This window comes from Mytilus californianus, unplaced genomic scaffold (assembly GCF_021869535.1).
Source record: "Mytilus californianus isolate M0D057914Y unplaced genomic scaffold, xbMytCali1.0.p SCAF_17, whole genome shotgun sequence".
In the NCBI taxonomy this organism is placed as follows: domain Eukaryota; kingdom Metazoa; phylum Mollusca; class Bivalvia; order Mytilida; family Mytilidae; genus Mytilus; species Mytilus californianus.
In genome coordinates, this window is record NW_026262659.1 from 8868224 (window position 1) to 8932794 (window position 64571).

Below are 64571 nucleotides of genomic sequence, written 5' to 3' on the forward strand. Positions count from 1 at the left end.
TTTACTGTTTGTTTGATTTTCGACAAAAGCTAAATTAAAAGGCCACAAAGGAGGAGAAGGAGGAAATTTACAAGAACAGTCGTCTAATTTAAAATACAGACTTTTATGTTTTGTCCGGAGTGTTGATGTTCCGGACTATATGAGTATTTGGACCATACGCGTATGGTCCGGGTAATTAACACGATGAACGTTGAAAAAGTTAGCCTTTAATACTGTTAATTTCATTATCGTTATCCTTCGAGTGTCATCAAATAGAGTTTATAAAAACTAAATTTTGAGTTATCAAATCATATGCTAATCGGGGATACATAATAAATGATAATACGAAAGTTACGATGAATAACCACGCGGTAGGTGTAGGGTCCGGCTGGGATCGTGGTTTTTCGAGTGATTTGATCGGGTTTTTTCGAGTGTGACTACTTTTTTTCGAGTGAATATAATCAAAAATGTAAACAAACAGACTTTCTTTCTAGTAAAACGTGAAAAAATATGCTAGATACTTAGAACATAGAAGGTAAATTAGTATTTTTGATAAAAAGATATTACCAACCCTACATTATTTTGTTTTAAAAACGTTTAATTTAGCCTTACAATGCTTTATTCCAAAATGTAGATTAAAGACTTTTTATACACATACCAATGCAAATGTCAACGGAAATGTGCACATGGAATCTATATATACTTAGACACTTTACAAAAAATCTTGATTTTGCATTGAAAAGGACATTTTGGAGAGTAAATGCATATGTATATGTCAGTGTTTTTTCGAGAGCAGTCCGTGTTTTTTCGAGTGAAAAGGTTCAAATAAAGTACTTTTCAAAGCACGAAACAATGCAAACCCAGTTTGATAATGCTGTATTAACACGTACATTTCATAAAAAGTCACCGTTCATTTGAAATTTCTGCATTCAGAAATCTTCATGTTAGTGTACCGATATGGATTTCATACAGTAAATATTTCGTGATATAAACAATCTTTATTTGATGTCAGACATGTTGGACTGACGTACATACACATAGTGTGTAAAGCGGGTAAATGTGTTTTTTTACAGAAAATATCTCCTTAATGTTTCATTTACTATTTGTCTTAATGGTAATATTAGCTATCTTGGTGTAATCAGGAGTGTATAGAATTTTACACCGGTGTTGAAAATATATATACCCTGAGGCGCAGCCGAAGGTTGTATGCATTTTCAACGCCGGTGTAAAATTCTGCACACCCCTGATTACAACACCAACGTTGCTGTGCATTGTCAAATATTACCTATCTAATTTTTTTTTATTTGTGGAAATTTTGAAAATTTTATTATTTGAGGAATATTGGAGAATATTTTTTCTTGGCAAAAATTTTTTTAAGATAATTCTTTTACTATTATTATAAAAAAATTTCCAAAATTTTAATTTTCATAATTTTGGCAAACATGTTATTTTTTGGAAATTTTGGAATATTGTTTTTATCCCCTGGTGAAATAGGGTGGGGTGTTATTTACACCCGGGTAATTAACTAATCAGATTGCAAGATTCTTGCTTCCTAAGAAATAATGTTTTATCGTTCTAGAAATGGAAATCAAGAACAATGTTCAATTGCTCCTACTGTGAAGAGGAGTTTGATCAAGCGTATACTATGCTTGGTCACACAGTAATAAAGCACCAGCATAGCTTTATTTCCATCAGAAATTAAAAGAATGAAAATGGACAATGCATATTTGTGAGGTGAACGCATATTATATGCACATTTATTCTTTTTTTATTATTATTTCAAAAGGATCGTATTGAAGCTTACAGATAATTTATTTTGTTGTTTATTAAATACATTGGACAAGTCTCCGAGTTTATCATCAGCTCAGTAGTCAGTACTTCGGTATTAACATGATTTATAACAAACCTTTCTAAAACTATTTACCTCCAAGGAGGACAGGGGTATAGAAATATGGTCACTTAAGTACTCTTCCGACCGACCCTTGCCAAAGTGGGACGTCCGTTTGGCTGTGTGGGATGTTCAAGTTCTTTTGATCATATAGCATAAAAAAGTTAAAGTGTTGTTTTAATTTCTATTAGATATTCCATTCAATTCCAATGTTATTGTATTTTTTTTTATTGGGGGGGGATTGTTTAGTAGAATATTTCGGTTTATATTGAATTCTTCTGATTGTTTACTCCTTTTCCTTAGTTTGTTTTGCTCCTATATTTTTTCGCCAGTCACTGTAATATTTATCAATTATAAAATGTTATTGACTGTAAAAACAAAAGCAGCATGCAATGAAATTAAAAAGATTATGAGTCCCTGTTCTCTGTTCTTAAGACTGTTTTAAAAAAGGACCCATTGATTTCTTATAATATCGTAATACTGCAGGGTTATGGTAAAATGTTTTCAGAACAGAAAGTTATCATTAAATTGAAAATGGTTAAATTTGATCAACATAGTAATCTGTTTTTATGACTTATTGAGAATATATAATATTTTCCTTCGCTAAATTACAGTTACAAACTAGAAAAAGTCAGTTTTTAAGCCAAAGAATGTCTTCTTTCTTATTCATATTTTCTTCAAAAAGCCCGGACTATTTGTTGAAAACCCGGGTGTTTTAAATGTTGCTCCGAAAAAACACGGACAATATAAAACACTTTATTGTAAGTGAACTAAAAGGAAATTCTGCGTCGTTTGTGTTCAAAACATATATAGCATTCAGATTAAGATGAACAGTCACGAATAAAACTATTATACTCTCGAACTTGCAGTAAATCGATTGATCGCATGTAAATTCACTCGAAAAAACCTGATCTACACTCGAAAAAAGTGGACCGATTCACTCGAAAAAACACGATCTCCGCCGGACACTATACCTACCGTGAACCAGTGAATTTTACTTACCGGTTAGAATTTTAGAAAAAACTTTTATACATGGTCATTATCGATTTGTCCTGAAAAAAGACAATTCGTCGACTTGGGAAGATAACTTGAAAAACATAAATGAACTTTCAAATAAGAAGTCAACTGATTAATAACGGACGAAAAACTCAACAAGGGAATTGGCAGTAACGAAAGTAAGAAAATAGTTACACCAGATTCAGACAAAACACCCACGATAAAAAAAAAGTAAGTTTTGGGTTAGGAAAACCAGGTGTGTGTTCCAGCGAAAGGAGTTATAATTCTTATACAGTTTATCTTATTTTTCTATTTCAAAATTCATTTATTAGTTTCTTACTTGTTGTCATAGAATCTTAATGTAACCTTTTAAGTTATGTTTTGTTTCCCGAACATACTTGATTGGTTTTTGACTGGCTGAACAAAAAGCACACACGTAGGATAAATGATAGAATTGAGAATGGAAACAAGGAATGTGTCAAAGATACAACAACCCGACTAAAGAGCAGAAAACGACCATTTTGACATTTGCGATAAAAAAAAACACGGAACATGATCATATAAGACGATCTGATGTCGACTTCGACCAAAGACTCCAGAGAATATTAATGATCTGCTTACGTATGAAAGTCAGCACAGAAATTTATTGATAGATGTTTTAATTCAGAGCTTGATGTTTGACAGACACTATCCAGAGACGAAACGGTTATTATCTCGTTCTTTTAAACAATCCCATAGACCAACATCCAAGTATGACGCTTGGACAACAGATGTATCCTTCTTGAGAGTACTTGTTTATCTGGAAATTCGGGAAGGCGAAGAAGGGACTATTCGGTGTCCTCTTGGTTGACCTATAAGATTGAATACCGGAATCGTCGAGATCGTTGGCAAAGAAGAGGCTGTCCATATGACGATCGTCCTCTCAAAGCCATGAAATGATCTGTAAGTTACTTCGAACGGATTGCTCTTCATCTTTTGCTTTGCATACAACTTACCTACCTTTGTGAGTGACAGGCCTGAAACGTTCGTAGTAAATAAAGACGACAGTTATTCACCGATGTTTAAGAGGTAAGCGGAAGATACCAAAGGGATATTCAAACTCATACGTCTATGCGCATCTTACAAATCGATTTAGAAGAAACAAATTATTTTAACAAACAAAAATGAGGAAATCGCATGGACTCCAAAAGGAGCGAGACCGGATGCGTTGACAGGGTATGCGTCTTCTGTTTAAATGCAGACAACAGTGACAAAAAAGGAAGTAATTGGGTCGCCTTTCATTTCTCCGCATCTGGTCCGCCCGCATTTGTTGACTCCCTAGGACAACCATCGGAAATATATCATCGTGACTGGCAGTAGTACAATCCTCCTCGATGTCAAATTCAACCCTATGATTCAAATACCTGCGGAAAGTATTTCGTGCATGCTGTCAAAATGAGGTGTTGGGGATTCAGAATGGAAGACATTTTAAGCGATTTTTATATAGATGACTTGAATAGGAAGAATAGAAAACTTGTTGCGATACTTTTGTTAAACAGATTCAAGTGTGAGAGAGATTTTCAATTTTTACCAATAAAAGCTTCACATTTCTGGTGTAAATAAACATGATTTATGGTATCCTGTTATTTTCATGCAAAGAAACAAAACCGGTTTGTATCGGTTTGAGTTAGACTGTGTGGAGTTGACTAGGTGAGACATAAGGCCTTGAACGGTGGATGATATATTGTTGAAGTCCCCAGAATAAGTACATGCTAACACAGCTCAATTATTTTGTCTCTTATAGTAAAAAACATGGTAAATCACATCCAGGGTTTAGGGCGTGTCTCAGATTTAGGGTACTTCGTCTCAGATGTAAGGTCGCGTCACAGATTTAGGGTATCGCGTCTTATGATAAATCTTATGTAGACGAAACGCGCGTTTTGCGTATTGCGTATCAAATTTGTAGACATGTATCTTTGGTAAGTTTTTCCATCACTAGATTGATGCCAATGCTGGTGAACCTTTTGTTCGCGAGGGTATTAACAGCCTAGTTGTCGGCATTTTTGTGTTCACGTGAAATATCATTGATATGTACATTTTCTGAAATTTTACTGTTTTTAAAATGATGAATTGTTCGAAAAAACAATTTTCTAACCCAAGGCATAGACCGCATAAGTCGTATTTGGCACATTTTTGTGACATTTTCGGTTTTTAATGGTTTTTAATTTATATTTGATTAGCCATCCAAACTATTTTGAATGGAGTAATACGATTACCTCTGGCAGACAAAACGGACGAACGTCTGGTATCTTTGCTGAGTTTTCAACAACTGGGTTGACACTGCTTTTGCATGTTTCTACCCCGCAGTACCACCAGCCCAGTTGTCAGCATTTTTGTGTTGACAAATAAAGGCAACAGTAGTATACTGCTGTTCAATAGTCATAAATCGATTAAGCGAAAACAAATCCGGGTCACAAACCAAAAACACATCAACTATAAGAGGAAAACAACAAATATCACTGATATGTTCATTTTCTTTAAATATACTGTTAATAACATTTTAAATTGTTCGACACACTAATATGTTTCTACATCAAGACACTGACCGCTTTCACACGCAGACCAAATACCCGTATGGCAAATTATGGGTCTGGTATGATGGATGAGGCTTTTCAGATTAGGGTATGAAGTCATCGTTTATGTCTCAGGTTAAATTTCGAAGTTTTTTGTTATTATCTGCAATCTATAACAGAAAGAGATGAATTTTAAGCAGTAAACATGACAATAACAATAAGATGTACAATTAGTCAACTTCGCAAAATCGTCAATTGAGCCCTTATAGGAGTTATTGCCCTTGAAAGATGATTTTAACCTATTCTTATATCACCTACCTCTTAGGGCCAGTTTGCATTTGTTAGTCCGTTAACTTTTACAAAAATACTCTTTTCTGAAAAAACTGGGCCAAATAAAATCAAACTTTGCCAGAATCATTCTTGGTATATCTTGTTTAAAAAATGTGTCCAATAATCCAGCCTGCCAACCAACATGGCCGCCGAGGCTAAAAAAGAACATGGGGTAAAATGCAAGTATTTTTTTTACCTTGTAAACCGTTATAGATAGAGAAAATCTAATAGCATCAGAAATGTTCAGAATGATGAGATCAACCTACAATCTACTATTCAATTTTGTTTTTTACCTTGAAAACTAATGATAGATGTAGAGAACATTTAAATAGCAAAATTGATAAGCAAGACTAAATCTATTAATTTGATTAAAAGTCAGCATGATTAAAATCGTCAGTCAACTCTTTATAGGAGTTATTGCCCTTAAAAGTGGATTTTATCCATTCTTTTTTTAAATTAATATCGACTAAAACTAAGCTAAAAAAAGTACCTAAATAGAAACTGCAAACATCAAAAATGATCATCAACACAGGATCTACAAATAAGTTACATAGCTGAAATTGTCAGTACACTCCTCATAGGAAATAAGAAATCGAAATCGGGAAAATAAAGGACATCAAAGTCTCATTCTAGTCCCTCACGAGTAAGATTGATGAGATGGAATTCGCTATACAAGAAACAAATTTACGAAATACAAATAAAGAAAGGAGTTGCAAAGAAATGGGTTTGTTTATTGATTCCATTATTGGAAGATGCTCTCAAAAGAAGAGATAGCATCTCTTCAGGAAACCATACAAATGCTGGAAAAAAGACGGAAACCATATCGAAATACATTTACCAAATTAATCAGTTAAAATATTGTGTATTGGGTCTTCGTTGTAGATCGATGAAGAACAATCTAATTTTTTTTGGACTTCCGTTTCAAGAAATTTGTGAAGAAAACCTCCGGTCTTTAATATGTAGCGAAATTGGCTTAAAAAGATATAAAAGATGTTAATATAATCCTTAAGAATGCGTACCGTTTGAAAGGAAAACAATTCAGCATCAATGAACAATTTTCCGTATAGATAGAAAAGAAAAGACATGCGTTATATCTAATCAGAAAAAGAGCGAAAGATGAAGGAAAAGAGTCCTACTTGTTCGCGATAAACTGTAAATTGACTGTCAACTATACAAGCAGCCGGAGGAAGGCATGGAAGAACGAGTACATGAATTTATACGCGTATCATGGACGGATATGAATAAACTTCTATTCCGCCTAAGACCTTCATGAAAGCGAGAAGCGATCCGCCTTCAGTACAAAATACACGTCTTTAGGGGGAACATGGTCAAAAAAGTTAGTGTCGAAACCTATTAAGTTAAACAAGAATATCGGTATTCAAAACTTTCTTTTTTTTTCAATATATGGTTACTTAAATCAAAGTACATTACAATGAAATTTTGTAAACTTATTCAAATTTATGTTTCATTTGTATGTATAGAGGCAGCTTAAATCAAAGATAACAGATTGATTGATAACTTTTGCCACCTTCTTTCATCCATGTTGTCTGAACAAAATCAATGAATAATTCAATATCATTATCTCTTTAATTCTTAGATAGCCGAATAATAGTATAGCATTCAAAGTGGGTTTATATAAGCATCAAGTTTGTCTTTTGCATGTTTTATAAGACAATTTGTGTATGACAGTCCGTTTTTTTCACATCCATACCGGCCATAGGTCCGGAAATTATTGTAGTGTTTCCCAACAATTTTTTCATGCTCGAACTCTTCAATTGAGCTTTATGGAAAAATGAGGTGAAATGCATCTGATTTTTATTTTATATCTTGATAGATAAATGTCAATATATGTTTCATAAAAGGTATCACTCTAATGGGTTGAAATTCCACTTTGGACCAAATTTTGAGGACATTTGTGACATTTTAACCCCCCTTTTTCAATAATTTGTATCAAATAAATTCCGATTGTTGCCATGGTCACATCAAAATAAGATTATATTTGACCAGTTTAACTGTTGGAAATCAAATCTATAGAAGATGCTGTTTCAATACATATGCACATACATGGAACAAAAAGTAAGCTTTATTTGTTAGAAAGAAAGGGAAAGAGGGCGATGAAATATAATGAGTGTCAATTTTAAGTTTGTTTTCTGACTAAATATTGCTACCGAAAATAAAACATTTAAAATTGTTTTTAGAACTATAATTCTTCACATAAATAGCTTTAAAACAAAATAGAAATATTTATATAAAGTGAGGGGTTTGGGGCAAGTGAGTTATAAGAACAACCTACTAATCCTAAGCATAAGTGAAAACATTTCTCTAGCATTAAACGGGGAAAATGTTTCAACATATTCCCTGATTACATGTTTACCTCTGTTCTGTCATACTTTAATAGAATCAATTGTTTGAAGGCATACTTAAAACCTTTACTTAATTCTTCGTTTGGAAGTTTGGCTGTAAATTAAAACCATACCAAATATTATTGTTATACACATATGCACATTCACGGTATTACAATCTGTTTTAATTTTGGCATTGCACAAGGTCATGTTTTTCTCTGATTGTTGACGTCTTTACTATGAATCCAGTGGATGTTGGGTGTGTTCTGATTGATATTTTAGTCTTAGATACATGATAGCTCGATAAGTTGTTATTGACTTTGAACTAGCTGTCAGTAATTGCAAGTCCTCTCATATCTGTACTTTGTGTCTTTTTTGTTGTGAGGAATGTATACATTCCCTGCCACGTCCGGTCTGTGTTTTCTGCTTTGTATCGATCTGATGAGTAAAGCCCTTTTCAACTGATTTTTATTGTCGAGCCTGCAACTCCTGTCGCAGAAAGCTCGACATAGGAATAGTGATCCGGCGGCGGCGGCGGCGGCGTTAACTAACTCCTTAAAAGCTTTATATTTTAGAAGGTAGAAGACCTGGATGCTTCATACTTTGTATATAGGTGCCTTATGGTACGAAGTTTCCGTCTGTCATATGTCCATGGTCCTGGACCTCAGTTTCATGGTTCAGTGACTACTTGAAAAAAAATTCAGATTTTTTGTAATGTTAATTTCTCTCTTATTATGAATAATATGATAACTATATTTAGTATATGCGTACCTTGCAAGGTCCTCATGCCTGTCAGACAGTTTTCATTTGACCTCGACCTCATTTCATGGATCAGTGAACAAGGTTAAGTTTTCATGGTCAAGTCCATATATTAGATACTATAAGCAATAGGTCTACTATATTTGATGTATGGAATTATTGTTAGGTGAATATGTCTGTCTGGCAGGTATCATCTGACCTTGACCTCATTTTCATGGTTCATTGGTCAATGTTAAGTTTTCATGGTTAAGTTTGTTTCTTAGATACTATAAGCAATATGTCAACTATATTTGGTGTATGGAATGATTGCAAGGTGTATATGTCTGTTTGGCAGGTATCATCTGACCTTGACTTCATTTTCATGGTTCATTGGTTAATGTTAAGTTTTCATGGTTAAGTTTGTTTCTTAGATACTATCAGCAATAGGTCAACTATATTTGGTGTATGGAATGATTGCAAGGTGTATATGTCTGTTTGGCAGGTATCATCTGACCTTGACCTCATTTTCATGGTTCATTGGTCAATGTTAAGTTTTCCTGATTAAGTTTGTTTCTTAGAAACTATAAGCAATAGGTCAACTATATTTGGTGTGTGGAATGATTATAAGGTGTACATGTATTTCCGGTTATGTTTATCTGACCTTGACCTCATTTTCTTGGATAATGTAAAGTTTATGTGATACTTGTGGTAAAGCTTTATATTTAGGACTATCAACATAAAATTAATGGCCAGTAAAGCAGGCGAGACATTTCAGCGTGTGCACTCGTATTTTGTTCTTATGTTCTACTGTTACATCACTGTCCCATTTTAGGGGTACGGTTGGCGCCTTCAAACATAAGGGTTCGGTTGGCGCCTTCAAACATGTTTAACCCCGCATTTTGTATGGTGCCTGTCCCAGGTCAAGAGCTTGTAGTTCAGTGGTTATCGTTGATTCATGTCTGTCATATACATTGTTTTGTTATAAATTAGGCTGTTAGTTTTCGCAATTGAATTATTTCATATTTTTTCATGTCGGGGTCTTTTATAACCGACTATACGGTATGGGTGTTTCTCGTTGTTGAAGGTCGACCGGTTACCTATAATTGCTTACATCCACTTCATTTGAACTTTGGTGCAAAATAGTTGTCTCATTTGGCAATCATACCACATCTTCTTATTTTTATATACAGCTTCTAAGACATGTTAGAGGAATCAAGAATTATCCTTTAAAACACATACATACTTCATATTTAATCAGCATTCAATGATTCATAAACATATTTTTTTGTTTGTAGATCTACATGAAAGAATATGTTATAAAGATTATGGGTTTGAAAATAACATGTTTTTTATGTATCATTCTAGTCTATAGATATATTTATACATTTGTGTAAAACTCAGGAATTTGTCCATCCCCCAAACGTGTCTATATGACATATTTGAACTACCAAACATATATATTCAAATTATTTTTTCATAGAATTCCGCTCAAGCCGTTGCTAGGGGCTATCTTAAACTTGCAGTCAGGTGAGAGTTTTTTTGTTTTTTTTTTGCTTCGTGTTGAAGGCCTCACTGTGACTTTGAGATGAAGAACAGCAATACAAGCGCTGTTCCTTTGCTTTTTGTGTGTTTTTTTACTGTGCATGTACTGATTTTGTGTCATGAATGGATACCCCATATCCTTTGTTTTTTTATTATAGTTGCTAAAGGACGCCAAAACGTGTCTTTTGTAAGGACGCCCAATCATTAGATATAAGAAGATGTGGTATGAGTGCCAATGAGACAACTCTCCATCCAAGTCAAAATTTATAAAAGTAAACCATTATAGGTCAAAGAACGGTCTTCAACACGCAGCCTTGGCTCACACCGAACAGCAAGCTATAAAGGGCCCCAAAAATTACAAGTGTAAAACCATTCAAACGGGAAAACCAACGGTCTAATCTATATAAAAAACGAAAAACGAGAAACACTTATGAACCACATCAACAAACGACAACTACTGAACATCAGATTCCTGACTTAGGAAAAGTGCAAACAATTGCAGCGGGTTTAAACGTTTTAATGGTACCAAACTTTTACCCTTTTTCTGAAACAATAGTGTAACATCACACACTATAAAATATCAATTGAAATGGCTTAACTCAATTTAAAGACATATTAACACCAGTGAACATACACTGAACAAATAAATTTGATCTGTGATACAATGTTAATACAAAATAATTAAACTAAGGGAAGAATAATTAAAGTAACATGTTATACCGCTATGAAATGTAAAACAATTTAAGAAAAAACAATATGCTTGAACAAAAATATCAGCCATTTGCAATTACTTTAAACACAGGCAAATGAAAATAATTTTGTTGTTAGGTATATGTGTACAGTTCAAATGGAGAAAGGAAATACTTTTACAAAATAAATATGATGTTCATAGTACGAAGAAGTGCAAATTTATAGTAATACCAAACACTTAGCAAAGCTGGTATATAGACCAGATATAACCCTGAATAAGTCAAAAAAGCATTACAATTAGTATCAACAGGTCAAATAAACAAGAAAGTACGATTTGAGAGTACTCGCAGTTACTGACAGCTAGTTAAAAGCCAAAAACAATTAATAATAAAAAATCATGCATCAGAGACTAAAATCAACTAAAACACATCCCAGGGATTTAGTATTTTAACGTCATGGACAGTCAAAGAAGACATGCCAAAAATAAATGTATCGACAGGCAGTAGGATGGTTAACCTCTTTATAGATCAAAATGAACGTGGTGTGTCTTTATACATCCCGTTTGAAAAGAATACAAATTTAGTTATGTTTTAATTTGCTGATGACAAAATCGATATTAGTGCCAATGTAAACTATATTCAAAGATCTAATTACAACCTTGGTAAGATAACCTTTACTAATAAGTTTGTTTAAATGTTCGATGAGTTTACACGGATCTCATAGTGATTTCCGCGCTTTAAGTACAATATTACCGTAAAATTTAGGATTTGAAATACCGTTTTTAATCAGTTTTCTACAGGTACAGCCAAATTTACTAATCAAATCTTTGTATCTATGAAAGAATTTAGTAAAAGTTTACATAATTTATGGTAACGAAATCCCTGACTTAATAATTTACCAGTGATGCATTGATTACGTTCGTTAAAATCTATGACATCACTACACACACGGGCATAACGAACGAGTTGGGATATATAAACACCGTATGATGGAGCCAAAGGAACATCGCCGTCTAAAAAAGGAAAATTAACAATAGGGAATGAAAAGTCGTCTCTTTTGTCGTAAATTTTAGTATGGAGTTTTCCTTTAGAGATTGAAATGTCCAAATCTAGAAAAGGACAACTACTGCTGTTTCTGTTAGATTGAGTTAAAGTAAGTTCTTTTGGGTACATTTCGGTAGTATATTTAAAGAACTCTGGATTATTTAACGAAAAAATATCATCCAGATAACGGAAGGTATTGTTGAATGTATCAACCAAATGTACAATGACGTGTCTTTACTGAGTTTGGTCATAAACTGAGATTCATAGCAATACAGGAATAAATCTGCTATTAAAGGGGTGCAGTTAGTGCCCATAGGAATACCTACTACTTGTCGATACACTTTATCGCCGAAACGTACATATATGTTGTCCAGGAGAAAATTTAAAGCTTCAATCATATCTTCACATTTCCAGTAAGTGTATCTAGCATACTTTCCTTTTTCGTTACAGAAAAAAGCTTTAAACGAGTTACAGTAAATAAATCTGTAACGAGATTTTTCAAAAGACCATTTAATTAAATATGAAAACTTTTTCTTGATAAGATTGTGTGGAATTGTAGTATAGAGAGTAGAAAAATCATAACTGTCAACAGAATTAAAAGGACCATCAAAAGCATGTTTATTTATCTAAAACCTCTAAAGAATTTTTAACACTCCAAAAATAATTAATACCATTATTTTCATAAGCTTTATTAAAAAAGTTAATAACAAGTTCTTTGATAGTAGTAAGGGAGGTAATTAGAAGCACTGATAGATTGGTAGTAGAACACTTACTAGATGCGGAGATGAATTTAAATGGTTTTTTGTGCAATTTAGGTAACCAGTACATAGTAGGGACTTTCAAATGTTCGGAAGAGGCTTTAAGCTGGGTAGTGGCAGTGATATGCTTGTTTACAATTTGACTCTCTGTGGAGCGTACGGACCTGAATGTAGAAGAATTTGTAATTTTGTTTTGGAGAACTTCCGTGTAGTATATGCGTCACACCACCACTACATTATTTGCTGCTTTGTCTGCCGGTACGAACACAGACCGCTTTGCGAGTACTTGGAGTTTATTTTTTATTCTAGAATTGGGAATATCATGGACCCTATAACTAATTTCAGAATTGAGATATACGAATATTAACAGTATTCATAATTTTATTCAAATAACTGTCTAGAGATTTTTTATCAGATTTTTCACGTTTACATCAATTTTTACAGTAGACAGACAGAACGTCTTTAATGACCTGACGACACTGTTTCCAATCTATTTTAGATGGAGGACGATATTTCGGTCCTTTCTCAAGAAAAGTTATGACCTCACTGTCTTCGACGATGTTGAGGTCTCCTGTAAGGACATGACCATAGGGAACGTATCTAAAACTAGATGTTTTACAGTCTCAAGTGGAAGGAACATTATTTTCTATATTGACGTCTGATGTAACTAACGTATAATTAAAAATCAAACTTCTGCTCGTTTTTTTATAAGAATACGAAATAATAGGTGGTTCTATATTATCAAAATATGGAGGTATTTGTCTTTGGATGGTAGAGTCATTGAATATACTAGATAAGTTAATAAAATCAATACCTCTATTTATATACGTCTATATAAAAAATACGCCCAAAATGTGTCCCTCTTTATAAAAAGTGATTTGTTATCACAAAAGTTTTCGGTATAAAAAAAATCAACTCGCACAAGTGTATTTTATTTATAGATATTGAATTCAATTCAGAACTAATAAAAAACAGGTTAATCCAGGAATTCTTATTATTTTAAGACAAACTCAAATTTTATATTGTAAAGTGAAAATATTCATAAATTATCTTAAACACTTACACTGACTTAAAATAATAATTGTACCAATTTTACTTTACTTGGAGCCAAACCGTTCGACTTCAGAGTAGAACGTTTTACACCATCTGCACTTACTACGGCTGCACCAGATACGCATTTAGACAATAAATGTATCTTCAGTGATGCTCGAAGCCAACTATTAGCGTATTAGCTTATACGAATTGCGTCAATAAACATTGATTTTAACTGTACATATTATGATTGTTATAATCTGCGGGGAAAATATGAAAATGCAAAGGCTTACATCAAATGCAGACGCGGAACAGAGAAATACATTCAAAACTCTCAAGATTTGCATATTCTGGTTCATTACACCAAGAAAGGTTGAGATAGATAGGTGTTATTGTTGAAAAGACAACTGAAAACCTTAAACACGCAAGCACATGCACACTATATAGTATGTATGTATGTATGTATGTATGTATGTATGTATGTATGTATGTATGTATGTATGTATGTATGTATGTATGTATGTATGTATGTATGTATGTATGTATGTATGTATGTATGTATGTATGTATGTATGTATGTATGTATGTATGTATGTATGTATGTATGTATGTATGTATGTATGTATGTATGTATGTATGTATGTATGTATGTATGTATGTATGTATGTATGTATGTATGTATGTATGTATGTATGTATGTATGTATGTATGTATGTATGTATGTATGTATGTATGTATGTATGTATGTATGTATGTATGTATGTATGTATGTATGTATGTATGTATGTATGTATGTATGTATGTATGTATGTATGTATGTATGTATGTATGTATGTATGTATGTATGTATGTATGTATGTATGTATGTATGTATGTATGTATGTATGTATGTATGTATGTATGTATGTATGTATGTATGTATGTGTGTATGTGTGTATGTATGTGTGTGTGTGTGTGTGTGTGTGTGTGTGTGTGTGTATGTTATGTATGTATGTATGTATGTATGTATGTATGTATGTATGTTATGTATGTATGTTATGTATGTATGTATGTATGTATGTATGTATGTATGTATGTATGTATGTACGTACGTTGTATGTATGTATGTATTTAAGTTTGTGCGTAAGCGTCTGTATAATATTTAAGCCCCCCGTGACAAAATAGGGGGGGGTATAAATTTACCGTCTGTTCGTCCGTAAGATGCATTGTTTGTCCGGCTATCTCCTACAGTTTTGGAGGTACAATTTTAATATTTTGTAGGATGTTCGTACACATAATAAAGGTGTGCATGGCTACAGGATTTTGATTTCTTCCAAATATTGTGACAATTATAGCTGATCACAGCTGTAGTTGCCTAAGTTGGACTTGGTCATTTTCTTGGTACTACAGCTGCAAATAGAGATCTTGGTTCAGAAGCGGATTTGGAGTTTTTTTCAGGGGGCCCGGACCCCCCCCCCCCCCCCCCCCCCCCCCCCCCTTTGTGGTAAAAATTTGGTTGATTATATAGGGAATCACTGAAGCATGACTGAAACGGGCCTCCTCTTAGGCAGTCAGTGCCCCCCCCCCCCCCTTATGAAAATTTCTGGATCCGCCACTGTGGTTTGTTCAGCTATCTCCTCCTACAGTTAAATCATCATATATATTGTAAAATTTATAATTTCCTATGGTCAGGCGGGGGTATCGTTTGTGTCTTAAAGACAGCATAACAATTTCAAAATTTTGTTTGGCCTTTTTAAGGAGCTTCATTCATGATAAAGGCAGAGTTTTTACAAGTATCACTTAAAGGGTGCCCCTTTGATTGGTATGTAGTTATATCATGACAAGTTACAGATCAAGTTATAATAAGAATTTTGGTCTGGTCTAATGATTTTGTGGCATAGTTTATATGGTCCTTGACTTTGATGTTAAATGGTATAATACATTTGTAATATACAACTGAAGGTAACAAAATATCAAATAAGGTAAATTAATTCGAACATGCACAATAACAATCATGTGTAAATTCACTAATCCCACCATATTTTATAAATGCCTACTCTAAGTCAGGAGCCTATAATTCATTGCTGTCTGCCATATTTGATTTTCATTTATTGTTTTGTCTTTAATTAGGGCATTTCTGTTTTTTGTTTGCATGGACACACATTTGGTCATCTTTTTAGCCAATTAAAACTGACTACAGTATGGGTTTTGCTCATTTTTGAAGGTTGTAAGGTGACCTAAAGTTGCTTACACCCCTAGTCATTTGGATTCTGTCAGCTGCTGCACATCTCCTTATTTTATACAAAAGTCTGGATAGGGTTTTGGGGGTCTTTTATTCAATGTTATTTCTGTATTGTTCAAAATTTTATATTTTAGGTCATTTTTGTCGAGCCTTCGACTTTTGTCGAAAAAGCGAGACATAGCGATCCTACATTCCGTCGGCGTCGTCGTCGTCGTCGTCGGCGGCGTCCACAAATATTCACTCTGTGGTTAAAGTTTTTGAAATTTTAATAACTTTCTTAAACTATCCTGGATTTCTACCAAACTTTGACAGAAGCTTGTTTATGATCATAAGATAATATTCAAAAGTAAATTTTGTAAAAAAAAATTCCATTTTTTCCGTATTTTACTTATAAATGGACTTAGTTTTTCTGCCAAGAAACATTACATTCACTCTGTGGTTAAAGTTTTTGAAATTTTAATAACTTTCTTAAACTATCCTGGATTTCTACCAAACTTTGACAGAAGCTTGTTTATGATCATAAGATAGTATCCAGAAGTAAATTTTGTAAAAAAAAAAATCCATTTTTTCCGTATTTTACTTATAAATGGACTTAGTTTTTCTGCCAGTTAACATTACATTCACTCAGTGGTTAAAGTTTTTAAAATTTCAACAACTTTCTTAAACTATCCTGGATTTGTACCAAACTTGGACAGAAGCTTGTTTATGATTAAAAGCTAGTATCTAGAAGGAAATTTTGTTAAAATTTTGTTTGATTTTTTCCGTATTTTACTTATAAATGGACTTTGTTTTTCTTCCAGTTAACATTACATGCAGTCTGCAGTTTAAGTTTTTAAAACATTTATTAGATTTATAAACTATCCTGGATTTTTACCAAACTTGGACAGAAGCTACTAACAATCAAAAGATAGTATAGAGAGGAATATTTTTATTTATTTTTTTCCTCATTTTTGTTGAGCCTGCGATTAACAGCAAAAGTAGGCGAGACACTGGGTTCCGCGGAACCCTTACGAATTTTTTCTGTATTCTTCATATTTTTCCCCATTATTTTTCAATCACTCAATACAACACTCCATTATTCTATATTCTCCATTTCATTGTTCTTTTCTTTATTTTTTTTATACGCCCGTTTTTGGTTTGGTTTATAAAAGCCGAAGATTTTATTATTGATAATAATCGGTGGGCTCTTGATTAAAAGCCGAAGATTTTATTATTGAAAATAATCTGCGGGCTCTTGATTAAAAGCCGAAGATTTTACAATTGATAATAATCGGCGGGGTCAGACTTTTAAAAGCCGAAGATTTTATAATTGAAAATAATCGGCGGCCATTTGATTAAAAGCCGAAGATTTTATAATTGAAAATAATCGGCGGCCATTTAATTAAAAGCCGAAGATTTTATAATATAATAATCGGCGGTGAATTTTTAAAAGCCGAAGATTTCGACATTGAAAATAATCGGCGGTGAATTTTTAAAAGCCGAAGATTTTGACATTGAAAATAATCGGCGGGGTCTTTATCTTTAAAAGCCGGAGATTATTGAATTGATAATAATCGGCGGGATTCTAAAAGCCGAAGATTTATTTAAATCCATGTATTTCTAAGGGAAAAATAATAATGATCGGGGGGTTCACTGTGGCTTTCCATATTAATGCATAATAAACATTATAAATGTCTTGATTCCTTGCAAAATATACAAATTGTAATTTTTGTTATAATCCTTCACTGACATTCTCTGCAATGTGACGAGGTCACAACTTTTGATTTACTTCATTTAACTCAGTAACTTTTTTAATCCTCGGGAGTTGTGCTCACAAATACTTCTACGTTAATGTCATTGAATTGCGGTTTTCTTTTCTTTTCTTTTTTTGTCAGTAGAAACTCGACTAACATAAGATAGATGAAACAAATTATATTTAAAATCGGGTTTGCAAAACATATAAAACACTAGCTATCAAAAGTTTTTTTCCGACAATAATTCATCAATAAATTTACTGTCGTCACAAAGGCCATATTATCGCTAAAAGTTTTTGAACGATTTGGCGTCTTAAAGTTGACACGTTTTAGCGGATAACAATTGTCGGACACGTTTGAGAGAGGAAACAATTGGACACGTTTTAGAGAAGTAAATAATTAGACACGGTTTGGTGATTATTGAATTTAATTTTTAATCATTTTGAACTTTTTTAGGACTTGAGAGATATAGACCTTAACACATGACATGGATACCCATTCATCATTCACATTCACCCTTGTCATGCCTGTATTGAACAAGATATATTAAATTTCAAAGTTTCAATAGAAAATAAAAACGTCAGCTCTTTATATTGTTAAATGAAACCATCAGTCTCTCAATTGTTAACAGCTTAATAATATGATACAAGTTTTTTGCACTTTCAGGCTCCAACAGAAATAACAAATTACTTTATAAAACATGCGTTCATATGTATGCATCACTAGTTATTGTAAATGCCAAGAATATCGGGATTTATTCTGGGTGTGACAGATACCAAGGATCTGTCAACTAAAATCCCCAATCATGTATATCAAATACGTAGTAAATATTGCAAAGATACAGTAAAATGCCAATATACTGTAAAAAAAACCTGAAACTTTCATTTCACTAATAATATGAAACTTTTATCTTTCAAAGGCGAAATGTAAACAAATTAAAATGTTTTCACAACATAAAACAAGCTTAAGGCCATGGGGTGTGAACATTTTTTTTAATGGGTATAAAAAAAATTTTTCAAGTTTAAATTGTAACGTCAGAGACATATAAAACCATCTCTGTGTTTTGTTGTATACATAAATATGTAGAATAATGAAGAATTATCAATTAAAAACAATAATCATGTTGACCTGAAATAAATAATTCCTTATTAATTACATGCAGCTGAACAAATGTAAACAGAGGTAGGACTGACTCATTACAAGTAGGGATTTATCTATAAACTGGATATAGTTTGAACAACTCATATAACTATGAAGGACTGCCTGGGGATGATGAGCAGGTAATGAGCATAAAAAATATATATTTCATGGTTGTAACATATATAGCTTTTCCGAAATCTGTGTTTTAATGATGGAGGTTTGGCTGTTGACTGTGGACATTAAACAAATATGAACGTCTAAATTTTTCGAATAAGTTCAAATTGAACTACTTTGTTTTATAATTTCCTGTCAATAAATTAACTTTTTACTATGTTTTCATATACACCTCCTAGAAGCCCTGTGGTATTCGTATTTTGAAAATGAGGTTGTAAATGCTTTGACTGTAAATCAATATACTATAATTTTAAGTTATTCTAATGTTGATTTTCTGAAGTCACTGCCATCATGGTACTTATCAAATTGTTACTAATCCAACACATGACACATTATTTAATGTTTCTTTAATCGGTCACATCTATCTTTCCAAATTCTGTAAAAGATAAAAACGTTCCAATCTACGACCCAGCTGATCATTATCCAGTTCATATACATTAGATACGTGTGTAATTTAATATATCGACAGAAGAATCCTGGTGTTATTTCGGGAAATGTGGATGAAACACAAACATGCCTATTTTTTAAATACTAAAATATAATGAGTTTCCAAAAAGGGGGGGGGGGGGGGGGTATAATGTATAATGTCTCGATTCTCTTGTAAAAAAAATAAATGATTCATAATTCAAAGTTATAAAGAGCTTCCCCACGGCTAATTCCTTTCCTGTCTTACTAAAAATGTTCGAATATCTTAAGAAGCTGAGAAGCCCGATCCAACACTGTTTATTTTCTTCACTTTTACCCATGAAGAAGACTAACTTGCGTTCGTTTGGAAGACAAATATTTTATAATCAAGATATATAACCATATATTGATATTGAGAGAATGTAGAGTTGATTACAGACATTTGATAGATTATGTTAAATACCTTATTTCATAATTTCGTTTAGAGTATGGACTTCTTACGACTTGACACATCAAAAGACACCTGTCTATTAATGACGACTTAATAATGACCTAATGATGTCTTTTTATTATTTCTGTCGTTTGGTTGTTGTATACACTGGCACTCCTTTTTTTCTTTTTATAGGTGTTAACTTCACAAATACTTTGTAGCTTCGTCTCTTTGTTTCTTTTTATAGGTGTTAACTTCACAAATACTTTGTAGCTTCGTCTCTGTGTTTCTTTTTATAGGTGTTAACTTCACAAATACTTTGTAGCTTCGTCTCTGTGTTTCTTTTTATAGGTGTTAACTTCACAAATACTTTGTAGCTTCGTCTCTGTGTTTCTTTTTATAGGTGTTAACTTCACAAATACTTTGTAACTTCGTCTCTGTTTTTCTTTTTACAGGTGTTAACTTCACAAATACTTTGTAGCTTCGTCTCTGTGTTTCTTTTTAAAGGTGTTAACTTCACAAATACTTTGTAGCTTCGTCTCTGTGTTTCTTTTTATAGGTGTTAACTTCACAAATACTTTGTAGCTTCGTCTCTGTTTTTCTTTTTATAGGTGTTAACTTCACAAATACTTTGTAGCTTCGTCTCTGTTTTTCTTTCCCTTTCATATTGGTTTTAAATTTATATCAAGTAGATAATACCAAAGTTTTTAAATAACACAACTCGATATAAGGATATGATGCTTGTATTATTCATATTTTGTTTAATATGCAAAGTTATACAAAACGTACAAGGTTTTAAAAATCTTTTTCTATTATTATAAGGAGTCCAATGACTGTAGTGATCGCACTGGAAGAAAAAGGACTCAGGTTTTGCAGTTGACAAGACAACAGAACATGATAAAATGCCAAAACTATCAAATGAAGAGGCAAATTATCTCAAATTAATCATATTCATTAACACAATTGCTACACCGTCTGTTAGAGTAAAATTCAACCAACATTTTCCGCCAACATCACTTCCTACAACATTAAAGAATGAGGAGTCTAAGCTTAGATCTATGCGAGTGCTTAATGCAATGCAGTTGAGTCTCTTGTATCCTGCAACTGGTATGTATATGTTTTTAAGTACTAGTATACACATTATATAACATTTCAAAACCCACACAAGGAAAGTAGAACACAGGGGCTCGGCAATCTTGTTTAATAACGATATGGGCATTCTACTATTTAAATAGTAAATGATTCGTATTTACAAAGTATACATTCAGTAGTTAGTGTTACAGTCATTCATATTGGACAATAATTTCTGAAACCGTCGACAACTTGCACGGAAATGCATTTTTTTTCAGATTTTGCAAATATTTCTGTCTTACAAACTAAATTATATTTGTAAGTGAATATCTTTTAGGAATTGGAATAAAAGCTATTTATGATACAGAAATTATAATGAGGTAACTGATAAAATAGAAAAAATAAACGTCACAAGAAGTTAATCACACTAACAAAGCCACCGATAAAGGGTGCTCTGGAAAAACTGTGTGATTTCTAAAATCTTTTATTCTAGGTATGAAGTATTTATATAGGTTATTTATAGAATAACTAATAGAAGAATTCAAATATAGAAAAATATCAAACGCGTGACCGAACAACGCATTAATTCACGAATGCGCGTAGCCAATGAGTTAATTATCAGTGTTGTTCGGTCACGAGTTGAAAATTTTTCGATTTTTGAATTCTTTGATAAGTTATTCCTTTTATTGCATTGACAATGAGCTTTTTAATGGAAATAAAATAGAAAATGCAAGGGACTATATATTTTTCTACGCATTCACAATTTGTTTTGATGTAATGTCATCGACAACGTCTTGGCAACACCTATAGTTGTATGACGTCAGAGGAGTGAAATTATCGAATTTATTTCACATGTGAAATTATCGGTTTTTATTTAACTGGGAAATCACGGTAATTCATTGCAAACAATGTAATAATTTAAATTTATCATATTAATCTGCATTATTTATTTTTCTTATTTTATGAAAAAGGTGCAACACTATCTGAAAACTTTGACATCTCACTAATGGTATGTCTCTTGCGGAACCTAACACACATAGTATCTCCATCAAATGGATTTGATAAGCTTCCTGCAAATAATGAGATACACGACGGAGCAGACTTAGCAAGAATTAAACATTATCGAAATTACATATTCCATAGAAGCACGATTCCAACACAACAGTTTAATGATATATGGACAGATTTAACAGCGGTATGTTTTGTTACATTTAGCTTAAAAGGGCTCTATTATTAGTTCCCATACTTCTATTAAAGATCTTGTTATCAATTTTTGTAATAAAGCATACGAAAATAATGGAATTAACTTTTTTTGGAGTGTCTTTAGATGTTTTGGACAAATTGCGTGCTTTTGATGGTCCGTTCAATTCAGTTGACAATTATGATTTATCGACTAGTTCTCTTATTTAATTAAATGGTCCTTTGAAAAATCCGGTTGCAGATTGATTTGCTTGGAACTCATATAAAGCCTTCTTCTGTAATGAAAACGGGAAATATGTTAAGCCTAGAAAAACTGACTAGAACTGTGATGAGATGATTAAAGCTTTATATTTTCTTCTTGACAACATCTATTTACGTTTCGGCAATAATGTATATCGACAGGTTGACGGTGTTCCTATGGGCATCCGTTGCGCCCTTTAATAGCAGACTTGTTCCTGTATTGTTTTGAATCACAGTTTATGGCCAAACGCAGTAAATATCCGTCTAAATTACGTTTAATTGATTAATTTAAAACACTTTTCGTTACTTTGATGATATTTGTTCTTTCAATGATCAAGAATTTTCCGTTTCTAGGTTTGGATATGTCAGTTTCACACAGGAAACTCTTATACAAAAGTTTACGACAAAAGAGACGATTTTTCGTTCCCAGTTGTTAATTTTCCCTTTTTGGAAGGGAATGTTCCTTTGGCCCTTTCTTATGGTGTGTATATTTCACAACTTGTTCGCTATACTCGTGTCTATAGTAGCGATTTAGATTTCAATCTACAAATTTTATGTATAACTGATAAATTATTAAGTCAAGGATTTCGTTTTCACAAATTAATTAAAATTTTTACTAAATTCTTTCAAAGTTACAACGATTTGGTAAGGAAGTTTGGCTGTACTTGAAGAGTTCTTATTCAAAATGGGATGTCCAATCCTAATTTTTACGGTGATGTTGTTTATAAAGCCCGTAAATTTTGATACGATCCATGTGAAGTTATTGCATTTTTTAATAAACTTATAATTTAACTTTAAAGGTTACCAATTTTACACAGAAGAAAAATCTTTAAATATTGATTAAACATCTAATTTGTTTTTGAAAAATTAAAACATGGAATTGCACAACGCCACATGTTTCTCAGACTGTTTATTGCGTTTTTGCACTATATCCGTTGGATTTGTAATGATTGATGCTTTAATTTGGGAGAACATGATTTATCTATTAATTGTAATTGGCTTTGAACTAGCTTTCATTAACTGCGAGTACTCTTATTTCGTTGCTTTGTGTCTAATTTTTTATGTTATTTGTTTTTTAGCCTCGTACCGATGTTTTGAGTTTAGCCAAATACAACTGATTTTTATAGTTTGTTCTTATGTTGTTCTGTAACACCACTGTCCCAGGTTGGGGGAGGATTAAGCGCTCACAAACATGTAACCCCGCCACATTCTTTATCTGTATCTGTAGCTGTATGAATACGTTGTGGAAACCAATACTGGATTCAATACAACGTTAGAGAGAGCGCCGTCAATGCTCGGTGCGCCCACTACAGTGTCTTCAAGGTGGTTCCATTCGATCACTGTTTTCACGAATAATGAGTTTGAATATTGTGGTGTTTGGCTAGTTGGAATTTCAAAACACTTTGAGTTGTTCTTTACTTGTTTTTCCAAAATATTAATTGTCTGGTAGTTGTCAAATTTCTTGGCAGTAATTGTTCTTTTTGGACGTGCTTTTTTAATATTCGTCTGGTTCTTTAGCAGGAACTAGCCCCTCAACCACCTTGTACAGATATATAAGCTTTTGGCTTGAGTGTCTTGTCTGTAGATCTTGAAGTTCCAGTTTGGCGAGCATATTAGAGACGTAACCATCTTCTTGTTAATGTTTGTGTGTGTGTAGGGGTCCTATATTATTGCTCCATACTCATTGATGACCTGACAAGCGCAATATATGCTGTTTTCTTGCATTCTTGTAGGCAGTATCTCAAATTCCTCCTCAGTCAGCCTAGTGTTGAGTTAGCCTTTTTCGCTACTTTGGAAATATGAGTAGTCCATTTAAGATCTTCTGAAATTTGTAGGCCCAAGTATGGATTAGTTTCCACTTCTTGTAGAATGTGTCCTTTTAAACTTTAGAATTTTAGGCTCTAGTTTTTTATGCTTAGGGTGTTCATTTCCTTGCATTGAACCTCATTACCCAGTTATTGGCCCATACCTCTAGGTTATTGAGATCTTCTTGGAGAATGTCATGATCTTTTTGTGTCTTTATGAATCTGCAAAAAGTCGAACTGAAGATCTGACTCCGTCTTGGAGGTAATTTATATGACAAACTAAGAGTAACGGTCCTAGGACTGTGCCTTGTGACACATCAGAATCAACTGTTACTTCCTCTGATTGTTTTCCTTCTACTACTACTTTCATTTTTCTGTTTGTTAAGAACATATTCAGTCAGTTGTTTATTGGCCCTCTAATTACATATCCGCCCATTTTTTACAGCAGTTTCTTATGGGGTACTCTGTTGAAAGCTTTGGAGAAATCTAAGACGGCAAAATCAGTTTGGAAACAGGTGTCATATGCTTCCATGAAGTCGTTTAAGGTGACTAGTAATTTGATTTCGCATGAATAACCAGATCTGAAACCATGTCTTTATGATGTTAAAACTTCGTGCCTTTCTAGATGTTTCATTATGTGCCTGCATATCATGTGTTCTAGGATTTTACCTGGAACTGATGAGAATGTTACAGGTGATTAATTCTCAGCAGCATTTTTATCTATTGTTTTTAATACGCATGATATGTTTGCGTTTAGCCACTTCTGTGGTAGAGTTCCAGTGTCTACATATTTTTGAGAGATCACTGTCTGTCCTGTTGTTATTTGGCTTACATATTCTTTGAGTATTCTGTTCGGCATTCCATCTGGTACAGAAGCTTTTCATGCGTTCACATTTTGATGCCGTTTTTCAAATCCCCTTTCTGTTATAATAAGGCAAGGCATAGATTCCTCTATTTGTTTTGATGTTTCTGGTATTGTTATGGATTTGTCTATTGTGAAGACAGATTTGAATGGTTGTATCAATATTTCAGCTTTTTTTCAATTGAATTGTTTCATATTTTTCTTGTTGGGGCCTATTCTGTATTGGCCGAGTTGACACTTTTGTATTTCATAGACAGTTTTTATCTTATTAGTTCAAATAACAGAGTAGTTAATTCATAATGAGAAATATAGCCCTATATGGTATCTTTTCATAATATTGTAATCACATTTAACGACATAAATTTTACTGCACCAGATAAGTATTTCGACAATAAATGTCTCTATTGTGATGCTCGAGACAACACTATGTGAAACCCAATCTCCTAACAAAAAACATTGAAGAGCTGAAAAAATCAAAGGATCAAAAGTAATACCAATGTGGCCAAGGAATCAAAGCCGCGCAAGTTTTCTCCAATATATTTTCAATCAATATTTGTTCATATTTAATCAATAACTTATTTTTGATTATATACTATAAAATCTACAAATCGTCTTGCTGTTTAAAGGGGCATTTGATGTCAATAAACTCATTATAGATACCAGAATTAAAATTGTGTTCGCCAGCCTCGCGTTTCTTCTACAAAAGACTCATCGAATCGAAAAGGTTAAAAAAAGTACGAAGTCAAATTCAAGTTCAGCGATTTGAGACTCAAGTTCTCTTATTTATTTTTAACATACAAAAACGAATGTCCAAATTACAAAAAGATAAAAAGAAACAATTAACATCACATGGGTTCGCTTTAATGTAGCAGGATTGCGTACGTATTTTAGATCAAACATCATATATATATCAATAGAGATGACCTCCGAAGACTACTGATGGTCATATAATCCGATATAAACGTAAATATAAAAAGATAGCGAGCACGTGCAATCGGATTTGTTTTTATAGTCTGTTGGATTTCATGTTATAGGTTAAACATATAAGTAAATTTTCTTTTTACCTGTATAAAAATGTTTTTTGTGGGCCTTATCAGTCAACAAAAGGGTTATTCCTGATGGATTCATTGTTTCGCTTTTCAATGTTGACATTCTTTTCTATTAAATGAATGAGACATATGGTGAAGACATGAGCGCCTATCTCCTCTTAAGGTCAAATTAAAAGGTTGCATGACTACGGATTCAAATGCGTTGAATTATTTACTTGCAAGGCAAAATACATAAGTGATGTTTTTTGGCTTACTTTAATGAAATTGAACACAACTGAAGGCTAATAGCGAAATATTATTTCTTTGTTCCGCTGTTCTAAATGTTTGAAACATAAACAATCATATTTCATTTTTTGTATCGAATTCATAGCTAATGCCCCTTTCAGTGAAAACTATTTACAGTGTTCAGCAAAATGAACCCTACTGTCGTTCAAATTTTGTGAAAGATTTATTTAAAACATTCAGAAAATGTCATTATTTATCCCGACAAATCCCAAAGCGTAGTGCAAAAGACATCAATTGCGTCAAAAGAAAATATTTGTCTTCTGTTTTTTTGTTGTTTTTTGTTGTTTTTTTTTTTTGCAATTGAGAAAATTTTGCTTTTAATTTTGCTTTATATTTAATTTTTCAGATCTTTAAACCTATAGATAGATAAAATTTTCTAAACAGTTATTGCACAAAAGTTTTACTAAGAACGCGACATTAATAGTAGAGTGCCCAGTGTGACAAAGGTCGCTTGTTGACAAATTTAATGGCCATTGTTATATTATAGTTCGTTTCTTTGTGTGTTACATTTTAATGTTGTGTTTTTGTTGTGTCGTTGTTCTCCTCTTATATTTGATGCGTTTCCCTCAGTTTTAGTTTGTAACCCGGATTTGTTTTTATCTCTATCGATTTATGAGTTTCGAACAGCGGTATACTACTGTTGCCTTTATTTAAGTTTATAGAAAAACACACGGCTTAATTTGTTTGCAAATAATAGAAAACTAGCTATATTTTACAAACATGATTGTAATCGTAAGTTCCCGTGGACACGATTTTCTAAATTTGGTGTTTTACAGGGTACCGTAAAATACCTTATTGTACGGAAATTATTTTTTACATGAAAAATAAAATATTGCGCTCTTTGTTGGTGGTTGAAATTGTGCTTAGAATTTAGTTTATGTATTAGATATCTATAGATAACAAAGGTGGAAAATATTTAAGTAATTTTTGTAATTCAAAAAGTATTTCAACATTTTAATAAGACTAAAAAATTTCCCGAAATATTTTTATGTTTCCAGCACGAGATTTTTATTTTGATTGGAGCAATTAGATACAGTTCATGTATGATTTTAATTTCGTGGGTGTAATGTTAGTCATTGATAAATATTTGGAATTGTAAAACACAAATTAAGTCTACATTTTTGCATTGATTTAAGGTGTTAGACCACCAATTCAAAACCCTATATAATCAACCTGATTTTTCAAATGTCACATCTCTCTTAATATTTCACCTTAAATTTAGCTTCATAAAAACCAGGTATATTCTGAATTGTACATGTATCACTTTTCTGTATGTCAATTGTCAACCAATGTTTGTCTTGCAGTGAAACAACACCGTTCGGTAGTCAACTGATACTAAAAACAACCCCTGGTGTTTTGGAAATCTTAAATAAATATACTATGGAGCGCATTAATCCTCAATTTTGAATGCAAAATCATTGACAAGTAAATTTTGGCTCAAAATGGTCATTAATTACGACAGTTATCATCAAACACATTTCTCCTTTTTGCTTGTTGTATGGTTGATTTATTTGTTTTAATGGTCAATTAAGTTTGTAAATGGTTGTTTTGTTTGGAGGAATATGTTATGTGTCGGTTTTTCAGAACTATAATTTTTTTTATTGAATTGATTTTTGATGGTTATAATTGTAGTATAAGAATCAAACCGGTCGGTCTCTTTTCAGACCCTGAATATGGTACACTGGGAATAAATATGAGACAAATTGTTATGATAGTGAAACTATTCAAACTGAATAATATACAAAAAAAACAATAAAGAAAAAAACAAACCGCTGCAGTCACTGAAATATATGTGCTAAATATAAAAATAAGAAGATGTGGTATGATTGCAAATGAGACAACTCTCCACAAGAGACCAAATGACACAGAAATTAACAACTATAGGTCAACGTACGGCCTTCAACAATGAGTAAATCCCACAACGCATAATCAGCTATAAAAGGCCCCGAAATGACAAATGTAAAACAATTCAAACGAGAAACCTAACGGCCTAATTTATTTACAAAATAATGAACAAAAAACAATTATGTTACACAGCAACAAACGACAACCACTGAATTGCAGGCTCCTGACTTGGGACAGGCACATACAGAATGTGGTGGGGTTAAAATCGATTGAAGGATCCAACTCTCCTCTAACCTAGGACAGTGGTGTAACAGTACAACATAAGAACAAACTATAAAAATCAGTTGAAAAAGGCTTAACTCATCAGATAGATAAAAATAGAAATACATTTAACAAAAACACAGAGTGGACGTAGACGGGTACTTATATATCCCTCACAACAAAATGACACTAAGCAAAGATCTGAGAGTACTCGCAGTTACTGACATGCATGCATGTTCGATCGATCTGCAATGTTGCAAATTGTGATGTTTTGTTTTTTTTTTCTGTGAAAAAAAAATACATTTATTAATAAAAACAATAACGGTCTAATCTTGACAAAACAATAAACAACAAATAGACATAACATACAGCAGCCAACGATAACTGTTTAATTACAGGCTCCTGATTTTCATTACGTAGACAGTCACATACAGAATGCGGCACGGTTACATATGTTTGTGAGCGTTCAACCCTTCCCTTACCTGGAACACTTGTGTAACAACACAAAACTTGTGTAACAACACAAAAAAAGACAAACTGTAAAAATCAGTTGGAAATGGCTAGACTCATCAAAATTGGCATTTAACACAAAAAACAACTAAGATAAGGACAGAAGACACAAAGTAATGATCTAAAAGTACTCGCAGTTGAAAGCTAGTGTAAAGACGTCATCAAAAGTCTGAGAAATGCATGAATCAATGTTAGTACCAATAAAAAAGTATATTCAAAAATCTTACTACGGTTATAAATGATATCCTTAAAGAATGAGTTTATTCAAAGGATCTATACGTTGTCAATGGTCGTATTTAAATGTACGTGCTTAATAAACAACATTACAGTGATAGATGTAGGTTTGGAATAAAGAGATAGAAAAAAACAAGAGCGCACACTCTGAAATGTCTACCTTGCTTTACTGATCATGTTGAAAGTCTTAGGTTATACAACAAGGTTATACAACAAGGTTATACGTAAAGGTTATAGAACAAGTATAACATAAGATTAAAATTATCAATGATCCATGCAAATGAATTCAAGGTTAGATGAACTCTGCAACAACGACATGTACACCTTCCTATCATTCCATACACTAAACAAATTTGACTCACTGCTTATAGTATTTGAGATACGGACTTGACCACGAAAACTTAACCTTGTGCACTGATACATGGACTGAAATCGATGTCAGGTGAACCCTGTCTACTGGACGTGTAGACCTTGCAAGGATGCCATTTACTAGATTAACCAAATATAGTTATCCTATAACTCATAATAAGTGAAATATTCATATGACGAATACAACTATACAGATTGTGTTACGACTGCGACTTTAGTCGCAGAATGCGAGACAGGGATAAAAATTTGGCGGCGACATCAGCTGCGGCGTCATTTGTTTGTATTAAACTTTATACTTCAGAGGGTAGTAGCCTTGTAGGCTTCATACCTTGTATACAGATGCCTTATTTAACGAAGTTTCCGTTGGTCATAAGTCCATTGTCGTTTTTTTTTTGTTCTATTTGAATTTCTCACTTGTTATAAGTAAAAGGATAACTATATTTTGGTGTATGGGTTCCTTGCAATGTGTATATGTCAGTTAGACCGGGTTCACCTAACCTCAACTTCATTTCATGGATCAGTGATCAAGGTTAAAGTTACATGAGTAGGTCCGTTTCTCAGATACTGTAAGCAGTAGGCCAACTATTTTTGGAATGATTGTAAGGAGTACATGTCTGTCTGGCAGGTATTATCTGTCCATGACCTCATGGTTCATTGGTCAATGTTAAGTTTTAGTAATATAGTCCCCTTTTAAGATACTATAAAGAATAGGTCAATTATCTTTGGTGTACGGACTGATTGTAAGTTGTACGTGTCTCTCTGCCAGGTTTCATCTGACCTTGACCTCATTGTCATGGTTCAGTGGTCAATGTTAAGATTTCCTGGTTAAGTCTGTTTCTCAGATACTATAAGCAATATGGTCAACTTTATTTGATGTATGGGATGATTGTAATGTGTGCATGTCTGTCTGGCAGGGTTCATCTGACCATGAACTCATTTTCATGTTTCATTGGTCAATATTAAGTTTTCATGCTTTGGTCTGTATGTTTTATACCGTAATCAATATGACAACTATAGTTGGTGTAAGTAATGATTGTAAGGTGTACATGACTGTCTGGCTTGGTCTATCTGACCATGACCTCTTTTTCATGGATTATTGACAATGTTAAGTTTATGTGATACTTGTAGTAAAACTGTATCTCTAGGACTATGCGTATAAAATATAAATCATGAATGGTGAAGCAGGCGAGATATTTCAGCGTGTGCACTCTTGCAAATGAGGTCAAGGAACATGATACTTTGACAGGTTGAAACTTCGTAGCACAACGCATCTATATACAAGGTATGAAGCATTCAGGTCCTCTCCACCCTGAAATATAAAGCTTTACAAATAGTTTACGCTGTCGCCGCCAACACCGTCGGGTTGTATTCTCTATATCTCGCATTCTGAGATTTGCGGCGCAGGCGAGACAAAAACAACATCTGACCTAGACGTGGTCCTTGGGCTTTCAAACTTACAGTAGACAATGAAACCCTATAGCTACTACTAGCTTCGACAATTTTTCTATGTAGTCTGCAAGTATTTATAAAATACACCGATGCTGTACAGAACAATATTCCTTCAGATATTAATTATCTACATTTCAATTTTATAGCCAATTTCTGCTCAACAAGTCATATAAATGTGTAAAATGGAGTGAATAACCTGTTCCTAATTGGCAATTAGTTATCATAACTTTGACAATCCCTCATCCTTTTTCACTGTATTAAGTATTTCCCATTTCTATAAAACAAAGATATACTCTAATAAACTGCTAATTTAATCCATTCGGCGTTTATATTACACAAGTAAAGGAACAAAGCCCAATTGAGTGTGCTTCCACACTCACTCAAGAAAAATAGAAATTTACCAAGAAATTGTCGAACACCATCTATCAAAAGACGGAGGAAAATAACTTTTTTTGGAGAGCAACTTATAACTGATAATATCTATTTAAAAACATCTCTAGGGTTCACTGGTACCGAATCTGATATAAAAATTCCAAATTTTGAAATTGTACTCGGTCAAGATCATTGTTATTTAACATCTTAATGAAAATTGTAAATGTGCACCCCATTAGTTCAAATGTCAATCTCGAATCATGTTTTGCAACAGAAATTTCTAATTAGTCCTAAATATAGAAACTATATTTATAATGCTTTAAATTATTTGAATTCATTTTGCCAAAACGCATGTATGTACAAGCGGCAAGCTATGTAAATGTGACTTTGCGTTTTCCCTGAAATTTTAGCTTTGATCTTTGACCCAAATTAAAGAAAACAGTGACCACTGTAGACAACGACGACATCGAGATTTCGATGAGACTTGTTCTCTTCTTTCCAATGATCATTCCGTGTGTTATTCCGTTAACCCAAATCGATCAAATTCGTTGCTATAAACATTAATTATCGCTGAAACAGGTATCTACCTTAGAACTATATCAACTACCATAATTAAAAGGACAGTATTCTTTATAGATTCGGAATCGCTCTATTTAGAAGAATTTCCTCCAAACAGAAAGAAGGTACGATAAGGCCGATGTTTTGTGTCTCTTGAATTCAAAAATCAAACATTATCTCATAAATCTACCAAATAAAATCCTTCGGATGTTCATAAGACATCAGCATTTATATTTGAGAATTTCGTCTTGCGTATTTACACTAGACCTTTTGTCTTTAGTGCAAAACCTCATAAACCCTCAAAAAAGCTTCTTTTTTGTGATTTGTTATTCATATTTTGATGAAGGCAACCACTTGACCTCTAAAAGATATTTTACGACGTAAGCAGTAGGAAGAGGGGGATTCAGCGGCACTTTCAGTTTTTAGGGGTTAGGGTTAAAGTTCAAATAGGAGTAAGAGATGAATTTTAAAAGTTAGGGTTAGGGTGAGGGTTAAATTTCAAATTGGAGTAAGAGATGAATTTTGAAAGTTAGGGTTAGGGTTAGGAGTTAGGGTTAATTTTCAAATAGGAGTAAGAGATGAAAATTGAACGTTATGGTTAGGGTAAGGATTAAAATTTCAAATAGGAGTAATAGTTGAATTTTGAAAATAGTACTACAAAATTGAAAAAATAACTATAAAGAGTTGAGTACTGTAGTATTATATTATGATGGCTTCTTTTGATAATGACTTTATGAGTGTTAATGCGTTTGAAGACAAGGTACAGGAACAAAAAAATGAAGAAATTTTAAAATGGAAAGACCTTCCCATTTTTTCTTTTTGTGTATACATTCAGTGGTTGTCGTTGGTTCATGTCTGTCATATTTGTTTTTCGTAAATTGTTTTCTTATAAATTAAGCCGTTAGTTTTCTCAATTGAATTGTTTCATATTTTTCATGTCAGGGCCTTTTATAGCCGACTATACGGTATGGGTTTTTCTCATTGTTGCCTCATTGGCAGTCATACCACATTTTCCTCTTTTTATATATCGATTTTCCCTACATAATCAGAGAATTTACAAAATTTTACACTTGAACAAGCTCGATGTTTCATTGTTTATATCGTTATTATGGAATAAGCATGGTAACATGTCTTAAACGATTATATCATATTTTGTTTATAAACCCAGATTACCTTAATATTTTATTTAACTTGTATTTTTTAGGCAGTGGTTCGTCTCGATCCTAAAAGTAATAAACATTGTGATACACTAGAATCACAGATTTTAACAAATGAGTGCTTATGTTATGGTAAGCTTTATAAACCTGGCAAAAAAAACCAATTCACATTTGGAAGTCGTTAAGCTAGAAAACATATTGAAGCAAAAAATAAATATATAAACAAATGTGCGAAATAAAATTAAAAGATGGAATTTCTCACTGGTGAGACATAAGTACGCATCTGGTGCTTTGAAAATTGGCACCGTTAATCTTATTGTTTCTCTTACGCCAAAAGTCGTAAAATGAGACATGGTGAGGCTAATTATGCGGTTGCGGTAGCGGCAATTTGAATAAAGCTCTATATTTCTGAAGGTATTATATTCATTTCTAGTGTAGAGATGACTGTAGTAACGAAGTTTCTGTATCTCCTATGTCCATTGTCCTTGATCTGATTTCCATGGTTCAGCAACTGCTTAAAACTCAGTTTAGTGTCTTTATAACTTGGTATATAGGATCCTTGCAAGGTCTTTGTTCAGACAGGGTTAACCTGACATTTTCAAAATGTGATAAAATAGTGAGGACTTTGTTGTTTTAAGAGAGCTCACTCATTCATACTGGTAATCTTGTACTTTATCCAATTAAAACTTTAAAAACAATGAATTCTGAGTATGGTTTTTTTCGTATGTTTTCATCCCCATACTTAAGTACACGTGTACGGGTACCTATGACATCCCAATATTGTTGTAATATTCCAAACAAGTCACATTATATATCTATTGATTTATATGAATAAAATTTTACTGCATCTTCATCATGATCTTGGATGTCAAATATAATCAGCTAATCGATAAATATAACTTTTAATATGTCATCCGTATAACGCAAGAACGAATCGAACAATGATACAACTTGATATGTATAATCGTTCGAGTATAATCAATTCATTACAGTTACTTTTTAATCGAATGGAATGTTATCATTTAACAGATTCTCACAAAGAAGAAGTTACAATATGGGAAAATAAAGATATATGCTTTATGCCAACTGCTGCAGTTAAATATATATGTGATCATCTGCAAGCTAGCAACAGTATAACTGTCACAGGATTACCAGGAGTTGGTAAATCGGCTACTATACATCATATAGCATTAAAGCTCCGGAATACAGAGGGCTACATAATAATTCCCTGTCGTAGTCCTGCAGATATTCCACTCCATTTTAATAAGGGGAGAAAGATAGCCTTTGTAGTGGACGATATCTGTGGAAAATATACTATTAATGAAAATGAGGTCAGGGAGTGGCAAAAATATCTATCACAGTTAACTATTGTAAATTCAGATGATGTGAAAATTTTGACATCAAATCGCTATTCTGTTTTCCAAGATCCAAGCTTTAAGAGGCTTACTGTTTTCAATGAAAATGTGTGTGATTTGTCGTTCGGGTGTTATTCTATTTCTGTAGAGGAAAAGGAGAAGATAGCTCTGAAATATCTACCGCAAGATATTTTTCAAAAAATTAAACAATATATAGGACAGATGGAATATTTTCCTCTTATGTGTCAGCAGTATACAACACGTCCTATAACTGACCCATTGAATTTCTTCAATAATCCTTATGAAATATTTGAACAAGAGATAATTGCTATGAAAGAAGAAGACAAGCTGAAATATTGTGCATTGTTAATTTGTGTTCTATTGAATGCTTCTATAAGAAATCCAGATAAAAACTGTGAAAGATATATCCGTTTAGATGCAATGGAGAATGACACAAACGCTCATGAAACAGAGATCTATGGAACGCAGACAAAATTTTCCAGATTCCAACTTCAAAATATTTTCGATCTTTGTGAACTCAATCGAGAGACTCCGACTAAACTAATATTTCGGCAGTATGATTGCTTATTAAATACATATATGAAAAAGACAGACATATATTACACTTGTATTCATGATAAAGTGTTTGAATGTCTGTGTTATTACTTTGGCAAAACATTGCAAAGAGATGTAATTTTGTATTCTGATAGCAAAGTTATAAGAGACCATACGCATATTACTTCTTTGAATGAGGAACATGACACGTTTTCTATTTTAGTAAAGACAAAAAATGAAAATCAATATTTCTTCAGGATCATTAAAGACATATTACAGGGGAATATTTATGATGTTTTCTGTAACAATCAAATGCAATTTACAAGCTACAGATCAAAATTAATCAAGTTTCTTTTAACTCTCTCTGACTCCATGCTAAATAGGTTGTTGACTACAAAGGATGAAACACGTGAAAATGGAACTGATCCAGTTACATCATTGTATATTGTTTGTTATAAAGGCTACTTGGATTTAGCTGAATTTATATTAGACCATACGAATAATTATTTTGATCGCCGCTTTCATCCATTAAATGCAGCAGCATCTTCTGGTCATTGTTATTTGTTAGAGTTGATGATATCTAGAGGAGCAAAGGTTAATCATCGTGATAAAAGTGGCCATACTCCCATGACTATGGCATGCATAAATAAATATGAAGCAGCAGTAAAACTCCTTATCGACAAAGGAGCTGACTTAAACAAAAGAACAAACAAAGGTCCAACTCCATTGATGTGGGTATGCACCAGTAGTAACAAACAATTGGCCGAATTGCTCCTCTACCATGGTGCTGATATAGACAAAGGTGATTACGAAGGACAAACACCGGTAATGCGATCCCGCAAACGCTCAGCGCATGAAATGTTCGATTTCCTCATTTATAAAGGTGCAAATTTGAATACAGGAGATAAAAATGCATGGACGTCATTAATGTGGGCATGTTTTTACGGGCAAACAGTTATTGTAGACATTTTAATCCAAAATAGAGCTGATATTAACCAGGTCAACGACGTAGGATTAACATCTTACATGATAGCGTGTAAAGGTGGTAAAGTAGATATTGTAAAACTTCTTATTAAAAAGGGAGTTGATTTAAACACAAGGGATACATTTGGTCGAACAGCATTAATGCTGGCCTGTACAGAAGGACACACTGATATAGTAAATGTTTTGATTGAGAACAGAGTCGATATAGATTGTCAGGATATATATGGAGTAACTCCCTTGATTGAATTATGTTCTCAAGGACATTTACCATTGGTTTGTATTGTATTAGAGGGTCAGGCTAATTGTAATAAAGCTGATAATGAAGGTTGGACTCCATTGATGGCGTCTTGTTTGAGTGATAATTATAACCTCACAAAGTTATTAGTTGAGCACGGAGCTGATGTAAATAAAAGAAATAAGGATGGTGAAACTGCTCTTTTGGTTGTGTGTATAGGTGTTATAAACAGAAAAAATGCTGGTTATATCGACACGAGGGTTTACAGCAAGGTTTACGAGAATGTTAATAAACGTGACCCTAAAATTAATCAAGTTCGACGTACAATAATAAAATTTCTACTATCCAAAGGAGCCATCATCGATCAACAAGATAACTGTGGGTGGTCAGCATTAATGTGGGCTTGCAAAAACAATTACATAGAAATAGCTTCTTTGCTCATTGAAAAAGGTGCAAATATGTATCATATTTCTTACGATGGAAAATCAATTCTACAAAAGGCATTAAAAAAAGAAGAAAAGGCTATTATTGTGTTGCTTTTCCGCAATGGTATTTCTGAATTGAAGGAACTCATGCATGCAATCAAAGACAACGATAAGAAAACGGTTGATTTTTTAATTGATGATAAAAAACAAAGTTTTCTTGAAATGGACGGGAAAACTGAGAAAAGTAAAACTTTGATAAACGGGTGCGATCCTTTTGGTTACACCCCTCTTATAATATCTTGCCGTGCCCGAAATATTGAAATTACTCAGTACTTAATCAATAAGGGGGCCGATGTAAATATGTCTTCTTATGGTGGCTTAACGGCTTTAAGGGAAGCGTGTTTAAACAAAGAAACAGAACTTGTTTCACTTTTGATAGAAGCCGGGGCAAATGTATACAGAGACCTAGTGTTAGCTTTTAATATGAAGGAAACTACAATAATAAATCTCCTGCTTAGAACAATGCCGAACATAAATGAAATATTATACAAAAGTTGTAAATTACATGAAACTGATTTTGCTTATTTTCTAATTGAAAATGGTGCAGATATTGACTACAGGGTGGTAGACCGACGCAATACGCACTGGTTAGCAGAGTGCATTGATCCTTCAACAGCTCTACTGTCAGCATGTCGATGTAATAAGATATGCATTACCAGAGTTCTGTTAGAATTAGGAGCGAATGTTAATATTTTGTCCGAAAACAAAACAACTCCGTTAATGTGGGCAAGTTACAGGTCTTATACAGATATTGTACGTTTGCTTGTAAGAAGAGGAGCGAATGTCAATGATATCGATGAAAATGGTTGGAATTCTTTAAGATGGGCTTTAAAAGGACGAAATATGAAAAATGTTGATTATTTAATTAGAATAGGTGCCTATATTGAAACAATTTTTTTAAGCGCTATGCGAGACAATGATACATGGATCATTGATACGTTGGTAAAAAATGGAGGAAATCTAGACCGCTTGCTGACTATTTCATGTGAATATGGCGATGAAAGCACTGTTGAGAAATTGCTTTCTAATGGTGCTGATATTCACCATCAAGATAAAAATATGTGGACGCCTTTGATGAGGGCGTGTAAGTTCGACAACAAACCCATTATTTCATTATTATTGAAACGAGGGTCTTTTGTTAATAACGATCTTCTTACTGCTGTTAAAATAGGAGAAAATACTTTAACAAAATCTTTAATTGAAGCAGGTGGCGATTTGAATAAGATTTTTATTGAATCATGTGACAAAAAAGACGGAAACACACAGCAATTACTTATTCAGCACGGTGTAAATATGTATGAAGCTCTCCATTTCGCGTGTTGCTCTAATAACTTAAATGCAATCTGTAAAATTCTAAAGTTTGATTTTGACATTGATGAATGCAATGAAAATGGTTTCACTCCCTTAATGACCGCTTGCAAGCATTCAACCGACGAAATATTTCAGTTTTTAGTGAAAAATGGTAGGGCCAGCATTTTTCAATCACTTAAATGTGCCCATGAAAAAGTAGGGAACTCATTTTGTAAATCATTGATGGGAAAGTGTGGAAATGAGGAGTTGGTAGAGACATTATTTGAGGCATCAAAAATTGGACATTATGATATAATTCAACTACTAATTGAAAAGAACGTAACCTTGAATCAAACTAATGAATGGCAAGATACTCCTTTAATACTGGCATGTAAAATTGATTATCAATGTCTTGCAGAATTACTGATAAACAACGGAGCAGATACTGGGGAGGCATTTATATGGGCTTTCAAACATAATGATGTAGAATCAACTAGGTTATTGATAGTATGTGGTGCCGATGTGCACAAAGTTGATCCTATTGAATGGAGTCCACTGACATGGGCATGCTTTATCAGACAAGAAAACATTACAAAAATCTTAGACGGGAATTAGAAAGTATTATTGACCTTCTCATATCAAATGGCGCAGACGTTAACTTTGCTCTAAAAAACGTTTGTGGAAGTCAATACGACACTGACAAAGAGAGCTCCGTTCAGTTACTAATAAATAAAGGAGCTGATATACATTATACTGACGAAAACGGGAGCAACTTCCTGAAGTTGTTGAAACGAGATGGTAATAAAGAATGTGTAAAACTTCTACAGTTATATGGACGAAAACAGAAAAAATGTATTATAATGTAATTTGTAACTTTTCTGTGCTTTTTTGTTAAATATTTGTTTGTTTTGAGATTGTGACACAGTGATGAATGCTGTACCCATATTGTGACTATTTTACCTATTATGTCTGTTTTGTTCACGCGTCGTTGTATATATAACGGAGTTTGATGCGACTGTCATACAAGTGAGATGTTTAGCGCTATAAAACCAGGTTCAATCCACCACTTTCTACATTTGAAAATGCCTGTACCAAGTCGGGAATATGACAGTTGTTGTCCATTCGTTTGATGTGTTTTATCATTTGATTTTGCCATTTGATTAGGGACTTTCTGTTTTGAATTTTCCACGGAGTTCAGTATTTTTGTGATTTTACTTTTTTTTGAAAACCTAATTTTCAAATGGTTAAGAATAAAAATGTTGGAACGGGAGAAGATCTCGAGATTGTAATTCGATGGTTTATACTTTGTTATTGATCAACATTTTAACGATAAATAATAAACAATAGTGTTCTTATTAAATATATTGTGTGTGGAATGTAACGATAATCATGACGTCCGAAGAATTAGTTCATATCTTTAACAATAAACTATTTGTTTTCGAACTTTTCAAAGAATTTGTATGCAACTTGCAAAAAGACTATCCTTTACCTAATTTTAAAAATAATTATTTCACGAGGTCACCAAAAATCAACGTACAGACAAAATATTTTTACCGTTTCCACTGCCATCAATTCAAAAACAATCATTAATAAATACAATAAACCACATTAAACACCAACATTCGACTCCATGAGTAATGTTGACGTTTAAAAATTCATACCAAACATTAACAAACAACATAAGGTCCAAGTAGCTTGACTTGGTATTGACACAAAATTTAACGTGGTGGGGTTAAACCAATTAAACGTGCGCACATGTCTCCTTCGTTGCCTATCTCTACCATATGTCGTAAACACAATAATTATATATCATTTTCAGTGTTTTACTCTTATTAATGACATTAAAATAAAAGATAGGGTGCGGAATATCGTCTTATATCATTTATTACTAGAAATATTTGGTTTTCAGATCCGATGCTGATAACGGCTGTAAAATTTTAAAGGTATTCAAGAGAATATTTCTGTATACAAATATCAAACTTTCTTATTACATTTTCATCCTGACATTTTGTCTGCCCTTTTTACATTCAAGGACTGCTTGTAAGATTTTGCGATGAAGATTGCAGTCATGCCTAAATATTGAGTATGGAAATTGTTTTTTCTGGATAAAATATTTTTTTGGATATTTGTGATGATGGATTATATTTGCTGTCATGTAAGAAAATCATAGCAAACTATTTCTAGACGGAAAATGAAAATAACACTATATAAATTGTATGCATCCAAGGCACTTTTCAGGATTCACCTCCATCAGATACGCTTAAAGCCAAATATTTGAAAGTCAATTATGCATAAGTACCGAACATTGAAAAAAGGGGGAAATACAGAATAAAAAAAAACAATAAGTAGAAGAATTACACATAATAATGAGATAACATCTGGGACAAAACTCATCAGTCCTTAAAACACGATATAGAAAAATGATTGAACAACAAACCAATTAGAATCCGGTGGAAAACGAGTTTCGATAGCGGTAATAAGTAGTGGCACCCGTCGAGTAGCTCGTGCCAAGTAAACACCCGGTGATAAGTCGTAGTTAGTGATGCCAACAATCCAGGATCGCATTTATAACGTTTTTATTTATCAGTAACATTATGTTATACAATTATGTCCGTTTTGTGAAGTCGATAGGAGGATATATCGACATCAAAGAAGTATACCGACAATTGACGAAGTCTAAGGTCGATATATTTCTTTATGTCGATGTATCCTCGTATTTTAGCTTGATAGGTGTCTCGTTTACAATCATACCACATGCCTCTTTTTTGAAATAGAACTGTTACATTCATGAAGTTTATTCTGTTCTAAAAAAAAAACTGTTCGATAGATATTAAAAAACTAAATTTAAAAGTCCACTCGCCCCATTGCCTAATCGCCCCACTTTTTCACCAACTCGCCCCACTTTTTATAAAATCGCCCCACTTTTGTTTACCAACTCGCCCCACTTTCTAAATAATCGCTAAATAATCGCTCCACTCTGGTTAACCAACTCGCCCCACTTATAAAAAAAGGTAAAATCCCGATAATATATAATAAAGGTCTGCCAACTCGCCACACTTATGAAAACTTATCTACACAGAATTAAAACAATCACTTGTGATACTAATAAAAATCGAAAATTTAATATATGATTATGATCGAAATAAAATGATGCAGCATTTCTTCATTTCTTAAAATAAAATTGTAGATACATTATTTATTATATATAATTTTAGTATTTATTGGAAAATAACTTTATTATTATTATAAACACCCACGATCCTTGACTTATCTAGTAAAACAGTGATTACATTTACAAGAAAACAAACGTCATAAACAGTTACAATAGTCAATAACATAGTACGTCACAGAAATGCTTATACTTACTTTCTGTCTATTTCAACCAAAAGAAAAGAGTTAAAAAAAAACAAGATGCATTTTAAGGTTTTCATCAGTATTCATTTAATTCATAAGTGGGGCGAATTTGTAGGCCTTAATTCAGTACAGTTTACTTCTTTTATTCATTAGTGGGGCGAGTTGGCAGACTTTAATTCAATGGGATTAAACTCCTTTTCATAAGTGGGGCGAGTTGGTAGTAATTAATGCTTTAAGATTTTATTCTTTTTTTTCATAAGTGAGGCGAGTTGGCAGACATATATTCAACGCGATTTTACCCTTTTTCATAAGTGGGGCGAGTTGGCAGGACTAAATTCATCGGGATTTTACTATTTTTCATAAGTGGGGCGAGTCGGAAGACCTTTATTCTGCGGGAATTTAAACTTTTTCATAAGTGGGGCGAGTTGGCAGACCTATATTCAACGGGATTTTACCATTTTTCATAAGTGGGGCGAGATGGTAAACACGAGTGGGGCGATTTTTTAGGAAGTGGGGCGATTTGGTGTGGGGCGATTTGCAGTGGGGTGAGTTGTCATGGATTCTTAAAAAGATGTGAATATTCAGCTAGGGATACTGACCGAACATCAAACTGAATATTACGTTTTCATTCCTTACTGTTTCCAACGGTAAGAGTAAACAATTATAATAATAATAATAATTCTAATATGACGTGCTTCTTTCGCTTTGTGAATAACACCGTGATAAAATTCTTGATTTATCTATACTTAGCGCAGACTAAGAGATGTACATAATAATGGCTGTTACAGTATACCTCCCACGTAAACCCACATGTATCGTAACCGTAACGTGCAAACGCTATGCCGATTTTTAAAAAAAATGAAATTGAAAAAACTACCAAACCTTTATTCTTATTCTGATGCATAACAAAAAGAATTAATGCATTATAGCTCGGAAAAATGTACAAAATAAAATTCCGCGAAATTCCATTAATGCTTTTGGCGCATTAAAGTCATTTCAAAACATGACGTCATACGAATGAAAACGCTAAAGCTGAAGGTTTTTCCGTTACGTGAACCCTTCAAATTCGAATAATATTGCAGTAAAATGAAGTTTTGAGGTAGGTGTTTTTTTTATTTCTATTCTATTGCATTATTCGCACATTTACTGATTTCAGCGGTGATTTAAGAAATAATTCATGCAAGCTGTAGATTTATCCGAAATTATTAGCTTTATCTAGCAGGGGAAAAACTAGAACAGCCACACAAACGGCATACCCACCCTCGCTTCAGTTTTTTAAATTACTGTATTTGTCCTATTAGAATCGAAATAATTCATGGAAGCCATAGATTTTTTTGAAATCTACACATGGCCTGGGCCGTGTGTAAATTTCCAACAAATCTATGGCTTCCATGAATTATTTCTTAAATAATGATGATGATGATGATTCAAAAGTTTCAAAATCAATAAACCATGATGAGCGTGCGTGGCCAATTAATTGCTATGGAAATGAGGCATGCTAATGCTAAGACAACTGCTAAATTAATATCATTGACTAACAGAGAAAACTGATTGTAAAGTATGAAACCGTTTCAGAGTCATTAGACCGTGACTGGGGGTGCACGGCCAAATAATTTCAATAGATATATAAGATATACCAAAGTTTATACAACTCCCTACCAAATAATATTGACCTACCATGAGTGGTTCCCCTTAAACCTTCATTTATTAGATTTTAGTTTGGTTCAACGAAATTTATACGATATATTTGGTTTACAGTTTGATTCAGAAGAAACACCGACATAGCTAGATAATACAATTAATTATCTAATTACTACCACAATTTGATATTAATAAGTATTGTAATTTTCATTGTTATTAATAAATGTAATGTCAGTATTACAAATCTAATCTTGAATCAATCCTAATCCTATCTTATTTTTGGGAAATATTTTTACAAATTCAAATGTGACGCCACTTTGTGTGTTTTTTTTTAGACTTTCAAATGTGACGTCACTTTGTGCGTTGAGGCTTTGGCTAACTCGGCTGTGTATTTTTATGTGTTGGATTAAGTTGTTTTATGTAATGTAGTTAGTCCCAACTTCGGTTTTATCATGTATATCTATTATATAGTCATTTTATAAAATTTACTGTTTGCAAAATTATAAATTATTCTAAATAATAAGGATGTTCTTGTCCCAGGCAGAAAACCCTGGCCGTGTTAGGAGCAACTTTTTGGAAGTTTTGGTCCTCGGTGCTCTTCAGCTTTGTACTTTTTTCATCTGAGCGTCACTGGTTGGTCTTGTGTGGACGAGACGCACGTCTGGCGTATTGAATTTTAAGCCTAGTACCTTTTGTTAGCTATTATTCGTGTGTTTCTTTGTCCTATACGTTCTCCCATTTATTTGTATTGTGGTCCTGTCATGTGATGTTGTCGTTTTGGTGTTGTGTTTGACGTTGCCATAAAAGCGGGAGGTTTGGCATGCCACAAAACCAGGTTCAACCCACCATTTTTTTCTTAAAATGTCCTGTACCAAGTCAGGAAAATGACCATTGTTATATTATAGTTCGTTTCTGTGTGTGTTACATTTCAATGTTGTGTTTTTGTTGTGTCGTTGTTCTCCTCTTATATTTGATGCGTTTCCCTCGGTTTTAGTTTGTAACCCGGATTTGTTTTTATCTCTATCGATTTATGAGTTTCGAACAGCGGTATACTACTGTTGCCTTTATTTATCAATCACAAACTTTTTAATCTACACTAATCAAGAGTATAAAAGTGAAAAGATCATGACTGAGATTGATGGACCAAATAATCTCCATGGATATGACATGTGCCAATGCTTATACAACTACATATCAAATATCATTGACTAACCATTAGTGCATGGTTCCCCTTTTTTTTTTAAATTGACATAATAACAAACTTTAACAATTGTCGACACCGCCATCGGAAACTGCTCGATTAAGTTTCTTCTTTGCGATTATGTCCATTCGAGACAATAAATCATAAGGTTTCAATCACTTGTAGTTTTGGAGATATAAAACCAAGCTTCCACTTTTGTAACATTAACTGTGCAAGTGGGTCTATTTTTGAAATAAAGAAACAAACAGGTATAAGTCCCTTTTTCCCCAAAATAAAAATAAAACAATTATAAGACGTGATACGATTGCCAGGGAGATAATATCCATCATAGAGTAACGAAACAGATGTAAATAGGTATAGGCTATCGAATGGCCTTCAATAATGAGCAGATCAAATACAAACAATATTGTTAAACTAACAGCACAACAATAAAACAAACTGAAAAAAACAGCTGAAAAAAGAAAATAAAAAACCCCAATCAAATAATAAAATAAAGAAACAAAGAAACTACTACTGATACTACTAGCTAGTTCAAATATAGCAAATATATGTAATTTCAGTACACCTACAACGGATTTAGTGCCAAATTTTCGTTATAATTCTGGAAAAAGCATGTTGTAAACAACAATCTATCAAAGTATATACACAAACAAATTATGAAACAATTGATTGATTGATTGACTGTTGGATGTTTTATTGGTAAAGGAAGACGGAGTGCCCGGAGAGATCCACCGACCTTCGACAGGACATCTGACAATTAAGATTGGAATTAAGACATTTTATGTATGTTTGGTTGCTTATCCAATTTGGTCAATATAACGGAACTATAAACAACTGTCACACAAGTGGGAGGTTTAGCTAACTATAAAACCAGGTTTAACCCGCCATTTTCTTTGGAAAATGCCTTTACTAAGTCAGGAATATGGCAGTTGTTTTTCACTTGTTTCGTTGATTGATAGCGTTTGAAGTCCAGAAATCAACAAGGAAAAGCACGAAATTCAGTATTTCCGATTTCTATTTATCTACTTCCAAAACGAGAGTATTTTATTTTTACCGGCCAAGCAAGGAGAACAAGCACTTTAAATGAACATGGAGAATAAGCACTTTTAGTCTCGAGGCATGTATAGTTAAATCGAGGGAACATGTTGAACGAGGCACCCGTCTTGCACGACCGAACGTAGAATAAAAAAGTAAAAACACGCTGATCGTCAAATAAAAAAAAACGGCAAAGACGTTGTAAGAAAATTACCATTAACAATCTTAAGTTTATATTAAGTTTGACTGGATTGTTTAAAAAAATCTGTTATGATGACGTATGTAAGACTCTACATATCTCACATGATAATCATAAGAATGACTTGTTGCCCAAGAACATCATATTTTATTTCATCAGTTATTTTGAAATCTTCAGAAATGTCAGGGTAAGGAGGCATTGCAGCCGTAACAATTGTGTTCTGACACCCCGAGGACTCAGCTATTTTAATTGTGTGCATCAGCAACACAATCACGATGCTGGTTCCGTACATGAAAAGAGTAGACTGGTTTCAGGAACGAAATATAGTTACAAAGTGACTATTAGCATATTTTTATAATACTTTTTAATTTATTCTATTACTTCAGTTTTATTCTTACTAGATTGGCCATATTTTTATTTTTGTCAAATTTTCGATGTGTACGCAACTGCGTTTTTGCGTACCGGTTGCTACGCGCTTTGGAAGTATCAATTTAGTTAGAAAGACAAATGATGACTATAAGTGCAAACTGACATCACAACTTATTGATAAATATATTCCTCCTGGTAAATGGTTGCGCATTGCAAACTTTGATTAGTGTCAAACTTTCGAAAAAAAAGAGAGAGATTCACCCCTTTTTGATAACTTGATGGCCAAATTTTAATTAATCCATTTGGACAAATCAGAGCTTTTGAACAATCACTTTGCTAATATAGCTAATATACTTATAATACGTAAACAATTGTGTATAAACGTTGTGTAGTCTGTAAAGTGTCATCCTTCTTCATCCTTTTGTTTTCGTGTAATCAATCATTAATGACAAATAACAAATCCAGGTTTCTTTCATATACGGGTACTAGTGTTATTAGAATAATATTATGTTGTCCATTCCAGAGGGAAATTTTAAACATACGAGATGACGATCGATTTGTACAAAAATAACCAAATGACTAATATAATGATATATTTTTTTTGGCAGTGGATATTTTGGCGGCTCCGACAAAATAGCCTCCTTAACGCTATTATCCCGGCTCCGGCAAAATAGCGATGTATATAGAGTTTTGCTATTTTGCCGGTTTTAATTAAGATTTTTCAGTATATTAATCAAGAATAGAAAGAAATATAGGAACATACACTTTGATAAGAAATCTCTACAAAAAATATTTCTTCGTTAAAAAAACTACACGCAAGCAAATCATGCATATTAAAATTGATATTCTAATTAAAAATATTCCATAAGTTTTGAAATTAAAAGTTACTTAACATAAATTTGAATAAGAAGTCTCTACAAAATATGTCAAAGTTGATATTCTTTTTAAAACTTAAAATAAGAATATTCCATAAGTTTTGAAATTAAAAGTAAAATTCAACATCCTCAAAATGCTTTACAAGTGTTACAAAACCAGTGCCTTGCTTTTGGTGCTTTTTTTATTCTTGCACAAGAAAGATGCTGCTACTGCAGACATGAACTGCACATAACACTTGTTGGATAGGGTTTTAAGAATAGTTTGTGTATGATTAGTTGTTTTAGCCAGAAAAACACAAATATGTTTTTATTTGTTATTTTAGATATGTAATAATATGCACTACATTAGAACGCACTTGTTAGTGCAAAGTGTATACATGTACCAAGTTTGGTTTAAGTCGATTAAAAGATGTTGAATGGCGGACGATTTCGCAAGTTTTGACAATGTTAGCGCTGCTTGTCTTCTCAAATGCGTGCCGATATTCGAAAATGTATATATTTGCAAGATAATCAAAGCACTGTGAGCACTGTGGGCAGTTAATCGAAACCAAGGCAAAAGTAAAGATAGCGAAAAAGTTGATTTAAGTACTAAGTATCAACATTTTTCTGTACTGTATTTTTTCCACTTTCCACATGTACAACCACTATACCATTTGTTTTCAGAGGTCGATTGCCAGATTTTAAATTACTTTAAAATATGTATACTTTTTAAAAGATTCAATGTCTGAGAAGATGTATGTATATGTATGCATGTCTCCACTGAATAAACTGAGAAAAAGTATAAAAATGCAACTATTAAGGGAATTTATGAAAAGGTGGTTTAGTGAGTTTAATGGGGAGGTTCAATCTTACACAAAATATTATATAGAATGCTAATACGGATATGAACGTTGTTGTTTTCATGAATATGAACCTTGCTTTAATTGTCTCGCCTCCTTTTATATTAATGATTTATTTTATATTGATAATAATAAAGATGAAGTTTTACTACAATTATCACATAAACTTGACATTATCAATAATCCATGAAAATGAGGTCATGGTCAGATTAACCAAGCCAGACAGACCTGTATAAATTACAATCAGTACATACATTTGTACACCAAATATAGTTGACGTATTGCTTATAGTATACAAGAAACAGACCAAACCATGAAAACTTCATATTGACCAATGAACCATGAAAATGAGGTCAAGGTTATATGGACCCTGCCAGACCGACATATACACCTTACAACTATTCCATACACCAAATATAGTTGACCTATTGCATATAGTATCTTAAAAAGGTGCTTACTGCTGAAACTTAACATTGACCAATGAACCATGAAAATGTGCTCAAAGACAGATGATACCAAACAGACATGTACACCTTACAATCATTCCATACACCAAAATAAAGATGACCAACTGCTTATAGTATCAGAAAAATAGACCAAAACACAAAAACTTAACATTGACCAATGAATCATGAAACTGAGATGAAGGTCAGACGAAACCTGGAAGACTGACATGTACACCTTACGGTCAATCCATACACCAAATATAATTAGCATTACACATACAGTATCTGAGAAACCGACCTAATCATGTAACTTTCACCTTGATCACTGATCCATGAAATGAGGACTAGGTCAGAGGCGCCCTTTCTGACGGACATGTAGACCTTGCAAGGAACACATATACCAAATATAGTTATCCTATTACTCATAATAATTGAGAAATTCACATAACAAAAACACCTTAAAAAAATCAAGCAGTCGCTGAACCATGAAAATGAGGTCATGGGCAACGGACATATGACAGACGGAAACTTCATAACACAAGGCATCTGTATGCAAGGTATGAAGCCTCCAGGTTCACTACCATCTGAAATATAAAGCTAAATACAAATAGTTCCCGCCGCCACTGGATTTTAATCTCTATGTCTCGCATTCTGAGACTTTCGTCGCAGGCGAGACAAAAACGGTAAAATCTGACCATTTGCAGAGCTGTTGAAATCTTTTAAAGTCTCTCGGACAATGGGTCTGACAGACTTGTCCCCCTTGTCAGACCCTTGGAGGTTTTGCCAGACCTACACATTATCTTATATAAACTGAGCATTTCAGTAAATCATGTTCTCGTATGCATCATTGAAGTCATTCTAAATATTACAATAGACTAGATAAAGGCAAATACAAAAAATACTGGACTCCAAGGGAAATGTCAAGAAGAATAGACAAGTCTTTATCCACAAAGTCAAGAATTCCGCAACACATTCAACAAACAGAATAAATGTTACATCTCCAACTTAATACAGGCTTTTTAAAAAAAAAACGTAAGGGGTTCCGCGGAACCCTGTGTCTCGCCTGCGATTGCTGCTGTCAGTGTAAAAGTATAATGTTGACTTAAAAAGTGAGTCCATTTATCAGTAAAATACAGAATTTAAAAAAAAAATCAAACTTTTCTTTAGATACTTTTACTTGGTCTTGAAGATTAGCTTCTGTCCAAGTTTCATAACAATCCATGAAGGTTTACAAAGGAGTAGGCCCGGTAAGACCCTTTTTGGTCCCAAAATATAGCATTTCTACCAATTTTTTGAAATGTAAACTTTTAGCTATTTATTGGAAAGAAGAATACTTCTGTTCCATAAATATGGGCTGTTTTTGACATTTCAGTGCACATGCATCATGTATTAGCATCATACATTCATGCAATATTACTGAAATCTTCACAATTTTAGCATTTGAGCTAATTTTATGACGGTTTTTGTCCAAAATGGAAGTGGCCGCATTTGTGTTCATTCTTAATATTTAAATATATGTTGCATTTGATGATAATACATAACATATATAAAGGTTGAGACTGAACACGAATGCGGGGCACAAAGCTGAGTCCACAAACGTAACGTCTTCAAATTACTGAAATCATTTACGACGTCGGCATTTTTTCCCCAGAAAACAAGCGCGTAACAAAAACACTGGACACTTAGTTTATCACATAACTTTAAACATAAACGTTCAATATATTTCTTTTTTGTGAACAACAAAGTGCAGCAAATGCACATTCTGGAAATATAAATAAATATATGCTAAGAGCAGTTTAATGGAAATAATAAGCGACTATGTCGTGGGCCCTATTCAGAAAATATGGTTATTTAAAACGTCATTTCTTTAAATTGTAACATAATAGCTGGACATTAAAAAAATCAGGTGTTCAGCCTGGACTATCGAATTATTCATATTTTGCAGATTTTTTTAAACCGCTTGTTATGCACATTTGGAATATCAAGTTATTTTGAAATAAAAAATAGCAATTACATATTTTTTCTTACCGATTCATCCATTTTCGAATATTAATCCTTCCAAATTACTACTTCTTACACTTACACATAACGAACTACATTCCAAACTCATCAACCATGGCCGTTTTTTATTTTTTTCGCAGGGAATTTCGTATGACGTCATAGTCCGAATCCGAAAAATTCTATTATACGAAAATGCGGGAAAATATGTTGAATTTGTATAAATTTTAGGTCAAAACTCTATTTTATGCTTACTAGTATTCAATGTTACAAGTTTCACATATGTTTGCCGTTTTCTCTATGTTCGTTTCATACCTTATAGATTTAATTTTGATAACCTTACTAGTTATGTGGATTTTAATGGCTAGCTTTCATCATTTTATCATAAAAAAAACTTTCTATATAAAAGATGTTTTAAACACGGTTGTTTACTCTTTTTTAAAAGCGCATTTTACAGTTGCCGTCAACTTTGTGCACGCCGTCGGCCACTTACATTTTAGACAAAAACCATCTGAAAAGTGACGTTTTATGGCATATTTGATAGATTTTTCATAATTAAGCTTGAATTTGAGCGTTTTTAATGACCAAATCTTTTACATAAACTAATTGAATCGACCGAGGTAGACACTTAAATGTTTAAAAAATGTCAAAAATCTTTCATTAGATGTACTTCGAATAATAGGCCAAAACTAGCCCTTACTGGACCTTCTCCTTTATCATATCAAAAAAATTTTAATCTCAGACTGTCTATAAATGATAACTGTAAAATAACGAAGTCTATCAGAAAAATACCAAAAATGAAAAAAATATATTTTCAAAGGTTTTACTGCAGACATTATCCCTTATCTGCCAAAGTTTCTATGAAGGTTTGACAAAGTCATTGATGTGTAACAAACTTTTACCCGAGACTGTATCTACTTGTTAATTGTAAAAACTAAGTCCATTTATCAGTAAAATATGGAAAAAATATATATTTTCAAAATTTTGCTCACAAAACTGTCTTTTGGTCATAAACAAGCTTCTGTCCAAATTTCATAAAATTCCATGAAGGTTTGACAAAGTTATTGATGACTGAAAAACTTTACCCTCAGACTAAATTTGAATGTTAACTGTAAAAAAACTTAGTCCATTTATTAGTAAAATACGGAAAAATGAAAATAAATATCTACGAAATTTTGCTCTGGGTACTGTAATTTGGTCGTTAAAATTTCATAAAATTCCAGTTGTTTTGACAAAAGTTATTGAACTAAGGAGGAGAAAAAAAAGAGAATTTAGAGAAAATATTTTGGACCGTTTAAGCAATCTAGAATCAGAAAATCCAAAAGATTATTGGAACCTTGTTAATGAACTCCGTCATGAAAATAATCAAGAAACTAAAAACAACATAGATGGTGACATCTGGTACAAATATTTCTCCGAGTTGTCATCAATTCCTGAAAATGAACATATAAAGTCAAAGATAAAAGAGAAAAAGAGTAAACTTGAACTATTAGAAAGTAAAAACTTTGGATTCAGTGAGATTGACTTTAAAATTACCCCTGGTGAACTCCAAAAAGCCCTCAGGCAATTAAAATTCTGGGAAAAGTCCAGGTCTAGACACTATTACAAATGAAATGTTAAAAGTTTCACAGAGCTATATGCAAGATTGCTTACTAAAACTTTTTAATGCCATACTTCTATCTGGCATTTATCCCAGTAAATGGTCTGAGAGTTACATTACTCCTATATTCAAATCTGATAACCCACAGAATTCTGAAAATTACAGAGGTATTGCCATCAATAATAGTCTTGGCAAACTTTTCAATACCATTCTGTATAACAGACTTGATAAATTTCTATCTGATAATAATATCATAAATAAAACTCAAATTGGTTTTTCTAAGAAAGCTCGCACTTCGGATCACATTTTTGTACTAAAATGTCTCATAGAAAAATATGTTAAAAGAGGCAAAGGTAAATTATATGTATGCTTTGTAGATTTTCGCAAGGCCTTTGATAAGGTTATTCATATTGGTATATTATACAAATTATTACAACATACAAATAATGGTATTTTTTATAACATATTGAAATCTATGTATAGTAATGACAAAGTGTGTGTCAAAGTAGAAGAAAAAATAACTGATTTTTTTAGATATAATGTTGGTGTACGACAAGGTGACGTCTTGAGTCCCATATTGTTTAAACTATTTATTAATGATTTGCCAGATATATTGTCAAACAATTATGATAATGTCAATTAAGATAATAAAAAGATACCATGTCTACTATACGCTGATGATCTTGTATTAATATCTGACTCAAAAGAAGGGCTTCAGAAGAGATTTGATACTTTGTGCACATTCTGAAAAGATTGGTGTATGGAAATAAATGTGAAGAAAACAAAGATTATTATATTCAATAGGAGTGGTAGACTCCTTAATGAAGATTTCAAGATAGGAAATAAGTCTATCGAATGTGTTAAACAATACAAATATCTTGGCATAGTCATCCAAAATACTGGAAACTTTAATGAAGCCAGGAAACAATTATTCCAAAAAGGTCAAAAGGCCAGTTTTAAACTGTATAAAGATTTCATTTGAAATCATCAAATCCTCCTATTAAAACTCTTTTGCATTTATTTGATCATTGTATACAGCCAATTGTAACGTATGGTTGTGAAAATTGGGGTGTTATTAACATTACTCCTAAAAGGAAAAAAATTATCCCTTTGTGACATATTTAAAGATTGGGAGTTTGAGAAGCTAAATTTAAAATTTTGCAAGTATATTATTGGTGTTACAAAGATGTGCACAAACGTAGCAGTCCTGTCTGAACTGGGTAGATATCCTCTTTATATAAATTTGCTAACACATATGTTTATGTATTGGCATAGACTAGAGAATTCCCCATCTGATTTATTGAAAAGTGCTTATGCTGAGTTAAAAATGATTGAGAGTAAAGCTCAAACTATCTCCATTAATTCATATCTCTCTAATATCATTTTCTACAGCGAAAAATTGGGTATTGACCTAAATATATGTAAAAATTTAGGCAAAAATAAATTAAAAAATTTACTGAAAAAACAGCTCAAATTAAATTTTCAAAATGATTGGGAGAAAATGCGAGATTTTTATTTACAGAATCAAGGCAAATTGGACACTTATTTTTCATTCAAGAGGTCATTTGACTATGAAAATTATTTAGATTTAAAGCACCCCCAAAAACATTTGTTAACAAAATACAGACTCAGCAATCACTGTTTAAGAATAGAAACTGGCAGACATGAACGTTTTATCAATGTATGTGGTAAATATGAAATATTACCTCGACATGAGAGGATATGTTTATATTGTAATTCAAATTCTATTGAAAATGAAATGCACTTTCTTCTGGAATGCCCTCTTTACAATAACCTCAGAAGAGATATGACTGATTATATAAAAAAAATACCCCAGTTTAGTTAATTTAAACAGAAATGATCTTTTTACATGGATCATGAGTAATGAAGATAGCAGTTTTTTATCTATTGTATGTGCATACCTTAATAAAGGCCTGCAACTTAGAAAATCAGAAAATTAGTTAAATACTCTAATAGATAGCAAAATTATCTCCCCTTGACCACTGACCCTTTCCTCATGCATTTGAACTATTAATTTATGTTTCTTTAATCACTCTGTAATGTTTATGTCATGTTGTTATTAAAGTTATGCTCTTAATGGGCCCTTTAATTTGGAAAAATAAAAATATTGTATTGTATTGTATTGTATTGTATTGATGTTTAAAAATCTTTAACCACAGACTGAACCTAAATGTTGACACCACCGCCGCCGGAATCTAGGATCGCTATGTCTCGCTTTCGCGAAATAAATTTTTCAGGCTCGACAAAAAATTGATGATTAAAACATGGATTTATAATGTATATGTGATGCCTTTTCTCTGATGCCAAATCGTGCCATTGACCTCTCTTTTTTACATAAAAAATGGGTACCCCTCATAATAAGATATTTTATTGGTTTAAAATCCAAAATTACAGGATTGTTACCAAGGACAATAAACATTGGCTATACATAAACATACAAACATACAAACATATATCTGTCCACATTTATAAACATTGTATATATAAATATGTATATTCCCTCCATTATTAAAAGAAAATATTGTTACATCAATATATGTATCTAATCTCTGCTAAGGAGGTGGTACCACAAAGATATATTGTGAGCCAATCGGTGCCGAGAAAAACATACACCCCTTCTAGGATTTTAAATGGAATGGTCCAATAAAGAGGGACTAATAAATCACTTGTAAAAATAATTCAGAACGTTCTGTGATTCGTAACAAAAAATTAATCGGACAGCCAGATGACCTGAGTCAAACGGCTAACTCTTTGTCATTTAAAAGTTAAAATATTACTCGACAAAAACACCGGTAGACGAATAGTCGGGCGCAGCAATTTTTTAATTAGTGACGACGTGTCTCCAAATATATGCACTCGCCTCTGCAGACTCGGCCTCTCTATTGACGGACAAGTTATAAGGAAAAGTCATTTAAGTCGAAGACATTCCTATATGATGCTTCAACTTTAGTATCATTATTGTTTCCGTCTTTAAAACTGAGTTTCATTGTAATATTAGGTGTTGAAGAGATGTACAAGAGATTTACAAGAACGTAGTTACGAACTGTGATCAAAGACGATTCTAGTGTACACATCGAGTGATCATGCGCAGTCACTTGATGCACTGATACCCGGATGTCAACTTTGGCACTGTTCGTTTCTACTTGTACGAAGCAAATGTCCCGTAAGTGTAGTTTTGGGTGTGGAGGGGTCGAAACAATAGAACATATATTCTGGAATTATGGGAAGACCTTAACTCCTGGATATTTGAGACGATAGAAATAGAATTAACTTTAAATATAGATTTGGTATTCTAACGAAAACTGATAAAAATGACATAAGAAACTTAATAATTCTGTTAACAAAATTCTATATTTATAGAAGCAAATTATCATTGGAACAAACCAATAGGATAGCGCTAAAAAATTATTTAAAAGAATACTTATTATTAGAAAAAAAAATTTTTTAAATAAAAGACTCAGTAGGGCAGAGAACTGTATTCTCTATCCAAGCAGCCTTTGTCTTTTATTGACTTTCAATGTATAATTGTGGAATGATTAATTAATCGTATTACATTGTTTGACCTTCAGTAAGGTTAATATACTCTTGACCTATTCATTGTTGCATCTCCTTATTATACAACAGTATATGTGAGTGAATACACCGACATTTTGGACCATTTTATGCAGAAAATAATTTTCGATGTGTACGCAACTGCGTTTTTGCGTACGGGTTCCCAATATGACCTTTTGAAAACAACGCAATTAACGTGGGGGTACCCAAATTGCACCTATTTTGATAGTTTTTTCACCTACGTTTATTCATGATCCAGAGAAAAGTTTCCATTCTGTGTTTATTCTGTAGATGTTTTATTGTTTACTATACAGTTCCACCAATTCAATTTTGAATCCATATTGAATCATAGAAAATAAATAAAATGCTCCGCTGGACGCAGCTTGATACGACCGCAGAGGTCGAACCCTGAACAGTTGGGGCAAGTATGGACACTACATTCAAGCTTGATAAAGCTCTGGATTTGGATTGTGATTAAATATTTGACATAGCATAGGTTTTTGATACAAAATTCATGTGGTCGAAAAACTGAAAAATGTGAAATTGGACGTTTACCTATCATAGCCTTATTTCCAAAATCTAAATACACGGTTAGATTCAGCATATCAAAGAATCCCAAGAATTCATTTTTTTTTTTTATTTAAACAAAGTTTAATTTTGGAGCCTTTGGGCATCAATGTGGACCAATTTGATAAAGGGGCCCAACATCCAAAATCTAAATATATTGTTAGATTCAGCATATCATAGAACCACATATATTTTTTTGTTGAAATCAAACAAAGTTTGGATCCCGATTTAGACCAACTGAAAACTTGGCCCGAAATCAAAAATCTAAATATATGCTTAGATTCAGTTTAACAAAGAACCCCTTGAATTCATTTTTTTCATAAAATCAAAATAAGTTTAATTTTGGACTATGTGGACCAATTTGAAAACCGGTTCAAAATCCAAAATTTAAGTTGTTTAATTCCGATGCAAAGACCCTATAAGTGAATCAATATTAAAGCCAAAATATGAAATCTTTAATATCGTAACTATATCCCTTCTTAATAAGTCTGTTTAAAGGTTTTGTGATGTTTTTGAGTTGAATACTGATATTTTTGTGCTTTGTAAAGAATATTACCATAAAAGATTGGATGTGAAATACCCGAACGTATAAGATGTCTGCATGTTGAGTTATATTTACGAATGATGTCCTTATACCGATGAAAAAATTTAGTAAATGTTTTGACTAGTTTATGATATCGAAAACCCTGGTGTAATAATTTTTCAGTAATACATAAGTTTCTCTCGCTAAAATCTAATACGTTGTTACATACACGAGCGAATCGTACAAGTTGAGATATATAATCACCATAAGATGGTGACAAGGGAACGTCACCATCTAAAAATGGATAATTAACGATAGGAAATGAAAAATCATCTCTTTTATCATAAATTTTTGTATTAAGCTTCCCGTTAATGATATAGATATCAAGGTCGAGGAAAGGACAGTGGTCATTGTTAGTATTAGCTTTATTTAAAGTCAGTTCAACAGGATAAATTTCTTTAGAATACATACTGAAGTCGTCATTATTGAGAGCCAATATATCATCCAAATATCTAAAAGTATTGTTAAATTTTTGTATCAGATGTTGTTTCGATGGGTCTTTGCTGATTTTAGTCATAAATTGTAACTCATAACAATACAAAAACAGGTCCGCAATAAGTGGTGCACAGTTAGTCCCCATTGGAATTCCGATAACTTGACGATATACGGAATCTCCAAAGCAAACAAACATGTTATCAAGTAAAAATTCAAGGGCAGATATAGTATCAAAGCATGTCCAATTGACATAGTTCTTTTGTTTGTATTTGTTTTATAATTTTCTTATGGAATATGTGGGTAGTATCAAAAATGCTGCCTGTCGGGAGTAGTATTTCCAAAAAATAAGTCAGAATCGGCATAATATACACATGTATGTGTTTAAAAGAGTTATTACTGTTTCTGGATCTAGTCCATTCCTCCCATGCAAGCTTGCACCCATTAGGCTGTATAATGATCGTCTTGCTTTCTTGATGTTTTCTTTACAGTTAACTTTGCTGAGTTTTTCTAACACTTTTGTATACCAATGTGCGAGGAATGTTCTACTACTGGCATAGGGTAATTGTTTATATGCCAAAAATGTTCTTCTATTTCAATCGATCTAGTTGAGGTGTTTATGGGTAATATTACGCTTTTTGTTGGTTGTAAAGTGTACCCCTCTCTCCTGCTAAAGTTGACAGCAATGTTTACCAACATCTGACGCTCTAGTTGATTGTTTGCTACGTCATCAGCACATGTTGGAGCGCAGCAGCTAATATTGCCTATGTGTCCACCTATTCCTGTTTCACATAAGAGTTTTAGCAGAGGATTCACATACAACTTGTATAAGTCGTCACTTATGGCACCACCTTGGAGTACACCATGTTCTATTTCAAAGACTTCTGAAGTTTTAATTCTCCATTTTATAAACGATGTTGCATTTTTATATAGGCTATCGATCAAGATTATTGATTGATCAGATATTCCTGTTTGATATAACCTCCTAATTATATTCGAATGTACAACAACATACAATGCCGATTTACCATCCAGTAAAGCTATATATGTTGGTAGTTTTAGATCTTTACTTTCACGCTCAAACTCATCAATGTTTAGTTCCCATAACAGAGGGGTGGTGTTCTCAGTAAATCCTCTTTGTAATGGATTTTGTCTCTCCAAGATGATAGGGTTTTCCCGAATTTTTATTATCTTTTCTTTTATTTTGGAATATATAGGTGTGACTGTTATTCCTCTATAGTTTTTAGCATATCTAGCATTACCCTTATTCTTGTATACAGGTAATAGTGTGCCAATTTTCAGAATGTCAGATATACAACCTAGTTCAAAAGATTTGTCGATAAGTAGTTGGAAATATTGTTGTAAATGTTTTCAGCATTTATACATAGTAGTCAGTAGCTTTATTCATATTTAAACCTGATATAGCTTTTAAAATCTCTTCTTCTGTTATTGGATTATGTTTGAAACGATCTTTACATATGTCAATTATTATTTGAGCCTCTTTTTCAATTAGATCTAGATATTGAGTGTCGTAATTTGGATTGGGTTCCTCTTTTGTAAGTTGATGAAAGTGTGAACGCCAACCATCTATGATGTCTTCATTGTGATATATATTGTCCTCTCTACATTTAATTGATCTATAAACCTGGATAATTTTCCTCTTTGATTTTTTATAATTTTATAGAACATATTTCTGTCTGATGTTCTGGCATTAATCAGTTTCTGACGTTCATTTATTCTTCGTTTAGCTACCTCTAATCTGCATTTTTAACGTAGTATATGCGTTGTTAGTTTTTTCTTTTTCAGGTATATACTCTCTGAATCCATTTATCTTCCAATCATAGAAAGCAAGTTTCTTCTTTTTGATTTGATTTGATTTTTGGTGTTTTAACGCCACTTTTAAGCACCGCTTTTGGGCTATTTCGTGGCGGCCAGTTTTTATTGGTGGAGGAAGCCGGAGTGCCCGGAGAAAACCACCGACCTTCGATAGGAAAACTGACAATCCTAGTCAATTAAGATTGGAGTCGAGTGCACCCGCACGAGCGGGGTTCGAACTCACAACATCAGTGTTGACTGGCTAGTGATTACAGTAGTTACTACTTAGACCACTCGGCCACCGAGGCCCCGTTTCTTCTTTTTGATAGCCTCTTTAATTACGTCATTCATTACTTGTAGCTTAGGTCTTTCTTTCCCTATATTAATTGCAGGAGCTGCAGCTTTAGTAGATTTTACAATAATTTCATTGAGATTTTTTAATGCTTTTGTTACATCTTCTATTGTCTCTATTGCTGGTTTACTGTCTGAAATTTCTGAAGCAATGATACTTTTGTATAACTGTTTATCAACTTTGTCCCATTTGATCTTAGGTTTCATTGTGCTATTACTTTGTTTTTCTTGTTTCACTTGATGATGATATTGAAGGACTAATTTAATCGGGTAATGATCTGATACAATAGACACTATATCCAATTTCGAGATCTCAAGGATTGTATGTTTATATACTAAGTAAGACTAGAAATATAAAATAGTCGATGGAAGTAGTATTTCGGCCATTTGAATGGATAAAGGTGCTGCCAGTATATTAAGTATCAAAAACATGTTCTTTCATGAAGTCTTTGATACAGGTCTTTCTTTGTGATGTTGGGCCATTTACAATATCCTCGTTAATTAAAGTCTCCTCCAATAATTATTTGGTGGGTATTAAAGGTTGAATTTCAATAAGATTATCCATGCATGTATTTTGTCAAGTCTCTGAGTTTCTGTAAGAAGTATAATCTTGTTCATAGCTGTGATACCAATTTTCATGTGAAATGTCTTGAGGCTGTATTTCTCCATGTTGTTGAGGATGAGTATGGTTGTAGTTCCAATGTTGATGAGAATTAGCATGGTTGTAGTTCAAATGGTTATGTGAGTAATTTGGAGTTTCTACAATGTTTTGTTGGTACATGTTTGCCTTAGCGTGATCGTTTTCAGGCCATGTGTTATCATAGTTCGATTCTAATTTATTGAGCTCATCGTCAATTCTCCCTATAACAAATTTTGTTACACGCTTTCTCATACCAATTATTAGCTCATCATCTCCTTCATTGTTGTAAGAATGAACATGTATTGGTTTGTCATATGATGTTGACGATTGCCTTGGTAATTGCTCTATCCTAGTTTGTAGAGTTTTTATTGTATTTTCTAGTTCAATGTTTCTTATTTCAGTTTTGTGCAATCTTTCGATTATTTTTGTTTTTTTCTTTCGTGTCTTCGTTTAACATTGCTTCTTTGATTTTTAATTGTTCCTCCTTTTTTTAATTTTTGCTCTAAGGTTCGCAGTTCTTTCCCTTGCATTGTAATTCTTCTAATAATAATGTTTTTGCTAAAGTATTTGTTCCAATTTGAAGTGAGTCTTTATTTCTACCTTTTTCATTATTAGATGGTAAGGTTGTACATTTGTCGGTGATTAAGCCTCTAAGATAGAGCAAGTTTTACAAAGATAGTCCTGCCCGTCTTTTTCAATATTGTGTATATCATGTTCTGAAAGTTTATTAGACAAATAATGCACCCAGTGTCCAGTTTGACACAGTACAGGTCTAGATTTGCATGTTCTACTGCATTCAATGCATTTTTCATTACCTTTTTTAAAAGTAGTCTCAGATGTTTTTGATTCCACAGTAGCTTTAGGATTATCAATAGATTCTAATGCTATTTCCAGTTTGGAAACCAAATTTTGATTTAGTAGGCTAATGTTATTTTTTGCTCCTTGAATTGTTGTGTTTGACATTATGTTATGTATCTGTGCAATATCATTGTCAATAAATGACTGTACATTTCTCCCATTTATTTTAGATATGCATTAATAGTGTAGGTGATTTGTTCAGTACCTTTTTTCTTTATATGGAAGGTATACTGGACATTATTTCTCTGTTTATCAGTTGCAGTTGTTTTAGTGAGATCATAGTTGTTAGAGTCATCATAGAGCTGCTCACAAGCATAGATAAAAAGTTCGAATGAGATTGCATCAAGCTTTACTGTAACACCACCCCTTGTTCTTACATAATCAATTTCTGATCTTTTAGTAGTTTTTTCTTTAATGATTTTTCTAAATTTAAAGTGTATCTCATATTCGCTCTTGCTTAAAATTTTACTGTTGCTATTGTAATGCCTCAAAGATTTTCAGACAAGATCCATTTTTGTATTTAGTTTTTCTATGAACTGTTATAATTACCTACTGTATGGCAGGACTGTTGTAACACAGACAACTAGGACACTGTGGAAGGTCTCACCCTAGCCTAATTATACTGTGTCAACGGTACCTGTGGAAGGTCCCACCCTGACCGCTATACAACAGCCTACCAACAGTCGGTCTTGACTTTGTGTGCAATTTTACGGAGCCAAACTCTGGATAGATTAATATCAGGGTGGATCCCGTCTCGATATAGACTAAAGTTATATTGGTCACCTGCAGTTCGGCTTGGTTCGTTTTTTTAGGTATTTACAGGGTGGAGTAGATCAGACGAGAATCCTGGTGTTCTTGTATCTAATGTATTATTTATATACCTGATATGATCGTTGATCTGACGAATATATTTGAAAAGAGTGATGTCCTCATCAATAAACTGTTTAACGTCAGGGTTTGAGATACAACAATTACAATCGTATATTAAATAAGGAGATATTTCAAAGAAAGTTAGTTTACAAATAGGGTGACTCTTTTAGAATTTCTGCAATTTTCTGGAAATTATTGATTACGGATTGAACTATTTTTTCAGGGTCTTTTCATAATTTTTATATAAGGATGGTTATATTCAGTTAGATCACATGTTCCAATCCATATGTAAAGTGAAATGTTGCCTTTAAGTGCTATTTCTGTTTCTAAGTTATCACGTAGCCACTTTATATAGATATAAGAAGATGTGGTATGAGTGCCAATGAGACAACTCTCCATCCAAGTCAAAATTTATAAAAGTAAACCATTATAGGTCACAGTACGGTCTTCAACACGGAGCCTAGGCTCACACCGAACAGTAAGCTATAAAGGGCCCCAAAAAATTACTAGTGTAAAACCATTCAAACGGGAAAACCAACGGTCTAATCTATATAAAAAACGAGAAACGAGAAACACTTATGATTATGAACCACATCAACAAACGTTAACTACTGAACATCAGATTCCTGACTTAGGACAGGTGCAAACAAATGCAGCGGGTTTAAACGTTTTAATGGTACCAAACCTTCACCTTTTTTCTGAAACAATAGTGTAACATCACAACATAGAAAGACTCACTATAAAATATCAACTGAAATAGCTTAACTCAATCAAAGGACATATTAACACCATTGAACATACACTGAACAAATAAATTTGACCTATGACACAATGTAAATACAAAATAAATAAACTAAGGGAAGAATAATAAAAGTAACATGTTATATCGGTAAGAAATGTTAAACATTTAAAGAAAAACAATATGCTCGAACAAAAATACCATCCATTTGCAATAACTTTAAACACAGGTAAATGAAAATAATTTTGTTGTTAGGTATACCTGTACAGTACCAATAGAGAAAGGAAATATTTTTACAAAATAAATAATTTTGAATACAAAATAAATAAACTAAGGGAAGAATAATAAAAGTAACATGTTATATCGGTAAGAAATGTTAAACAATTAAAGAAAAACAATATGCTCGAACAAAAATACCATCCATTTGCAATAACTTTAAACACAGGTAAATAAAAATAATTTTGTTGTCAGGTATACGTGTACAGTACCAATAGAGAAAGGAAATATTATTACAAAATAAATAATTTTGATGTTCATAGTACGAAGTGAAAATTTATAGTTATACCAAACACTTATAAAAGCTGGTATATAGACCAGATATAACCCTGAATAACATTAAATAACAAAAAAGCAATACAATTAGTATCAACAGGTCAAATAAACAAGAAAGTACGATTTGAGAGTACTCGCAGCTACTGACAGCTAGTTAAAAGCCAAAACAATTAATAATAAAAAATCATGCATCAGAGACTAAAATCAACTAAAACACATCCCAGGGATTTAGTATTTTAACGTCATGGACAGTCAAAGAAGACATGACTAGTGCAATGCCAAAAATAAATGTATCGACAGACAGTAGGATAGTTAGGAGTTTAACCTCTTTATAGATCTAAACGAACGTGGGTGTGTCTTTATACATCCCACTTGAAAAAAATACAAATTTAGTTATGTTTTAATTTGCTGATGACAAAATCGATATTAGTGCCAATGTAAACTATATTCAAAGATCTAATTACAACATTGGTAAGATAACCTTTACTAATAAGCCTGTTTAAAGGTTCGATGAGTTTACACGGATCACATAGTGATTTCCGCGCTTTAAGAACAATATTACCGTAAAATTTAGGATGTGAAATACCGTTTTTAATCAGTTTTCTACAAGTACAGCCAAATTTACTAATCAAATCTTTGTATCTATGAAAGAACTTAGCAAAAGTTTTACGTAATTTATGGTAACGAAATCCTTGATTTAATAATTTACCAGTGATGCATTGATTACGTTCGTTAAAATCTATGACATCACTACACACACGGGCATAACGAACGAGTTGGGATATATATACACCGTATGATGGAGCCAAAGGAACATCGCCGTCTAAAAAAGGAAAATTAACAATAGGGAATGAAAAATCGTCTCTTTTGTCGTAAATTTTCGTATGGAGTTTTCCTTTAGAGATTGAAATGTCCAAATCCAGAAAAGGACAACTACTGCTGTTTATGTTAGATTTAGTTAAAGTAAGTTCTATTGGGTAAATTTAGGTAGTATATTTAGAGAACTCTGGATTATTTAACGAAAAAATATCATCTAGATAACGGAAGGTATTGTTGAATGTATCAACCAAATGTAACAATGACGTGTCTTTACTGAGTTTGGTCATAAACTGAGATTCATAGCAATACAGGAATAAATCTGCTATTAAAGGGGCGCAGTTAGTGCCCATAGGAATACCTACTACCTGTCGATACATTCTATCGCCGAAACGTACATATATGTTGTCCAGGAGAAAATTTAAAGCTTCAATCATATCTTCACATTTCCAGTAAGTGTATCTAGCATACTTTCCTTTTTCGTTACAGAAAAAGGCTTTAAACGAGTTACAGCAAATAAATTTGTAATGAGATTTTTCAAAAGACCATTTAATTAAATATGAAAACTTTTTCTTGATAAGATTGTGTGGAAGTGTAGTATAGAGAGTAGAAAAATCATAACTGTCAACAGAATTAAAAGGACCATCAAAAGCATGTATTTTATCTAAAATCTCTAAAGAATTTTTAACACTCCAAAAATAATTAATACCATTATTTTCATAAGCTTTATTACAAAAGTTAATAACAAGTTCTTTGATAGTAGTAAGGGAGGTAGTTAGAAGCACTGATAGATTAGTAGTAGAACACTTACTAGATGCGGAGATGAAACGGAATTTAAATGGTTTTTTGTGCAATTTAGGTAACCAGTACATAGTAGGGACTTTCAAATGTTCGGAAGAGGCCTTAAGCTGGGTAGTGGCAGTGATATGCTTGTTTACAATTTGACTCTCTGTGGAGCGTACGGACCTGAATGTAGATGAATTTGTAATTTCGTTTTGGAGAACTTCCGTGTAGTATATGCGTCACACCACCACTACATTATTTGCTGCTTTGT

The 64571-nt window shown here is 32.9% G+C and overlaps 1 protein-coding gene across 1 annotated transcript; it reads left to right on the forward strand.

Moving 5' to 3' along the window:
- The first annotated feature begins 20881 nt into the window (after positions 1 to 20881).
- Positions 20882 to 38779, forward strand: LOC127726464 (serine/threonine-protein phosphatase 6 regulatory ankyrin repeat subunit B-like). The gene is made up of 4 exons (XM_052233842.1): positions 20882 to 21100; positions 22036 to 22259; positions 33308 to 33392; positions 34833 to 38779. The coding sequence occupies exons 1-4, from the start codon at positions 20896 to 20898 to the stop codon at positions 38777 to 38779; spliced, it is 4461 nt and encodes a 1486-aa protein (XP_052089802.1). The 5' UTR covers positions 20882 to 20895.
- Positions 38780 to 64571: the final 25792 nt, after the last annotated feature.

Bases quoted from the DNA above. Each gene is read 5' to 3' on its own strand.
- LOC127726464 (XM_052233842.1), top strand. From the start codon at position 20,896: ATGCCAAAACTATCAAATGAAGAGGCAAATTATCTCAAATTAATCATA. The intron at 21,101-22,035 runs GTATGTATATGT...TTTATGAAAAAG, and splicing joins TCTCTTGTATCCTGCAACTG to GTGCAACACTATCTGAAAAC. The intron at 22,260-33,307 runs GTATGTTTTGTT...TGTATTTTTTAG, and splicing joins TATGGACAGATTTAACAGCG to GCAGTGGTTCGTCTCGATCC.